The sequence below is a fragment of the Apodemus sylvaticus genome, chromosome 20 (genome assembly GCF_947179515.1).
Source record: "Apodemus sylvaticus chromosome 20, mApoSyl1.1, whole genome shotgun sequence".
Lineage (NCBI taxonomy): Eukaryota > Metazoa > Chordata > Mammalia > Rodentia > Muridae > Apodemus > Apodemus sylvaticus.
In genome coordinates, this window is record NC_067491.1 from 2,282,506 (window position 1) to 2,333,183 (window position 50,678).

General features: G+C 53.1%; 2 protein-coding genes across 5 annotated transcripts; both read left to right on the top strand.

The window, feature by feature from the left end:
* The first annotated feature begins 2,762 nt into the window (after positions 1–2,762).
* C2cd4c (C2 calcium dependent domain containing 4C) lies at positions 2,763–27,805 on the top strand. 3 transcript variants are annotated; one of them, XR_007974660.1, is made up of 3 exons: positions 2,763–2,938; positions 3,513–5,025; positions 27,708–27,805. XR_007974660.1 is itself a non-coding variant. In XM_052165753.1 (2 exons), exon 2 carries the CDS (start codon positions 3,541–3,543, stop codon positions 4,807–4,809), a length of 1,269 nt encoding a protein of 422 aa, XP_052021713.1. In that variant the 5' UTR covers positions 2,763–2,938; positions 3,513–3,540; the 3' UTR covers positions 4,810–6,097. The 3 variants fall into 3 exon arrangements, 2 of the variants coding, with proteins under 2 accessions (XP_052021713.1, XP_052021714.1); XM_052165753.1 differs by lacking the exon at positions 27,708–27,805 and having other exon boundaries at positions 3,513–6,097; XM_052165754.1 differs by lacking the exons at positions 2,763–2,938; positions 27,708–27,805 and adding an exon at positions 2,969–3,077 and having other exon boundaries at positions 3,513–6,097.
* Positions 27,806–28,303: 498 nt separating this feature from the next.
* On the top strand, positions 28,304–39,937 carry Theg (theg spermatid protein). 2 transcript variants are annotated; one of them, XM_052165262.1, is made up of 8 exons: positions 28,304–29,873; positions 30,291–30,410; positions 30,666–30,737; positions 31,573–31,634; positions 32,279–32,348; positions 33,162–33,279; positions 37,039–37,198; positions 39,639–39,937. In XM_052165262.1, exons 1-8 carry the CDS (start codon positions 29,584–29,586, stop codon positions 39,875–39,877), a joined length of 1,131 nt encoding a protein of 376 aa, XP_052021222.1. In that variant the 5' UTR covers positions 28,304–29,583; the 3' UTR covers positions 39,878–39,937. The 2 variants fall into 2 exon arrangements, with proteins under 2 accessions (XP_052021222.1, XP_052021223.1); XM_052165263.1 differs by lacking the exon at positions 30,666–30,737.
* Positions 39,938–50,678: the final 10,741 nt, after the last annotated feature.

Here is a 50,678-nt window from a genome sequence, read left to right on the forward strand (position 1 = left end):
GTTCGACTAACAAACTTTCCATTCCAAGGATCTTGGGATGGGTGTAGGAGAGTTCTGAGTTCTGAGTTCAAATTCTGGGTTTGCCGTTCCTCTGAAGCCCTTTACACAGAGACAGGAGATCCAGTTTCCTGCAGGCCTGCAATGCACTGCACATGTCTGGAAACAAATAGGCTATGGAGGAGGAACAGCCAGGCCCCTGTGCCCTCAGCCCACCCTTCTGAGTGTCCTTACTAGAGCCGTGTGATCACAGGATTGGCACTGGGTCTGGAGCCTTGAGTCTTTTTTTTTTTTTTTTTTGGATTTGGTTTTTTTTCGAGACAGGGTTTCTCTGTGTAGCTCTGGCTGTCCTGGAACTCACTCTGTAGACCAGGCTGGCCTTGAACTCAGAAATCCGCCTCCCAAGTGCTGGGATTACAAGTGTGCGCCACCACCACCCAACTGAGCCTGGAACTCACTCTGTAAACCAGGCTGTCCTCAAACTCAGAAATCTGCCTGTCTCTGTCTCCCGAGTGCTGGGATTACAGGCGTGCGCCACCACCACCAGCTGAGCCTTGAGTCTTAATCCTATAGTATTGCATTCAATTTTATGTGCATGAGTGTTCTGCTCATGTGTTTGTCTGCACACCAGGTGGGTGCTAGAAACTGAACCTGGATCCTCTGAGAGCAAAGTTCTCTTAGGCACTGAGCCATCTTTCCTGCCTCAGATAGGAGCAGAATACCTCACAGACCTCTGAGGAACAGCCCTCCCACTGTCCTGGGGACAAAGGTCACACAGCAAGAGGCGGCACGACTCAGGCCTGCAGGAAGAAGCTGGATTGATTGATATACCTCCTAATCTTGGAGCTTTCTTCAATAAGAGCTAAACTCCTGGATAGGAGGGGTTTGGCCACGCCCGCCTCTGCCAATGGCTCTGCTAGGCTCAGAAAGCGGCAGAAGGCTTTGTTGACCAAGAGGCTCCTGCCTGCCATCTGCCAGCTAGAAGGGCCAGGCTTCCTCCCTGCCAGGTGGGGTCCACAGGGGCTAAGAGGGTGGTTTGGGGACCCACTTCCAGATAACTTTTCCCTGTGGGCCTTGGTTTCTTAACTTCCAAGTATAACAGTGCACAGTGTAGGAGCTGGCGGCGGTGCTCAGTTACGGGAGGAGGCAGCCTCTGGAGTCCTTTGCTGCTTGAGTCAGGACCCTTGGCTAGCTAAGGTGCTTGCTCGCCGACAGAGGCGCATCAGAGAGGTTGGGAGGCTTACCTGACCTCCCGCAGAGGGATGCAGGTACAGCCACAGGACTGAAGCGCCACCAGAGCGAGCCCAAGGCAGCCTGGCTCCTGGGCGCTGGAATCCTGTAGCTAACCTTAGTTTGAGCCCCGGCCTTACCCCGCTGGGCCTGTTCTCCTGCCAGGGCTGCCGGGTGGCAGTTTCTTCTGTCCCCCTCTAGATGTCCTGTTACAGGTTTTTGTTTGTTTGTTTTGTTTTGTTTGTTTGAGACAGTCTCACGATGTAGCCTTGGCTGTCCTGGAACTTACTATGTAGACCAGGCTAGCCTCACACAGAGATCTGCCTGCTTCTGCTCCCCTCCCCCTCCAAATGTTGGAATTAAAGGTGTGTGTCACCACTCCAGGGTTGTCATCATTTGGTCGTGGAGAGCCACACACCTATATTGCCATTCACCTGTGTGTGTTGTTTCGTGACTACCCGTCTCTCTTTTTTTCTGCTTTTCTTTCTTTTTCTTCTTTTTTTTGGTTTTTCAAGACAGGGTTTCTCTGTATAGCCCTGGTTGTTCTGGAACTCACTCTGTAATCCAGGCTGGCCTTGAACTCAGAAATCTGCCTGCCTCTGCCTCCCAAGTGCTGGGATTAAAGGTGTGCGACACCACTGCCTGGCATGACCACCTGTTTCATTGGTCCCAAGGATAGCCACCAGACTGTTTCCAGCATCTGGATCGTTTTTGCCATAGATGGGTACCAGATAAATAAATGTAGGCTCACAGATGGTGCATTCCATCAAGTACCTGATGCTGAGCTGTGGAAACCCAGCGAACAGTGACCAGGCCTTTCTCTGGGTGGGTTCTTCTCTTAGAGAGAAATTGTCACCTCATCTGCAAATGCTGAGGATGACTTCCTGCTGGGTAGCCATGGGAACCAGAGATGGAGAAGGTCACGTAGAGGCTGATTGGGACTCAGTTCCCAGTTCCAATCATTAGAATTATTATTATTGGTTGAAGATCAGCTGGCTAGAGAAGGGGCCTGTTGTGCTCCCCAGGGCTGAGGGGAGAGGCCCGTACTGGAAGTGGAACAGTCTGACTCAGCGGGATTCGGTGCCACAAGCCCCGCCCCTCAGCTCCCGGTCCAGACTGTTTGTATTCCACTCAGTCTAACATCTGGGGAGGCCTAGATTTCTGTAGTCTGGGTCCTGTCTAGGACCACAGGCTATACAAGCTGGTATCAGGAGACCCTGCCAAGAACCCAAGACCCAGCTCACGATCTAGATCCGCCCCTAACCCTCGCACTACTCTTTCTCTGTACCAGTAGTCAAAGCCCTACCCACCCTGTACGGGGCAGGTGGTTCAGTTCTACCAGCCCTGTCCGGGGCTGGAACAATGAGGTCCAGCCACTCCTGCCAGCCCCGCCCCTTCTTCAGGCCCCACCCTATTTACCAGTAGCTCCGCCCACCCCAGCGCGAACCGGGATGCTGTCTCCTAGGCCAGGCCCCGCCCTATTTAAATTAGCAGCCCCGCCCCCGATTCCCCGCTAGTTCCGGGAGGCCCCGCCCCTCGCGGTTGGCGAGGACGCGGGCGCGCGGCCGCATTCGGGGGAATACAGCTTGGTGGGCGGTTTCCCGCGCCGAGCCGAGAGCTGGCCACTGCGCTGCCGAGGCGCCTCGCTCGCAGCTGCGCCAGGTCGTAGCCGAGCTCCGGATTCCGGAGTCGCCGCCACCCGCGGGGCCAGGTGAGTCCGGCGCGCTCCGCTGTGGCTGTGCCCGTACCCCGCGCACAGGGAGTCGGGGGCGCGGTCAGTTCGCTGCGCCGGGCCCAGGGCCGCCGCCGCCTCCCCCCACGCAAAGCGCAGCAGCGGGGCGAAGCCACAGGTGGGTGGCAGCCGGGGGCGGGGCCGGGATGCTCAGGCCTGTGGTTCCCGGGTGGCAGGGGGGGGGTACCCCAAACCCCTGAGGTGGTGGGTGGGTGCGCAGGATATAGGCCGGGCCCAGCTCCCGTGGGGAATGACCCTGCTCAGGGCGCCCCAAGTGCTCAGCGTGACCCTCCACTGCGCTGGCTCCGACCCTGACAGTTGGGGACTCCTGAGCCAGGTGCCAACCCCATGGGCCCTCCCTGGCTGGTGACTCTTGTGTCCAGTCCCACCCCCTGACATCCCTGACAAGTCAGTTGACAGCTGCTGCGCATAAATGCCAACCTCTTGATAACCCTAACAGGTGACCCCTCCACACAAGTCCCACCCTCTGACAGCCCTGACGGGTGACCTTTGAGCACAAGTGTCGCCTCTTGACTCCTATTTCTTTCCCCAGACTCCCTGGTCTCTTGCCTGTTGCCCTCATGAGAAAAACCAACATGTGGTTCTTGGACCGACTTCGGGGCTCTGGGGAGAACGGAGCCAGCCGCGGGGTGGGTGGCGAGGCTGGGGACAAGGCCTCCAAGGGCCCTTTGTATAGCAATGTGCTGACTCCGGACAAGATCCCCGACTTCTTCATCCCGCCCAAGCTGCCCTCTGGCCCCACAGAGGCCGAGGGACAGGCGGACCTGGGTCCTTCCACCTCAGAGCAAAACCTGGCTTCCCCTGGGCCCCGTCGAGCACCTCGCAGTCCCCGGCTGCCGGCGAAGTTGGCCTCAGAGAGCAGGAGCCTGCTGAAGGCGGCCACGCGACACGTGATTCAGATAGAGAGTGCGGAGGACTGGACAGCCGAGGAAGCCACCAACGCTGACCCCCAGGCGCAGGGCGCCATGTCACTGCCCTCTGTGCCCAAGGCTCAGACATCCTACGGCTTTGCCACACTGGCCGAGAGCCCCCACACCAGACGCAAGGAGTCCCTTTTCCACAGTGAGCACGGGGCCCTGGCTCAGGTCGGATCCCCTGGTGCTGGCCGCCGGAGAGCAGGGGCGAAGGCCAACGGAGGTGATGGGGGATCCCGGGAGGTTGGGGGGGCCCTGATGAGCCCTAGTCGCTACTTCAGTGGCGGGGAAAGTGACACGGGGTCCTCTGCTGAGTCGTCCCCCTTCGGGTCCCCTTTGCTGTCTCGCTCTGTGTCGCTGCTCAAGGGCTTCGCCCAGGACAGCCAGGCCAAAGTGAGCCAGCTGAAACAGTCGGTAGGTCGCCATGGCTCCCTGTCTGCGGATGACAGCACACCAGACACCAGCCCAGGTGTCCGGCGCCGCTTGACACGCAGGGCTACTCCGGAGCCGGGTCCGGAGTCCGGCCAGGCACCACGTGGAGAGCACACCGTGAGGATGGGCACCAGGGGCAGCGTGAGGCTGCTGGCCGAGTACGAAGCTGCTCAGGCCCGCCTGCGCGTGCGCCTGCTGGCGGCCGAGGGCCTGTATGAGCGGCCCTGTGATGCCCGGAGCATCAACTGCTGCGTGGGGCTGTGCCTGGTGCCGGGGAAGCTGCAGAAGCAGCGGAGCACCATCATCAAAAACAGCCGCCACCCCATCTTCAACGAGGACTTCTTCTTTGACGGCCTGGGGCCGGCCAGTGTGCGGAAGCTGGCCCTCAGAATCAAGGTGGTTAACAAGGGCAGCAGCCTCAAGCGGGACACTCTCCTGGGGGAGGAGGAACTGCCGCTGACCTCCCTGTTGCCCTTTCTGTGAGGTCGCCGGTCCCTCCCTTCGGTACTCAGCTCGGCTGAGCGGGGCGGGGCGGGGGTGGGCGGGGCCTGTGGCCTGGGTCTCTTAGAGGAAGGCTTGCTCTTTTCTTAGAAGATGGGCTGCGGGGGCGAACACTGCTCTGCTGACCGGAACCCCTTCCCCCTCTACCTTGGCCCATCCGCACAGAGTTGTGGGGTTCGTAGCAGTCCCAGGATCCTGGTATGTAAGGCAGCTGGGACCCAGAGCAGAGTTCCCTGAGTGTGAAATTTGTTCCCCCAACACCTTAGCTGCACGCGGGTGTTTTCCCCCCTGCACAGTCTGGTTGCTCAGACGCCCTGAGAACTTTGTGACATGCCCCAGTCTGTGGGAGGTCATCCTCCTTGGCCAGGCTGGCTCCAGGTAGGCCTAGCCTCCCAAGTTCTGGCGCTGATGTTCCATCCAGAGCGACAGGAGGGCTTGGCCTTCAGCGGGAGCTGGGGAAGACCGAACCCCAGAGTGCAGAGAGCTGAAGGAGGCGGAGCCTCTTGGTTGATGGCTCTGTGGCACAGGCTACCCTCCACTCTGGCCGCCGATCCCCGCCAGAGCCACCTGTACCCCAGGGCTTCTGCCTCAAGCCTGTGGCTCTCCTCACCCTGTAAATAAGCTGTAGCTGTGGTCGGTGGTGTGTGTGTGTGTGTGTGTGTGTGTGTGTGTGTGTCCGCGCACGTGTACGAGCTTGTGTTGGGGGGCAGGGTTCCAGGCTGTGCATGTGTGTGTGTCTTTCCTGCACAGGAAATCCTCACGGGGTGGGATTCATGGGCTCCCTGAATGTGCTGTGTCTAGCACAAACTCTTAAGACTCAGAACAGAGTGGACCGCCTGTTGGATAATGGTGGATGGGGGAGGGTCCAGCATCCCCTTGCCTTTTGCTGTTTCCTCAAACTGCAGAAGCCCTTGTCCCTCTAGAAAAGGGTTTTGGGGTTGATTGCTTGGACCCCTGAGGCGAGCTACGCACCTTGGAGTTGAACACCGCCCCTCTCCCCGTGCCTGGTCCCCATTGTCTCTGGGACTAGGGCACATCCAGGACCTGGGCTGGTCAGTTGGAGCGGTGGACAGAGGGTCCCAGGGGTCTCCTGTTTTCTGTCTCCCACCCTCTATGCTCTGTGGGGCCCTGGTTTTTTTTTTTTTTATACCCTGCACTGTTTGATATCTGTTTGCAGTTGACTGTATGTGAATCTCTTAAGATGCCTCCCCCAAATGTGTTTGTTTATAATGCTGTTTTTAGTGCAGTAAAGGTGTTTGGGGAGAGCGGGGGTGCAGGCCTGCTTGGTTTGTGTTTAATAACAACAGGAGTTTCACTGTGGCTGGCTGGCGGGGTGGGGGAACCTGGGGTGAGGAAAACCTTTCTTAAACTGCTCCTCTGCTGCTTGGGGCTGAACAGAAGACAGAAGAGGGAGGGAGACCCTGGCCTCTGTGATGAGGACTCACGGGTCCCGGGGTGGGCTCGGTCCTCACAACAGCCCGCACGCGGTGTGTACACTGTGGATATCCCACGAGGTGCTGGAGGCCTGTAGACTCTGCGGAAAGTCCAGCTATCTGGTGGAGGGTTGAGGGGAAGCAAGCTGTGCAGTCCCCAGAGAGCCAGCTCCATTTTCTTTTTAAGTCTTGCCAACTTGGTCTCTTTAGGTGCTGCCAGTTGCCTAAACCAGGAACTGGCTTGGACCTGCCTGGCCCAGGGATACCGGAAGACAGGCCTAGAGGCTGCTGCCTAGGTGGTAGGCACTTCCTACCGGAAGCCCTCTAGGGCCTCTCAGCTGGAACAGGGTTTTCTCTGCAGTGAGCCACTGCGGAGAGATGATTCTGACCCTGGAGTTGGAACATCGAGTCCCTGGGAGTCGCCATTCCCGCGCACACATGTCCAGCACACCAAGGTGCCGGGTGAGGACGCCTTAGCTGGACGGCAGACTAGAGGGGAAGGCTCCGCTGCCCCTCATCACCTTGGGACCGCTCCGTCAATGTGGGCTCTTAGCCTCTGTCCCGGGGGTGGGTGGGACCTCTGCTAAGGGGAAGACCTGCTGTACTGTGACACCTGTGGCCTTCTGCCAACTTGGGCATGAGTAGCAGCAATGGGGGGAAGAAACTGGGAAGTCCGAGACCGTGGGGGGCTGGGCTGGCCATGTCTGTGGCTACAGAGGGGAAGTGAGCAGAACCCAGCCCGGGTGCCCTGGTGACTGGCGGGAGGCTCAGGGCTATGGACTGACGGAGCCCAGCTCCTGCTGTCCACCAAGGCCCTGCGGCCTCTCTGATCCCCATCAAGGACCCCACACCCCCTGACCCCAGGGCAGGACTGACTCTGTGTCCCTCTCTGCCCAGGCCTGCTCAGTAGCTTAGTGTCCCAGGGCACATCACGTCCTTCTTGTGTTCCCACTGGGACCCCCCTGCCGGCTCAAGGTCCCTAGCAACCCTTCCTGCCAGGGGCCGGCCGATGAGCACCACTGAGGCTGAGGTCCTAGGATGGGTTGCCAGGGCAACTGGCCTTCTCCTGGGCCACATTCATGCCTTCCCAGAGCTGATGTCATCTCTCGGAAGCAAGTGTTCTGTGTGTCGCACTGACACCCTGTGTGGCTCTGAACACATCCCTGTCTTGGTTTGTACATGTTTTGCGTGTGTGTGTTTACCCGTGTCCATATGTAATGCGTGGGTGCCCTTTTCTGGCCAGGTTTCACCCGTGTCTCTGAGTCACAAGGGTTGTGACTTCCCCGGACCAAAGTGCAGGGCCCTCATCATGATTTCCAATACTGTTGCTGCCCAAGGCTGAGAGTCCCTCTGAGCCTGGTCCCCAGTCTGCCTCACACTGCCTGGGTGTGAGGGAGCACAAGACCGTGCCTGGCATTGCCTGTTGGTGTGAGTCCCAGGAGGACTTCTCTCTGCCTTGCCAGGGGGCTCAGGCCACAAGGTCTGTGGAGATGGCAGAGGTCAGCACGCACCTTTCCAGCCTGGCTTCCTGAGCTGTCTTCCCTTGAAGATGCAGCACTCAGCCGGGTGCTCAGAGGCAGAAGCCCCTTAGTGGACCCCAGTCATGGCCGATACGCCTTCGTCAGAGGAACTAGCATAGGAACCCTGAGCTGAGGGAGAGGGGTCCATCCACGCTGGGTCCTGCTGTGCCCGCTGTCCATGGCTGGGCATCCTTTCAGCCTGGAAAGGTAAGGAAGTCCTCTCTGTGCTCTAGCCTGAAGGCTTCCATCATGCACGCTGGGGCAGTAAGCCTATGGCTGAGGGGTGAGGTCCCCGTCCTGGGATGCCCCAGGACGAAGCGCACCAGGGACACAGCGCTAGATGCCTGGGCAGTGGACACCTGCCAATCACGAGCCTCCTGCCTGAGATCTGTAGAGGGCACTGAACCTAGGAAGGGAGCAGAGGAAAGGGGTCCGGGGTGGGGGGGCCAAGGAAGGGAGTGGGGGAAGGGTGGGGCGACAGGGATGACTCACGCACGCCCTGTACGCCCTACTCTGCAGCTGTCCATCCGTGAAACCCCACCTGCCCTCCCCAAGCCCACGTGGGGAACTGCGGCTGTCTGGGGGCCTCCCTTCCTCACGTGCTCAGCTCAAGCCTCTGTTTCCTACTTGACTGTGTGTGTGTGTGTGTGTGTGTGTGTTAACCCTGGACTCAGTCTTCACGCTCTGCAATGGTAATTAACACAATCATATTAGGTGATAATTGCAGGCAGTGACTCCCCTCCTGTTCTAGGTGGGAGGGGGCCCTCAGCCAGCTCAGCTGACTGACTTTGGGTTTCAAACTGCTGGAGTTGAAGTGGGGGAAGGGCCGCATGGTAATGAACACCCGGGTGTTTACAGGGTGTGGTTCGTGAGCTGGCCACCTGTTTACCCTCTTTACAATGGTTGGCATAAGCGCCTGTCCTCAGGGTCACTCATGGTCGGCCTTGGTTCAGGGCTGTTCCAGGTGCAGGGCAGCCTTGGTTTAACTCCTGGCAGGTTGTCCCTTCTCTGTGACTCAGTTCCTCCCCAGCACCCTGCATCCTACCCTGATGGAGGGGTAGAGAGCGACACCCAGCCCTGTGTTCTGCTCCCTGGAGTGCTGGGTTAAGAGTCAGCCTCGCCCATTGCCAGAGAGAGGGCCGGGTTGGGCCTGACTCCTGGGGAGGGGGGTCTGCCAAGTCTACTGGGTGTCTTGAGTGAAACAGGGAGGGCTTTAGGCCTCAGGGGAATTAGCCTGGACTGGTCGGCCTCAGAACTCACATGCCATGTCACACCACACCACGGCATGCCATGCCACACCACACCACAGCAGAGCCCTGATCTACGGTGATACCAAGAAGGCAAGAGTGATATTTTTGTCCCTTTCCAAGCTCTGGGTTTTCTTAACCCGAGAAAGGGACCGAGTGTCACCAACTGCTGGCCACATGATAGAGCCGGCCAGTATTCAATGTTAGCTGTATGCAGTTAGTGCTCAAAGCGCCCTGGCTGTACACAGCAAACGGTGCATATAGAAGGCGCTTAAAGGGCATTAGTTGGTGCTCCAATCTGGCTACTGAGTCTATAGAAGAAGGGGGTGCCGGGGCAACTTGTGTCCCAGACGACACCCACAGCCCTCTCTCAACTTGGGCACTTTAGAGCAACAGTCAGGTGTGTCGTGACTCCACAAGACCGGGTAACAACTATCAAATCCCAAAGGAACCATGGCCTGTGGTAACTACGGTGCCTTTTAGCATTCCGAAGTGCAAGCTGGCAGCCAGGTTCACTCCGTTCCCAGGACTCCTCCCTTCTCTCCTTATCCCTCCTCCCTGCACCTTCCCCAGCCCAGGAGCGTCTGATGCCAATCAAAACTTGCCTTTTTGTCCAAGCGTGGTCCTCACCCTTTTCTTGCTTCCTCTTGGCTCCTGGTCCTCTTTTCTTGTCCTCTCCCCCTGCGCCTCCTCTTACCGGCCCGCTCTACTCGGCGGGCCTTTTTTGTTTTGGTTTTTTGGATTTGGTTTTTTCAAGACAGGGTTTCTCTGTGTAGCCCTGGCTGTCCTGGAACTCAGAAATCCGCCTGCCTCTGCCTCCCAAGTGCTGGGATTACAGGCGTGCGCCACCACCGCCTGGCTTCATTTTCTTTTTTTTTGGCTGCCATTTTCAATCCGGTACTTTCTCTCCCTGCTCTGGACTCTTCCAGACGCCTCTGGCTGCCCTCTCCCTCATATCTACAATAACCCCGCCCCCTCCTTGACCATGCCTTGAAGTGGTCCTGTCCTCATTTCTAATCCACTCTCCACTTACTCTGGGAACTTGCCACCTTGCCAAGGGGCGGCCCAGGTAGCCAGGTGACCAGCTGGCAGCCCACAACGGTGTAGCTTCAGTGACACAGGACAATGGTTCCTGTGTGTCTGAGCTCCTGCTCGGTCAAGGACTCCAGTCAGGACATGGATGTGTTACCAGAGAGGGTGAGACTGGGGGCTTCCTGGAGGGGGAGGCATCAGGTCAGGGTGGTGTGTGTAGCATCAGGGAGTAAGGAGTGTTCTGCATGGGGACAGGCCTGGGACTCACCCACTGTTCTGGGGAACAGGTTTATTAAAGTTAAATTAGTTGTTATATCATCATTGTGATTTCACTAATGAGGCAGATGCAGGTGGATCTCTACAAGTGTGAGGCCAATCTGGTTTATATAGCAAGTTCTAGGGCAGCCATGGGTACATAATGAGACACTGTCTCAAAAAAATCTGTCTGTCTGTCTGTCTTAGTCAGGGTTTCTATTTCTGTACAAACATCATGGCCAAGAAGCAAGTTGGGGAGGAAAAGGTTTATTCAGCTTACACTTCTGCATTGCTATTCATCACAAAAGGAAGTCAGGACTGGAACTCAAGCAGGTCAGGAAGCAGGAGCTGATGCAGAGGCCATGGAGGGATGTTTCTTACTGGCTTGCTTCCCCTGGCTTGCTCAGCCTGCTCTCTTATAGAACCCAAGACCACCAGCCTAGGGATGGCTCCACCCACAAGGGGCCCTCCCCCCTTGATCACTAATTGAGAAAATGCCCCACAGCTGGATCTCATGGAGGCACTTCCCCAACTGAAGCTCCCTTCTCTGTGATAACTCCAGCCTGTGTCAAGTGGACACACAAAACCAGCCAGTACACTATCATCTATCTATCTATCTATCTATCTATCTATCTATCTATCTATCTATCTATCTATCTGTCTGTCTGTCTGTCTGTCTGTCTGTCTGTCTGTCTGTCCGGCTGTCTGTCTGTCTGTCCATCCGTCCGTCCGTCTGTCATCTATCTAGTGTGTGTGTGTGTGTGTGTGTGTGTGTGTGTGTATGCATGTGTGTGTAGACAACCCATGGGATATGGTTCTCTCCTTCCAACATACGGGTCCCTGGGATCACACATAGGTTGTCAGGCTTGGCTGCAAGCACCTTTTTCCATCTCGCCAGCACATGTAATGGGTTTGAAGATGTTTTGAAGGGGTCCCTCCCCCAGGCGCACTGCCGGAGGTCTGTGGGGCAGGAGGGAGATGGGGAGGATCTGGCTAAGGAGAAGAGTGCAGAGTTTGCAGTGCACACTCGAGAGACTGGAGTTGCCAGGGTCCTGAGAACAGAGCAGTCACCATTACCCGCTCCAAGCACACAGACCCGGGCAGCTGCAGCCTCACGGCACCGACAGTGACCCATGAAACCTGTGAGGGGGCTGAGGAGTGGCTATGTTGGTCCTGTTTAACCTGAGAATCACGAGGAGAAAAGACTAAACCCATGATTGTCCGGTTAAAGCAAGCTGTATTTGGGGTGCATCTGGGACTGGCCAACCAGCTGCCTCACCCTAAGTTGGGATTTGAGAGAACAGTTCCTGCTGGCCTCTTGAAGTTCCTTTTAGAGGAGACATAAGGTGTTCGCAGGGGCACTGTTAGACGGATATAACGGAAGGGAAGGGATACGAGTGAGACATGTCATCATGTGAAAGGCATGGTTGTGGTTTGAATATGGTTGGCCCGTGGGAAGTGACTTGATTAGGAGGTGTGACCTTGTCAGAGGAAGTGTGTCACTGTCAGGTGGGCTTTGAGGTCCTATGGCCAAGCTCTATCCGTGCAGAGGAGACCCTCCTCCTGGCTGCCTTCCAGATGTAGAGCTCTCAGCTCCTTCTCCAGCACCACGCCTGCCTGGATGCTGCCATGCTTCCTGCTACGATGATAATGGACTGAACCCGTAAGCCAGCCTTACTTAAACGTCGTCTCGTAAGTGGTTGCCTTGGCCATGTGTCTCTTCACAGCAGTAAAATCCTAAGACAGAGGGATTGCAAGCAGTTGGCATCAGGTCTAAGAGTCAGGAACTCATTGTTAATTATAAATAAGAAACCTTAACTTGCAAGGACTTAACATAGAACAAACAGGAACTTAGTCTAGTGGTTTTAACTGGAAATAGAACCCTTAACCTGAAAGGTATAATTTCTCTGTTATGGTTTCCCATTAATTTGTAAGATACATTGTTTCTGGTCTCACACAGCATGAAGGATGGGGTAGGCAAGACAGAGGGTGGCCACCCTGAGGACAGAGGCCTTTGGGGAGATCAGTGTCCTTCATGGGTAGTGGCCACCAAGGCAAGGTCCTTGTGCTCTCTGCTCTCCAGAGGGCCAAGTACCCAGAATCCATAAGCTGTGACAAATGAGTAAGAACTGAACAGCAGGCTGGGTGTGGCGGCACACACTGTCAGTCTCAGCACTTGGGAGGCAGGGCGGTGCATCTCCCCATCCGAGGCCAGCCTGGTCTACAGAGCAAGTTCCAGGACAGGTAAGGCTACACGGAAAAACCATGACTCAAAAAGCCAAAAAGTCCCCAATCCCCCAAACCAAACCGGAACAGAACAGAACAAAACAAAACAAAAGAACTGAACAGATAATTCTCTAGGCTGCGGTTCTCTACCTGAGGGTCGTGACCCCTTTGGGGTCAAACAACCTGTTCACAGAGGTTGCATAGCAGATATCCTGCATATCAGTTACATTAGGATTCATGACAGTAGCAAAATTACATTTACGAGGTAGCCACAAAATTCTATGGTTGGGGTTTCCCACAACATAAGGAACTGTGTTAAAAGGCCCAGCATTAGTGAGGTTGAGAACTGCTACACTAGAGTCTCGAAGGGCAGCACGTTCACAGAAACCACTATGCCACCCAGGAAAACCCAAATAAAAATAAAAAACCATGGGGTAACGCTTCATAGCCACAGATGTCAGCCAAAGAAGCTGCTAGGAAATTGAACCATCACACCTTAGACTGGAACAGTCACATGGTACAGCTTGGAGCAATCTGGTGGCAGTGGGCTCCTTAGAAAGCTGAATCCAGCCGGGCGGTGGTGGCGCGCGCCTGTAATCCCAGCACTCAGGGAGGCAGAGGCAGGCGGATTTCTGAGTTTGAGGCCAGCCTGGTCTACAGAGTGAGTTCCAAGACAGCCAGGGCTATACAGAAAAACCCTGACTCGAAAAAACAAAACAAAACACACACACACACACACACACACACACACACACACAGAGAGAGAGAGAAAGTTGAATCTAGATCCACAGAAAAGAAAGGCAAACAATCACAAGGCACTACTCCACAAAACTCATTCATACTTGCATTGTTTATTTAACCAGCGGTGGAAAGGCCTGGGCTGTCTGTACATGGATGCTTGGTCCACCGGCTGAAATATTATTCAGCCGTGAACAGGAACAAGGCTCTGGCACACACGATGGCATGGACGAACCTTAAGTGTGGTGCAGTGCATGAGAGTCAGGAATGAAAAGTCACACAGTGTGGGTCTCTGGAAAGAGGAAGTGTTGAGGACGCAGAACTGAGGTTTATAATTTGATATTATTTGAAATTTACTGCAATTACACAGCAGTTCTGTAACTTCAATTTTATAAAGGCTACTTTAAAAAAAAAGATTTATTTGTTTATTATATGTAAGTACACTGTAGCTGTCATCAGACACTCCAGAAGAGGGAGTCAGATCTTGTTACGGATGGTTGTGAGCCACCACGTGGTTGCTGGGATGTGAACTCAGGACCGGTGCTCCTAACTGCTGAGCCGTCTCTCCAGTCCTGAAAGCCTACTTTTAATGATGGTTTTAAATGTTTTAACCTCCCTTGCAGCCCACCACCCACCAGAGGCAGTGGAAAAGAAAGGATATGGGGGTGGGGAGGTGGGTGGGTGGGGGGAAGTGGACCTGTTTAGAAACGTTCTTTGGAGCAAGTCCCATCTGCATCGTCAGGAAATCAGCAGTTCAGATCACAGGTCAGCAGCAACAGTTCAGTCCACCTGCAAACCCTGCATGGATACACCCGCAGTCCAGTTCAGCAGTGTCAGGATAGCGGCAGTGGAGGCCATGACCTAGCAGGGACAGCCAGGCCTCAGCCGAAACAGCACAAGTCAGCCGGAGGGGCCAGGGCTGAAAGCTGAGGAGAAGATGAACAGAGACGGGAGACCAGCAAGCACTGCACGGCTCGCGCTGTAAGCGCGCCTGGCTCAGCCTCTGCCGCAGTCTGTTGGGTGCTATTCATACTCCCTCCAAACGTCACATGTCTTCCATGTGTTTGCCTCAGCACGTGAGTCTCTCTCGCTGATGTCACTCTGTCAGTCAACTTGTGGAAGCAACGAGAAGCCACAGCTCACCGCCAGAAGGTTTCCGGTGCGTTTCTCTCCACGGGGTTTTGACAGATGGAGTTCAGTTACTCAGACCGATGCTGAGGGTCCTAAGTGAAGAATTCTTCCTCGCGTGTTCTTCCATGTGCTTGCTTTAGCAGAACATCCTCTCTCCCGGGTCTGTTCAGCAAAATGAAATGTTCCTCTAAGAGTCTGCCTTAGCAGGAAAACCTGCGTCCATTTCAGCAAAACGTTCCTTCACGCGTCTGCTTCAGCAAAAGGTCCTTTTACCTGTGTCTGCTTCAGAGAAACATTCCTTCTCATATTTGCCCCAGCAGGACTCCATCCAACACAACTGACTTTCCCAAGAACCCTTAAATTTCCATGTCACGAGCTGGGCGGTGGTGGCGCACGCCTTTAATCCCAGCACTTGGGAGGCAGAGGCAGGCAGATTTCTGAGTTCAAGGCCAGCCTGGTCTACAGAGTGAGTTCCAGGACAGCCAGGGCTACACAGAGAAACCCTGTCTCAAAACAACAACAACAACAACAACAACCCCCCCTCCAAAAATTTTCCACATCACGGTTCATTGAGTCTGTACTGTTGATTGTCTGTTAGTTAAAAATATATGAGTAGAACGTGGGGAATCTTCTCAGCGCACACGTCACAGTCCCTGCAATGGTTCATGTCAGTCATCAAGTTGATTGGGGTTAGAATTTCCTGGAGGCCAAGCCTCCTGGCCCTGCCCGTGGGGTTGTCTAGATCGTGTGTGAAGATTCACATCAACTGCGAGTGTCTTAGGCAGGGTTACTGCTCTTGGGTTGGAACCCTGTGGCCAAAGCAACTTGTGGAGGAAAGGGTTTATTTGGCATTCACTTTCACATCTCAGTCCATCGTTGAAGGAAGTCAGGACAAGAACTGAAACAGGGCCAGAACCTGGAGGCGGGAGCTGATGCCCAGGCCATGAGGGCTGCTGCTTACTGGCTTGCTCCTCATGGCTTGCTCGGCCTGCTTCTTATAGAACCCAGGACCACCAACCCAGGGATGGCACCACCTACAACGGGCTGGGCCCTTCGCCCATCAATAACTAATTAAAAAAACATGCGCTGTTCCATGTTTTGGGGCCCTGAGCTGAATAAAAATAACATTCAGTCACAGCAGAAAGAACCGGTCACGGCTTCAGCAGACCCAACCATGTGGTTCAAGGATCGCGGGAACAGCTTGAGGGAGGAATGTGGAAGAGCCGGGCCTAGGAAAGTTCTCTCAGCCCGGCTCACGAGGGTTCAGAGCGGCGTTCTTAAGCCACCCAATGCTGCAACCCTTTAACACAGCTTCTCATATCGTAGGGACACCCCAGCCATAAAATTATTTTGTTGTTACTTCAGAACTGTAATTTTGCTGCTGTTATAAAGGGTAATGTAAATATCTGATGTGCTATCTGATGTGCAGGTTATCAGATATGCAGTCGCCGAAGGGGTTGAGACCTGTAGGTTGAGGACCATTGTTCTTGAGGGTAATGAGAGCTAAGAGGTAGTCACGAAGCCCAAGAATCTGGTTTCATTCTGCGTTGTCTGGAGAACTTGAATGAGGCTGGATGTAAAGTTAGTGGACTCAGGGCGGGAGAGATGGATCAGTCGGTAGAGCACTGGCTGCTCGTGCAGAGGACCTGGGTTCAACTCCCAGCACCCATGCGGTGGCTTATAGCTGTAACTACAGTTCCTGGGGGTCTGATGCTCCTCTGGACTCCGAGGGCATTAGGTACATACTGAAATAAAGAAAGCCTCCTGCCGGGTGGCTGGAGAGATGGCTCAGCAGGTAAGAGCACTGACTTCCAAAGGTCATGAGTTCAAATCCCAGCACCCACATGGTGGCTCACAATCATCCATAAAGAGATCTTACGCCCTCTTCTGGTTCCTAAAGACAGTTATAGTGTACTTACATATAAAAATCTTAAAAAAAGAAAGAAAGCCTCCTACCTTATACTAGGGAGGTAGGCAGTGTGACTTTGGGGCAAGACCCCACCAAAGGCTCCCACTTATATAAATGAAAAAGTTGCCCTGTAGGCTAATGTCGAAGTCTACCATTGTCCTGATAGCCTTCTGAGCCTAGCAGCAAAACAGTGGACTTCCTTTGTCAGCAGGGTTTCTCCTTCTCTGACCTAATCTGGGGATCTCAACCCCCCACCTCTACCTGAAGGATGTCATGTAGCCTTGGTTAGATTAGAAGGTTCAGCTTCTGTTCTCGCGATAAGAACCTGATCAGTAGCTGGGCAGTGGCTTTAATCCCAGCACTGGGGGAGGCAGAGGCAGACAGATTTCTGAGTTTGTGGCCACCCTGGTCTACAGAGTGAGTTCCAGGACAGTCAGGACTACACAGAGAAACCCTGTCTCAGAATAAATAAATAAATTAAAAAAAAAAAAAAAGAACCTGATTAGCAAGCCCCTGCGATCCCTGGGGTGCCTTCCCATGCTAATGAGGCATCTCAGTACCTTGCCCTTTGCCCCACCCTGGATATTCCTACCCTCTCCAAAACTATACAACTCTTGCTTTAAAGTTGATCTGTCTCCCCAGAGCTGGTTCTGGTGTGATTTTTGTTGGTACTCAAAATCTGTGTGAAACCATGTTTATCAGAAGGGAGACCCACGTGCAAACCTCCCTGAAAGCTGACAGCCTGAACTAAGAATGTAGCCGAGGGAGTTTAAGCTAGACAACCGACATGACACCATGTGTCAGACCCGGCAGCAGGATGCGGTAGCATCCGGGTCTGGAAGATGCAGCGTCAAAGGGCTGTGGACTCTTACAGCATGGTTCTAGATTTTATTATTATTTTGGTCTGGCAAATACCTACCCTCCTATCCCATCTTTTCTTGTTTGGGATGGGAATGTTTATTGTGTGCTGTTATGTATTGCGATATGCGATCGTGTTTGATTTTATAGGTGCTCACAATCAGGGATATCTTGGACCCCCAAACAGTGTTAGAGCCGTTAAAGACTACAGAGTGGGGACCTTTGAAATGGGATGGCATGTATTTTGCATTATAAGATGGCCACGAGCCTTGGGGGACACAGGAGACAAGGGGAGGAAGGTTAGGGCTCAGAAGTAGTAAGTTTAGGTGTCAAATAGATGAGAGCAGTGACGGATAATAATTACCTTGTACGGAGCCCTTAGCCATGTCAGTGAAGGTTGTCTAGAGCAGCTTGACTGAGGGAGGAACACCCACGTCAAACGTCAACCGTGGATGGCGCCTTTCCTGGGCTGGGGTCCTGGCCTGGAGAAAAGGGGGGGGGGGAATGCGAGCTAGGCTCAATCCCAACATTCGGGAGGAAGAGGCAGGGGGATCTCTGTGTCTCTGGAAGGGCGTGTGGGCAGATGAGGGAGAAAGTGAGCTGAGTAAGCTTTTGTCTGACCCGACTGGATACAATGTAAAGTGAGTTGAGTACCGGCTTTTGTCTGATTCCTGACTGGATACAAAGTAAAGTGAGCTGAGTACGGTTTTTCCTCTGATTCCCGACTGGATACAATGTGACCATTTGTTCTGCTGCCCCCAGGATGGACTCCATGAAATGGGAGTAGAAATAAGCTCTTTCTCTTTTAGTTTTTTTTTTTTTTTGGTTAGAGTATTTTAATATTTTCTTCATTTAAATTTTATTTTTGTGTACTTTGCTTGCATGAATGTCTATATACCATGAATCTACAGTGCCAATAGAGACTGGAGAGGGCCTGGGATTCTCTGGAACTGGAGTTACAGGAAACTGTGAATCACAGTGTAGGTGGTGGGAACTTAACCTGTGCCTTCAAATGCTTTAAATGCTGAGCCATCATCTCTCCAGCCCTTGCTAGGGTGTTTTATCACAGCGACAGGAAACTAATACAGCTCTGTGTGGAAGGGGCCCAGTGACTGACTGTCATGCACTTCAAAAATCCATCCCATAACTGTACCCTTATCCTCCCACTATCTTCCTATCTTTCCTTTCACCAACCACTGTTCATCATCCTCCACCATCCTCCCACCACCGTCCTCCCACCACCATCCTCCCACTATCTTCCCACCACTGTCCTCCCACCACCATCCTCCCACCACCATCCTCCCACAACCATCCTCCCATCACCATTCTCCCATCACTATCCTTTCATCACCATCCTCCCACCACCATCCTCCCACTATCCTCCCACCACCATCCTCCCATCATCATCCTCCCTCGCCATCCTCCCCCTCCTACACCCTCCCCATCCGCCGTGCTCTACCATTGTCTTCCTATACCTTCCATCTTCCTCCCTTTGTCCTGCCAACATCCTCTCTTGTCCTCTCACAGTCCTCAGTCCTCCTCCCTGCTGCCTCCCACCATTCTCCTCCCACAGTTCCCCTCTTGTCCTAGTTTTCAAGGTAAAACACAATGACAAAAAGTAGCTTGTGAGGAGGGTGCACAGGTTACAGTCCTACAGGCTGTTGGTTACAGGTTGTAGTCTGTTAACAAGGGAAGTGAGGGAGGGCAGGAACTCAAGCAGGAGCCTGGAGATGTACCTCAGGATCCCCTTCCCAGGGTGGCACTGTCCCCAGTGAGCTGACCCTCCCACATCAACTGTCAATCAAGACAACGTTCCCGTAGACTTGCCTACAGGCCTAGCTGGTGGGGACATTTCCTCATGAGGCTGTCTCTTCTCCTGTGAGTCAAGTTGACAGCGGAAGATCGGCCTCAGTCGTCACACCCACCTCCATCATTTTAGGGTGGGGGGATGGGTGAGATCGGCCTGGGGCTGAGGCAGTGAGGAGCTAGAGCTCCCTGGTGATACCCAGGGAAATGTACCCCCGCCCCGTGCCCTAGCAGACGGAGTACCTGGAAGGCCTGTCTTCTATCTCACCAGCAGCGGGGTTTGCACACACCGCTCAGCCCCGTGAGTAAGAATTGAATTTTAATCTAGATGAGCCACGAGTTTTCCTGAGTCTGAGCCAGATCTGCCATCAAGGCCCTCGGTTGCCCTCTGATGGGAGTGCCGCACTCTGCCAGCCAGCCTGGGCCCGGAGGCTCTCCAGGGGCCTCCACCTCTGGCTGGAGAGGGGCAGTGCGGGCAGGTGGTGTGCCCCGTCTGTGCTCTCCAGAGCTGCTGCAGCGCCCAGCCTCACCCACCCACCAGGTCTGCACGCACGCACGAGGCCTCTGGCCCAGGGGCTCCTGGGTCCTGTTTGGGCTCCTAGGTGTTTCTCTGGACCAGGGGAGCTCCTGGCGTGGAGTGGGGTGGTCACCTCTCCGAGTTACAGAAGACCCGGTGTCTATTAATAAACCCGAGATGGCGCCGCGCCGCGGCCCCTCCTCACTGGCTGCATCCCCTTAGGCCCCCGGTGCTGACTCACCCCGCTTCATTTTAGATCCTCTCTTTCCACCTCCCCCACCGAGACGACTTAATTTAGTCTCAGGCGAGAGAGCAAGAGCGCCTGGCGCGTGGCGCATGGCGGGAAGCCCAGCTCTGCCCGATTCCACTCTGGGTGTCTCCATAGGAACCGGACTGCGCTGGGGAGCGCCAGGAAGGAGGACCGCACTGCAGCTCGGCTCTGCCTCCCGACGCCCGCCCGGGCCTGAGGATGCTCACGGCAGCCTCTGCCCACAGCCATGCAGGATGTCTAGGGACCTTCAGGTCCCCACTGAAACTCCCGAATGCCTTGGGAAGAGGCGGAAACGTGAGAATCGGAACAAAGCTGCCGTCAGCTCCTACGTTTCTGTCTCCGTAGAGCAAGCAAATTCTGGGATGTTCTACCCTGGGGAAGAATCGCAGAGTCCCAGGATAAAGAATAGAGGCCCCGCCCCCGCCCCGTTCATAGAGTTTGGGAAATAATGATATGTGTGGAAGACTTCCTCTGAGTATGGTCATAAGATGCTTTAGCAAACGCAGGGTTAGGGGCAGAAAAACAAGAACATGGGGCCAGCACCGGCCACCCATCCCTGCTGGAGTGTGAAGACCCTTCCCCGACCCCTGCTCCTGCAGGGCGTGTGTGTGCTCCACACCTCCTGCCACGGGCCCTCCACACTGCGTGTGCCCAGGCTCCACGTGTACCTCCTACTGTGCTCCATGCTGCCCTCGCTATGGCGCTGGCTACAGTAACGCCTCGCTTCTGCCTGCTGTTCACTGAGTTGGCTCAACATCACATGCGTTGGCGTCTCAGATCTATGAGGACAATCTACTTTTTTTTTAAATTAATTAATTAATTAATTAAATGTATGTACACTGTAGCTGTGTTCAGATGCACCAGAAGAGGAAGTCAGATCTTGTTATGGATGGTTGTGAGCCACCATGTAGTTACTGGGATTTGAACTCAGGACCTTTGGAAGAGCAGTCAGTGCTCTTAACCACTGAACCATCTCTCCAGCCCTGACAGTCTACTCTTAATGAAGGTTCCTGGCCCTCGGGACAGGTAGCTTTAGCTCAGTGAGGCTGGCTTGGACTTAGAGAGAATGAGTTCTCCCTACCTTGCTGGTGAGGGTGTTTGAACCTAGGACCTCATGCGTGCTAGGCAAGCACTCTGCTCCAGAGCTACAGCCCAACCCTGAATCTGCATCAGCTGACTGTACAGTGTTTGACATTTATCAGGGCAGCCAGCAGGACTCACATACAACCAGAGGAGACCAAGTGGAAGGCCTCTCTTAGATTACCTCCTGGGTACTCCTTGACACCACTCGGCAGGGAGGACGGTGGCCTTTCTGTACAGATGGAAAACAGTCTTGCCTGGCTGCCGGAGGAGAGCACCTGGAAGGGTGCTATGGGGTAGGGACAGAGGCTGAAGGGTAGCTTGGGTCCCCAGGCAGCACCCAGCTCCCGGTGGCCCTGTGTGCTGCATTTCCTAGCTGTGATCACTCTGCGGAACTGTGGGACCTTGGAAGAACCAGTGGTGCTGCTGGGGCAACCGGGCCTCCTCCGGCGCAGCTCAGGTGCTCAGAAAAGCCACGCAGCCCACGCCAGAGCTGGAAGTAGCCAGGTCCTGCGTGGGGCCTTCCCGGGAAGCGTGGAATAGTCTGAAAGGAATGGAGGTGAAGATAGCTGTGTTCTACAGCTTCCGTCCGTCCGTCCGTCCGTGCCTCCGGGCTCAAGGAATGCTGGGAAGTCAAACCTTTGTTAGTGCCAAACAGAGACTTTGCCCCTGGGAAGGCCGAGGAGCTGGAATCCAGGAAAAAAGGTCTGAGTTTTCGCCATTGTATTGATTGTTTCAGCCCTGCTCCCATCCGGGCAACAGTCTATGCATCTCCTGGTTCTGTTGGAGCCACAGGTTACCGAGCCAGGGAAGAGCACACCCGTGAATCTTCGAGGCAGACTACAGTATCAGCAAGGCTACTTTGGCCCTAAGATTTGTTCAATGATAGTTTTCATCCGCGCTGGCTTACTTAGCATCCTTTTCTGGTTTGTAAGTTCTGCCCAGCTCCTGGGAGACTTGGAGCCTCCTTGACGCAGGAGGGCACCAGTGGCCGTGAGTAGGCCACCACCTAGTGGCCATCATGAGCATCACCATGGTCTCGGCTTGCAGCACTGCTGAGCTGGACCTCGGAGGAGCTCAGGCTCCTGCCTCGACCGCGTCGGGAAAGGGAAACGTGATGTCTACGTTGAAATCGAACACCAGAAAAGTGCTGAGGTCCAAAACAAACGGAGAGGAGCATGGACGTCCTGATGCTCGGAGAGAAATGGAGGCGGGGCTGAGGGAGGGAATCCAGGGGGGCGGGGACGGGGGCGGGGTCAGGGACGGTGGGGTGGGAGGGGGATGGGGTCAAGGGCATCATGGAGCCGGGAGAAGTCCTGGAAGGAGGGAGAGGGGGCCGAGGGGAGGATATAAGGGGGCGGGCTGAAAGGAGCACAGAAGTGGGGAGGGGGCTGAGGAGAGGGCGGAGGAGGCGAAGGAGCAGAGAAGAGAATGGGGCGGTAACAGTGGAGATACAGAGCAGAGGAATGGTTGTGTTGTTTGAAGTCAGGGCGATGTGGGAGGCGGTTGGGATCTGTGCTATGGGCGGGCTTGTGTCTGATGCCGCGACCCTGTGCACTGCTGTCCTGTCTGGCTCCCTCTGTGGTTGGACAGCCTGGCTGCTCTCACAGTTGGGCTGGCCCGAGTGCCTGTGAAAAATGTGGGCCGATGCGTGGCACCTTTTCTCCCATAACCTGTCTTTGCACGGATGGTGTCCCCGAAGTCGGGCCATCTCTGTGACCTTGGGCAGGCCAGATCATTCCTGTGTGTACAGGCTGAGGTCCACAGCTGAGGGCTCCGGAGGTGAACTCCTGATCAGTGCGGTCAAACCCAGGGAACTCTTCCATAGAAGAGCCTGGTTTGGGTCTGGGTCTGGGTCTCAGCCTTAGAGTAGATCCTTCGTTAATATCAGCCACTCTGACTCTGGTTTCCAGAACCAACGGGAATAAGCATCAGGTTTCTTAAACTGTGGGTTGCAACTCCACACATGACTGAATATTTGGTCATAAAAAACTGGACATCAGTTAGAGGTTTCGAAGCACAAAACATCTAAAAAGGAACTTGAAATAAAAACCATAGCAAACCTGAGGTGTGTCTTATAGCTGTCTTTTGGCTGATTTGTGGGTTCCTCTTTCTTCCACCCTTCTCCACAACTCCCTAACACCAGATAAGGGAAAAACGGAGGGAGAGAGGAAAGAGTTCCCTAAATAAGGTCAGGGGTTGGAAAGGGGGGGACATCATTGTTAGGTTACCGTCTGCTGATCAGGGGCACTGAGTTCCTTGGGGCGAATTTGATCTTCACCAGCAGGATATCTAATTTCTTCTCGTTTCTTCTTTGTGCACGGCTACTTAACGCACTTCGACTAGTAGTGCCCCTTGCCCCTGAATCAACAACCCTCTGCTTGAGCCCCTAGCGTTTATATAGCCTCTGAGAAGTTCCCCGAATTCCAAACATTACACAATCCCAGAAACCACCTGCGGCTGGCAAAACCACGCCTCTGCTAGAGCACAGAGCAAATCATAGTCAGCTGCCTCGGACAGTCCAACGCAGCCACATCCCACACCTGGGGTTAAAATGAAGACGTGATCTCTCTCTCTCTCTCTCTCTCTCTCTCTCTCTCTGTTTCTTTTTTTGTTTGTTTGCTTGTGTTTAGAAACCCAAATTCTCGCTACAGTCTCCGGCTGTGTTCTCCTGTGCAGTATCGCACAGTTTCACCACAGCTCTGGACATGCATAGTGCTGCCGTAGCGCACACTGACCAATGTGGCTGAACTCCCTCCATGCAGAGCCTCCTGTGTATGACTATGGTGTTTGCATTGTTCACAACCCTTTCTGCTTTTGTAGAAACATAACGGTTAATTCATGGACAGCAAAGACAGTACTGTCATCCTTCTCTGTGTATCAAACAGAGAAGGGTCTTTTTGTGCTGGGATTCTTGGAGCTGACTTATGTCCTCTAGTATCCACGATACATTCTAACGAGAGTTAATGTTAATGTAAAAACAGGTGAGCACGTCATCTCGCTGCTGTTCAGATTTGCTGTTATTGCTCCTGAGTGCTAAAGTTATATATTATACCTTGTGGTGGGTTAAATATGCTTGGCTTAGGAAGTGGCACTATTCAGAGGTGTGGCCTTGTTAGAGTTTGTGTGGCATTGTTGGAGGAAGTGTGTTTCTGTGGTGTGGGCTTTTTTCCGAGACAGGGTTTCTCTGTGTAGCCCTGGCTGTCCTGGAACTCACTCTGTAGACCAGGCTGGCCTCGAACTCAGAGATCTGCCTGCCTCTGCCTCCCAAGTGCTGGGATTACAGGCGTGAGCCACCACCGCCCGGCTAGGTGTGGGCTTTAAAACCCTCTTCCTAACCTTGTGGGAGCCAGTCTTCTCCTAGCAGCGCTCAGGTGAAGATGTAGAACTCTCAGCTCTGCCTGTGCCATGTCTGTCTGGACACTGCCATGCTCCCACCTTGAGCATAATGGATCTATTTTTGTGCTTGTGTGGACTTTTTATGCGCATCACATGTGTGCCTGGTGTCTGTGGCAGGCAGAAAGAGTCTGAGCCCCTGGAGCTGGAGTCATAGTAAGTTGTAAGTAGCCTGATGTGGGTGCCGAGTCCTCTGGAAGAGCAGTGAGTCCTTTTAATCACTAAGCCGTCTCTCAGTCCCTAATGTTTTGTTTTTATGTATGTGTGAGTATATGCCATAGGTGTGGAGGATTTGAGTGAGAATGATCCCCATAAGCATACGTATTTGGTCCCTAGTTGGTGGAACTGTTTAGGAAGGATCAGGAGGTGTGGCCTTGTTGGAGGAGGTGTGGCCTTGTTGGAGGAGGTGTGGCCTTGTTGGAGGAGGTGTGGCCTTGTTGGAGGAGGTGTGTCACTAGGCTGGGCTTTGAGGTTTCTTTTCTTTTCTTTTCTTTTCTTTTCTTTTCTTTTCTTTTCTTTCCTTCCTTCCTTCTTTCTTTCTTTCTTTTTGTGGTTTTTCGAGACAGGGTTTCTCTGTGTAGCCCTGGCTGTCCTGGAACTCACTCTGACCAGCCCAGGCTGGTCTCGAACTCAGAAATCTGCCTGCCTCTGCTTCCCAAGTGCTGGGATTAAAGGTGTGCGCCACCACTGCCAGGCCTTCAGTAATCACTCTTATGCATATCTGCAGTGAAAAGGGGCAATCAAGGAAAAAAAACCCAAAATGTACAGTTTGAGGAGAAAAAGAGCTGGGGAGTGTGATATTGAAGCAAAGCCTTGTGCTCAGAGATGGGAAAAGTTTAAAGAAAAGCCGGGTGATAAACTGGAATAAAGGGAGTGGTACCCCCAGGGCAGGACCCCACCCAGTTAATCCTGCAACCCCTGGTAGGGAAAGGCTGGGTCCTAAAAAGCGTTAGCAAGTCAAAGTTTATGCAAATTAATTCAAGGGAGGCGGCCAGGCTCCCTTCCAAGCAGGCAGTAGAACTTGGCGGCTGAGTGTTTCTGAATTTGTCAGGGATACAGGAGTAAAGGTGCTGTGGAATCTTCCTGTGTGTGTGTGTGTGTGTAGAGAGAGGGGAGAGAGAGAGAGAGAGAGAAGGCTTACCTTGGAGACCCAGATGTTGGAGATGCCAGAACCTTGGGACACCTTCCAAGGAGAACTGCAGATAGGGTGTGACCAGCCAAAGGGAGAATCATGTTGTAGTCAACAAAGCTGGAAGGGCAGCAGCCACCAGAGCACTCTGACATCAGACAGAGACACCGGGTTTGGAGTCTGCCCTGCTGAGGTTTGTCCCAGTGTTTCCTCACTGTGCCCCTTTCCTCTTTTTTTTGGGAATGGTGATGTATAGTTTATGCCGTTGTATGTTGGAAATACATAATTTGCCTTTTTTGATTTTATCAGGTGTTACAGTTTTATAGTTAAATTTATAAATCAAAGAGATTGCGGTGACTCTTAGAAGAGACTTTGAAATTTTAAACAGTGCCGATACTGTGATAGACTATGGAGACTTTTGAAATTGAACTGAGTACATGTGTACTGTGATGTGGCCACCAGCCTATTGGGACCAGAGAGTGGGATGTGGTGGTTTGAATACACTTGGCCCACGGGAAGTTGAAGAGGAAATTTCTGGTTTCCTTGGAGATTCAGGTCATCAGGATGTTTTGCTGAGGCAGACAGACAAATGAAAGGACACATGATGTTTAGGAAGAACATAAATATGACCACAGACAGTGGGACACCACTGCAGCCTTGCTCCGCCTTCCTAGTCTTTGCTGATGATGCTCCTGTATTGGTTCGCCTTGCATTGGTGATCTTCACTTGTCATAACGTGAGTTAATCTAGAGTAACTCACTAAAGAACTTCTCACGGTGCTCCAGTGGTCTCTTGCTGCCTCTGTGGACTCAGGCCAATTGGCGGAGTCTCAAAGTTTCATCTAGATTGAGCTGCCGCTGTCTGCCAAGTAGACTGGACTGAAGCTGCTGATTTTTCTTTTTTCTTTTTTTCTTTTTTGTTTTTTGTTTTTTGTTTTTTGTTTTTTGAGACTGGGTTTCTCTGTATAGCCCTGGCTGTCCTGGAAATCACTCTGTAGACCAGGCTGGCCTTGAACTCAGAAATCTGCCTGCCTCTGCTTCCCAAGTGTTGGGATTACAGGCGTGCGCCACCAGGGAAGTTGCTGATTCTTGTTTGGTGGTTTGCTAGTAGACTGAACTGCTGGTATCCTAAGAATGAAGACTGGAATTGCCCCAAACTATTTCCAAATAGGCCCACTTCCTCTGCATCCTAATAATCTTTCTTTTCCACTGTCTCTGGTTGGTGATGGGCTGGAGGGGAGGTTAAAACATTAAAGAATCAAAAATCAAGTGCCTGTAGGAAGAGGCACTATTGGGAAGTGTGTGCTTGTTGGAGAAAGTATGTCATAGTGTGGGTGACTTTGAGAGTGTCCTCCTGGCTCCCTGTGGAAGGCAGAGTCCTCTCCTAGCTGCCTTTGGATCAAGATGTAGAAGTTTTGGCTCCTCTAGCACCACGTCTGCCTGCATGCTGCCGTGATTCTTTTTTTTTATTATTCAATATATTATTTACATTTCAAATGATTTCCCCTTTCCTGAATCCTCCCTCCCTGAAAGTCCCATAAACCCTCTTCCCTCCCCCTATTCTCCAATCCACCCCTTCCAGCTTCCCTGTCCTGGTATTCCCCTACACTGATGAATTGGGTCTCTCCAGGACCAGGGGCCTCTCCTTCCTTCTTCTTGGGCCTCATTTGATATGTGAATTGTTTTTTGGGTATTCCAAGCTTCTGGGTTAATATCCGCTTATCAGTGAGTGCATACCATGTGTGTTCTTTTGTGACTGGGTCACCTCACTCAGGATGACATTCTCCAGTTCCACCCACTTGTGTGAGAATTTCATGAATTCATTGTTTTTAATAGCTGAGTAGTATTCCATAGCATAAATATACCACATTTTCTGTATCCATTCCTCCGTTGAGGACAGCTGGGTTATTTCCAGCTTCTTGCTACCATGATTCTTGCCATGAAGATAATGGACTGAACCTCTGAACCTGTAAGCCAGCTCCAGGTAAATGCTGTCCTTTGAGAGCTGCCTTGGTCATGGTGTCTCTTCACAGCAATGGAAACCCTGAGACAGGCTCACATATCAGAATGCTTGGTCCCCAGTTGATAGAACTGTTTTGGGGTGATTAGGAGGTGCGACCTTGTTAGAGGAGGTATGTCACTGGGCTTTTAAAGGCCTGTGCAAGGTCCAGTGTCTCTTGTTCTACGCCTCCTACCTGTAGCTGAGAGGGAAGCTCTCGCTACTGCTGCAGCACCATGTCTGCCTCCCTGCCGCCATGCTTCTCACCATGGTCATCCTGGGCTCACTCTCTGTCACAGGACGCAAACCCCCAACTAAATGCTTTCTTTTACAGGTTGCCTTGGTGATGGTGTCAGAGCCCCTGGAGCTGGAGCCCCAGGCATTTGTGATCTACCAGGACCAACACTCAGGTCCCCTGCAAGAGCTGCATACTCTCTCTCTCTCTCTCTTTTTTTTTTTTTTTTTTTTTTTGGTTTTTTTGGATTTGGTTTTTCTGAGACAGGGTTTCTCTGTGTAGCCCTGGCTGTCCTGGAACTCACTCTGTAGACCAGGCTGGCCTCGAACTCAGAAATCCGCCTGTCTCTGCCTCCCAGAGTGCTGGGATTACAGGCGTGCGCCACCACCGTCCAGCTAAGCAGCAGCACACTCTTAACTGCTGAGTCACGTCCCCGTCATTCAGCAAGACTATTTTCTATATCTATGTTGTTTCCTGCCTGGAAAATCCAAGCTGGAGAATGTACCTCCATTCACCACCATAGTTCCTGGGGCCTGCGATGGCTCTAGTTCCACAACCTTTTATGTGTTAGCCAGGCCTCTCCAGGGTATCGGAAGGGAAGGCATTTACTAGACTGGCTTACAGGAGGATATAGGTTGGGTAGTCCAGCAATGACTACCTATCTATACTGTGCAGCAGCTGAGTATCTGGCAGCTGTCTAGTCCATAAGGCTGGACACCTTAGCAGTCCCAATCTGCCACGGAAGGCCTGCGGGTTCCTAGAGAACCACTGGTCTTCAGTTCACCCTGGAAAGCTGCAAAACACTGGGTTCTGATATCAGTGAGGGAAGGTGGCAGCAGTGGTGGCAACAACAGAGCAGACTCACTCACCAGCAAGACGCAAAGGCCAGGAGGCAACACGTCCCCTGATTTTACTATAGTGCGCAGACATTGGAGAGTACTGTCCACTCTGGGGGAAGGTCTTCCTTTAGTCCCTCCTGGAGATGCCCTCAGAGGTCAGCCAGGCTGGTCTTGGATTACCCAAGATCCAAATAAGACTGAAAGTCAAGGTTAGCCAGCCTATCGTCAGAGGCTGGGGTGTCGTCGGTCTGGCCCTGGCTGTGAGTTTTGGACAGGTGTTGCCTCCTCGTCTCCCTGGTCTCTGGGACTCTGCCCCTCCCACGTGCCTCCATGACCTCACGTCCATCCTACCCTTTTAAAAGCAGTGAAGTGGACATGAAGTCTCTCCAGTCACGGTATGGGGGCCACTGTCCTCTGTCATCAGTTCCCCATGTGCCCAGGCTGGAAATGGGGCTGTGTTGGCAGTGCCCTCTGTCACAGCCATAATCTCACTGTGAGATCCAAGAAGGTACTTATAACTCAGCCTGCGTGTGTCATAGGACCCTGAGCTGTGAGGACCCGAGAGTCAGCCATCGGAGGGGGAGGAGGGGAGCAGGAGCCATCTATGAGGGCGCTGTGTGTGGAAGCTCACCTGACATCAGATTAACAGGCCCTGTGCTTACAGAATGGCTGCTTGAGCAACAGACATTAAAGATACGCCCGATCATAACCAGGAAGCAGAGATGTGGTTTCTTTCTTGTGGATCCTTGAAGGGGGAAAAATTCACACCCGGAGATCCCCGTGGATTCCGTAAACCCACCCGCTGGAGGGGCACAGCCTTCTGAGAGATCTGAATCCAGGCTCAACTCTGCAGTCCAGCACAGATGGGCAGTATCTCTCAGCCCTCAGGAGGCTGAGGCAGGGGGAAGTCAGGCTTGAGGCCAGCCTTGGCTACATAGTGAGACCCTGTCACCACCTTTTGTCCTCCGCTCCAAAAGAAAGACATGAAGGGGGAGGCCCTGAGCTGTGCAGAGACCAACACTGGGATGGAATGGGGCCCTCAGAATCCGTGGGTGGGCATTCTCTTGTTGCTGTGGCAACCACAGGTCCATTTGGGTGCCGAGGGAGTGAGGTTAAAGGGTTAGGAGGCCGCACACATGGGGGAACTTGGTGAACACCGGGCCAGTTTACTTAGTAACTCGATCCCAGAGGCCAAGACTCTGGGCGGGTCAGAGCAGGGACAGAACAATGACGATTTGGACCTTCAGAGTGCGCCTTTTGAGGGCCACTGGTTGCAGGGCTCCAAGGCCACCACAGGGAGGACCACAGAAGACCCAGAGGAGGAGATTCCCCCAGAGGAGATGGCTGGGGAAGAGCAGCTCCCGGAGGCCTCCAATCTGGACGATTCTCTCCGACGAGACCTGGAGGTGGAAGTGGTTGAAATGAGGTGAGTGGTGGGAAACCTAGTGGGCAGGAAGGTGCCAAGGAGGCAGATGCTAACCCCCCAGACCACCCTGGCCACCACCACTGTCCTTCCCCTTGGAGACCCCCAGCTTCCCAGAGGCAGGGGATGCTGCCTCCTCTGGGTCCTGGTACTCGGTAAACACCAAGGAGAGAAGTGAGTGTCCTGTTCCCAGAAGCCCCTGGGGGGGAGGGGCGGGGTGGGAGCTGACTTCTTCTCTTTCTGTGGGCTCAGGGCTCAGTTTCTGGACAGTGTGGAGCCTGGGCGACAACGGCAAACTCATTCACAGAGAGTGCCGAGGCTCCAGGGGCCCAGAGCTGATGGGCAAGCAAGACTGCTCTGTAGGCTTCAAGACACGTCAAGGTAGACCAGTAGGCCCTGATGCCAGACTCTTTTTTGCAGCCACCTGTCCATCACTGAGAGGACTCCCAGTGTCTCCACAGCCAAGGGCAGAAAAAAGAGGAGCCGGAGACTGCTGGAGCTGGCGAAGCCCAAGACCAACTGGCAATGTCTGAGAGACAGGTGAGGGCGGGGCCCATGTGGTGGTGAGGCAGTAGGCGCCCCAGGGCCTGCTGTGCTCTTCTGGCACCGGACACCAACCCATCACTCCTGTGGTACCTTGGGCAGGACACCTAGAGAATAAATGGGCTGTTGGGAGGCATCAGGCAAGGCACCAGAGGCGGGACCCTTGGGTGGTACCCAGAGGACAGAGAGGACTCTGGGAGCCAGTGGGAACCCAGAGGCAAAGGCAGGGCCTGGGACCCTGTCTCATCGCAGGCCGGGCTGCTGTTGTAAGGGCTATGCCTGGATTGCCCCACGCAAGACCAACTTGCAGTTCTGCCTGTACTGGTGAGTTGGGGTGTCCCCTCCCTCTGTCACCTGCCCATGTCAGGGACATGCCAGGCTCCAAGGATACACCTGAGCTGCCTTCTCTCCAGGGACCAAGTTCTAGGGGTGGAGGGCTGTAGAGCTAGGGCTGTCCTGTCTCTGTCTTCCTGCTGTGCACTAGGCCTGCAGGCTGTCTGTCTACCTGAAGGGACCGGCTCTCCAGGCCGCACTTGGCTTTTTCACGTGTCCCATCTTGGAACCTGGGCCTCACCAGGATAATCTGTGTTTCCCCTGGTGCTTGCTGTCCTAATCCAGCCTGACCTTCTGTTCCCCCAAGTCCTCTGTTTTCTCAGGCCGCCCTTCCTGGTTCCCCAGCCTCCTGTTCATTGTTCCAGGGCCTTCCCTTCCCTAGCAGAGCACAGGGCAGAGGGCACAGGGCAAAGGGCAGAGGGCACAGGGCAAAGGGCAGAGGGCACAGGGCACAGGGCACAGGACACAGGGCACAGGGCACAAGGCACAGGGCACCGGGCAGAGGGCACAGGGCAGAGGACACAGGGCACAGGGCACAGGGCAGAGGGCACAGGGCACAGGGCACAGGGCACAGGGCACAGGGCAGAGGACACAGGGCACAGGGCACAGGGCACAAGACACAGGGCACAGGGCACAGGGCACCGGGCAGAGGGCACAGGGCACAGGGCACTGGGCAGAGGGCACAGGACACAGGGCACAGGGCACAGGGCACCGGGCAGAGGGCACAGGACACAGGGCACAGGGCACAGGGCACCGGGCACAGGGCAGAGGACACAGGGCACAGGGCACAGGGCACCCTGCCCTGAGTTGCTTGGCTGTATTCCAGGCCTTCTGTATACTGGACCGAGCGGTTTATTGAGGACACCACGTTGACCATCACGGTCCCTGGTAGGTTCTGTCTCTCCGGGGCAGCCTGGGCGTCCGCTGCCTGGTGCAGGGCCTGCTGGCTCCACTCAGTGTGGCCGCCAGTCACCTTCCTAGGCCACTCTCAAGACTCCTGTCCTTTCCCACCTCTCTGAGTGGCTGGAATCCTGTGGGATTGCAGGGGGGAGGGGTTCAGGGCAGTCCCCAAGGCGAATCTGGTCAGGGATAGTGTTTATATTAATTACAGAGATCCCACCTTCCTTCCCAAATGGGGTCCATCTTCTTTGAGCACATAGACTCCTTCAAATAAAGCTCTCAACAGGAGCTCCTCTGTGGATGAGTGTAGCCAAGGGTGGCCTCTCTTGGGGCTCCAGACTCACCCATGGCCCCCACTTCAACCCTAGAAATCCTAGGCCAGCACTAACTTCAGACGAAAACCTAATTTAAGAGCCCCCTGTGTTCATCCCCGGGAAAGAGGGAGCCTGTGTTATATTATGTCTGTTGTATTATGCCCGTGGCTGAGGACACTTTTGGCCAAGTGTCTGCCCATGTCTCTAGCCTGTGCCCCATGCCTAGACTTGTGGAGAACTGAGTAGAGCCCTGGGGTGGAGGGTGGCACCTGCTGGGGCCCCCAGGTAGCTGTGGTGACCGGGGCCATTTCTGTCCAGCGGTGTCCCAGCGAGTGGAGGAGCTCTCGAGGCCCAAGCGGTTCTACCAGGAGTATTACAACAATAACAGGTGAGGGAGGGCGGGCAGGCGCAGGGGGCCGCGCCTGTTCCTGCTTCACCCTGAGAGGGCCTTAGCGTGCCCTGCTTCCGGGTGTTGAGTCTCCAGAGCTCTAGCCATTGTCCCTTAGCTGTCTGATCTTGGGGATCAAAGGGACTGCAGCCCCCTCCCCCCACCCCCGGGATCCACCAGCCTGGCTTTGAGTGACACTGACACTCAGGACTGTGGGAATGTGTGGAGGACATTCGTGCTTCCTGAAGCCAGTCCTCCGAGCCCCTTGGGCAAGCCTCTGCTGTCTCTCTGCTCTGAGGACTGAAGCGGGACCGGTGTCACCTCTGTCTACGAGCAGCCCTGTTGTGTGTTAGTGCCGTACTGTCATCTGAGTAGGAGGGAGTCATGCTCACATGTGGCTGTGATGTCCCTTGTGCTGGGGTGGATTTCGGGATGAGCTGCTGCATCCCCCCTTCTGGGGACGGGAGGGGCAGCATTTGTTCTGGGAGAGGGCGGGTGGAGATGACCCTGATTGCGTAGTCAGTTCCCGAGCCCTCCGTGGCTCCTGATGGGAGTGGATGCTGGCCCTTCGCCACAGGGAAAGGTTAAGAAAGAAAGTACAAGATGGTGGGTGCCTCAGGCTCTCGACTGGACACCTGGGAGAGGCCTCTCTTGGCCTTCGCGGGATCTCTCCTCTGGGAGGTATTCTGTACTCCAGTGTCTTTAGGCTCACTTATCCCAGGAGCATTCTGGGAAGGACCATGCACACACAGTTAGTCACCCACAGCTCTGCAGAGGAGTGGGGGTGATGGCTGAACCCCAAGTGCCTTTTAGGACCACGCCCATCTGGCCTATCCCTCGGTCCACCTTGGAGTACCAAGCAACTAACCGGCTGAAGCAACTGGCTACCCCGAAGGTTCGCAATAACATCTGGAGCATTAACATGTCTGAGGTAGGTGCCGCTGGCCGCACACTCTTAAGTGGTTGGGACAGTGGGGACAGCCGCCTTTGGATGCAGATGAAGGGATGGGGCACAGCCTCTATGGGGTGGGGGTGGGGGTCACTGGGTCATCTGAGAAACTCTGGCTCTTGAGCCTTGTCGCCCTCTCTTGCCACCGAAGCCACCTCCCAGTCCCCACAGCATCTGGTCTCTGTCTGGGGCTCCATGATGGAGTGACATCACCCAAGGGCTGGGACCAGTTCCTGTGTGGTTGCCTGGACCTGCCTTTAATAATGTTAAAGCCCATCTGGGCCCCCCCGGCTGTTGATCCAAATCTTAGCTGAGTGGACAAACTCCAGACTCAGTGAGAGACGCAGTCTCCAACAGCAAGGTGGAGAGCCAGGATGGTTCCGTACACCCTGAATCCCGGGCGAGAGGCAGACAGAGTTCTGTGATTCTGAGCCCTGTCTACGTAGCAAGTTCTAGGCTACGCAGGGCTCCACAGGGTGGCTTGAGTTAGTTCAACTTCTTCAACTCTCAGGGGGTCGCTGCACCTGCCCATGAGCTCTCTGGATCCTTGAATGGAAGACACACACTCACACACACACTCATACACACACACACTCACACACACACATACACTCACACACTCACACACACACTCATACACTCACACACTCATACACACACATACACACTCATATAGATACACTCACACATTCATACACACTCACACATACACTCATACACTCACACACACACTCATACACTCACACACTCATATACATACACTCACACTCATACATACTCACACACACACTCATACACACATACATATACTCACACACAACTCACATGCACTCATACACACATACACACACATACACTCACACATACTCATACACACACTCATATACTCACACACTCATACACACTCACACACACTCATACACACATATACACACTCACATACACTCACACATACTCACACACACACACATACTCACTCACACAGTCACACACACACTCAACACACTCTCACACACTCACACACACACACTCACACATACTCTCACACACTCACACACACTCACACACATACACACACACACACACACACACACACACACACACACACACTACCTAATTTTGATATGCCTTGACTAGCTCCAAGGCACTCCCCGCAGCTAGCACACACTTCCCTCTAGAATTCCTGGCTCAACACCTTGTAAATCTATGTTTTATCTTTGCTGCCCTGTTACCTTCTGGCTGGCCCCGTCATAGGACCGTATGCCCTTTCCACCTACATCGTGGATGGTTTCTCTCCTGCAGCTCTTAAATCTAATGCCTCTGCCTCAGAGTCATGGTGTTTCTCTGTCTCTGTCTCTGTCTCTGTCTCTATCTCTCTCTCTCTGCTCCTTGCCTGAACAATCTAGAAGTCCTGCCCCATCTTCCTGCTCAGCCAATGGCTGTATGACAATGACAATTCTTTATTATCAGTCGAAGGCAGCCGGGGCAGGGACCCTCAGGTCTGGGAGCTGCGGCTTTGGGAGCCCAAATAAGACAAATTATTAGAACCCAACACACAGGGAGACTCCACCTCCCAAACCAGAAACCTGCCGAGGGTGGCGGTGCCCGCTCGCCCGCCCGCCTTTAATCCCAGCACGGCAGAGGCAGGAGGGAGAACCTCTGTGAGTTTGAATCCAGATTGGTTTACACAATGGGTTCCAGGACAGTCAGGGCTATGTAGAGAGATCCTGTTAAAAAGAAGAAAGAAAGAAAGAAAGAAAAGAAGCAAAACCACCACCACCACCACTGAACAAAACCAACCCCAGCCCCAGATCCAGCCAGGTGTGGCGGCACACGGGTGTCGTCCATGGCACTCAGGGGGCCGACGTAGGAACATTGAACGTTCGGGGCCACCTTTGGCTACTCAGTGAGTTCAAGGCTAGCCTGGGCTACATGAGACCCTGTTTCACAGTGCCAGAAGTGTGCCACCTCCATCAAACGCTCCCATACATGTTTATGTGTCTATGTGTCACATAAGAACACACAAAAGCAGATAAAAGCCCATTAAAGTGTGGCCTGTGTGGAATTCCCTGCCCGTCTCAGTCCTGACTTTTGAGTTTGCTTCTCGTTTGGATCCACATGACCTATGGCCGCCATGGTCACTGGGATCCTCTGGAGACTTCAGGTTCCTGGGCCTGGGGTTGAGGCCCCACCGGGAACTTTCTATCCTCCTGTAAACTGCTCCCCTGTAACAGATGAAGGTCTAGCCTCAGCCAGGCCCAGGCTTTGCCGGGAAACCTTCCCATCCCTGCTAGTCCTAACACTGCGTGTTCATCTGTCTCCTCACTGCACTGGAGCAGTCTCTCTGCTGCGCCTGTCTCTCTGTTACTCAGGCAGTCTCAAAACCAAGCCGCCGGGGCTGGGTGTGTGTCTTCCTGCGTGCACTGTGCCGTAGAACTCAAGAAGTCCCGTTAGGCTGCCGGTCTGTGTAGACTCCTCTCTGGGTCTGCTAGAAAGGGGGACCCGCTAGAGGTCAGCGGGGAAGACTCAGGCTGGAAAATGCAGAGGCTTTGCAAAGGTGGGGCATGAGCGGCAGCCGCAGATCTAATTCCGAGGTTTTGGACAACGGAGCTGGTGAGGTGGCTGTTAGGAGCACTGGCGGCTCCTCTGGAGGAGCTGGGCTCCACCGCACCCACAGCGCGCCCCTGGTGGCGCACAACCGGCTGCGGCTTCAGTTGCAGAGGGATCTGGCACCCTCTTCTGGCTACTGACAGTACTGCACACATGTAATGCACCGTCCCACATAGACATAGAACGTATTAAAGTGTAGTTTTTAAAACAGAACACACCTTAGGGAAGTACCTACCTTGGCCCGCCCCTTTCCGTGTCAGCAGCCCCTCATGGTGTTGCCAGACTCTGACCGCAGCAGCCTCTGTTGCCCTGCCTCTCACACCTCAGAAGCTCATTTTGTGCTGACCTTCCTCCGTGTGTTAGGCATTCACAGTGCAGTCATTGGCTTATGTGGCAGCCTTTGAACCCGTGCCCCACATCGATCAGGCGGATTCAGCTTTGCACGCACGCTGTGCACTGGCAGACAGAACGTCGAGGTCACAGGAACCCCTCAAAGCTGCGTCCTGAGCTGCTCTCCTGTGGTTGTGCGTGGCGTCTCTGCCGCCACATTTGCACCAGGGTCTTTTCAAGTCTGTGATTGTCCACACACAGCTTGTTTTTTCCTCTATTTTATTCATTCTGAGACAGGGTTTCACTCTGTAGACAGGCTGGCCCCAGACTGAGAGATCTATCTGCCTCTGCTTCCCAAGTGCCAGATTAGAGGCGTGCACCGCCATGGGGCTATTATTATTAGTTCTGGTATTGGCTGGGCGGTGGTGGTGCACACCTTTAATCCCAGCACTTGGGAGGCAGAGGCAAGTGAATCTCTGAGTTTGAGGCCAGCCTGGTCTACAGAGTGAGTTCCAGGACAGCCAGGGCTACACAGAGAAACCCTGTCTCGAAAAAACCAAATCCAAAAAAAAAAAAAAAAAAAAAAAAGTCTGGTATTTGCTTTATGGAGTGAGTGCCCTTCCCAGAGCAGGGAAAGCGTCACCCTCTGTGGTGTCCCTGGAGGAGCCCGTGATGCACTCTGGCTACTAAGCCCGTTGAACACATCGCAGAGCTGATTTCTCCATGGGAGTCAGGGCGAGCCTGCTCTGCGCACTGCTCCGAGTCCTCACCTATTCAGTCTCCCTCTGTTCCTGTTTCCAGGTTTCCCAGGTGTCCAGAGCAGCCCAGATGGCCATCCCCACCCCTCGGACCCTTCGGCTGGCAAAGCCCAGGCCCCCGGCCACCCTGTTGGAAGAGTGGGACCCTATGCCCAAGCCTAAGCCTTACGTGTCGGACTACAACCGCCTTCTTCAGCTGGCAAGTGAGTGGACGCCCTCGCGGACGCGGGGTGGGTGGGTGGGTGGGGGACAGGTCTGCAGCCCGCACTTGCCAGTTGTGTGTCTTCCTTGCGTGTTGCTGTCTGAATCCTGGAGCCAGGCTGAGCTGCGTGAGGGCTGCTTTGGAGGGATTGCTTGTTTGATTCCCTTTAGTGTGAAAGTTGGATAGTCCTTTGCCAGCAGCAACAGCCTCAAGGAAGTAAACGTAGCATCTAACGTCACAACCTAGAGTCCACACGCTTCATACACACGGTGCACAAGTCCACGTGCATCTTCCCTGCTCGGCCCCCGCCCTCACTGCACCTGACCAGGCCAGAATCCGGTGGGCCGTGCCTGGAGCGCACCACTCCCCACCCCGTGACTCCCGCCTCCAGTATGCAGTGGCCAGCGGGGTTTGGTAACCTTTGCGTGTTGGTGGCCTCAGGACTCCCCGTTCTGTGTCACCTCAGGCCCTGGATCCCTGGCGTGGTCTACGTGCTTTTTGCACACGAATCGCTGCCTATGCGTGATGCTCGCCTGGGTGTGTCTTGGTTGCGTAATGTCCACTGTGTGCTGGCCCCGAGAGGCCAGCAGCTCGCAGAGTCACTGAGTCTGGGCTGCTCTTGCCTGATGTCCGTGGAGCAGATGGCTGGCCTTTAGGGTTTCCCAGCTGTCTCCGTCCCAGGTTTTGCTTTACAGTTTGCAGGTGCTCTGTATAGGAGGTGGTCAGACTCCCTGGGTGACAGGGTACAGTTGCAGGCCTGCACTTACTTGCCAAGTGTTTGCCCGGCCACGGGCAAATGGGGCCTGTGTGGTCGTAGGTGGGATCTGAGCTCTGCTTCTCCCAGTCCTGTGGGGCAGGAGGGGGGTCTCTCCCCTGTCACACTGTGCTTCGCAGGGTTTAAACACCTAGATGTTGGGACTAGACAGACGGCTCAGCAGTTAAGAGCACTGGTTGCTTTTCCAGAGGACCGGGGTTCGATTCCTCCCAGCACCCACATGGTGAATCACAACCGTCAGTAACTCCAGCTCCCGGAGCAGATGCGTTCTTCTGGCCTCTGGCCGCACCGTGCACACATGCGGTGCGCAGAATTGCGTACTGGCAATACTGCGCATGCGTATTAAATAATAAAATCGTTTTTAAAAAGAGACGAAAGCTTCAGTGGCCTGAGTCCAGGGAGGGTTGACGCCCCCTGCCCTGGGACCACCGAGTCCCAGACGCTAGATCATCGCACCTTTGCTATTAGAGCTTTGATCTAGCCTGGGGCACTTGGGTTCTGAGGGGTATTAGCTATTAGCTAATTTTTACTAGCTGCTTTTTTCCTCTCGCTGTGACAAAGTATCCAAAGAAAGCACCCGAGGAAGGGTTGACCATCCTGAGGGGACAGCCCACCCTGGTGGGACTGCCGTGGGGCAGCAGCGAGAGGCAGCTGTCACTCTGTGTCGGCAGTCAGGAAACAGATATGGATGCTGGTGTATCGTATCGGTCTGCGCTACTGTGTGCGTTCTTTCTCCCGTCCTTCCCTACCTGCTTTCTTCCAACCTTTTAACAGTCAGCCGCCGCCGACTGTCCAAAGCAGCCCCACACGCCACACCTAGGGTTAAAGCAGAAACATATTCAACATGCAGTATTCTCACTACTTGCTGGTGGTCACCTTGCTTTTTCAAGTCTCAGCCCGGGACGCCAGGCCCTGGGCAGGATGGCGCTGCCACATCCACGGTGCACTTTCCTTGCATTGTGGACCTTTTCGGGAGAGAACTCGTGGGCATACCCACAGCCTTGTTTCCACGTGGTTCTCTAACACAGGGTTCTGCTTTCTCTCCCAGGGCCTCTGTGCAGTCTCTCCTATACCCTGCCCCTATAGCACCCCCGGAGGTATAGTGGACCAGGCCCCACCCCTTCCCCAGGTGGAGAGAGACCCTGTTCTCCCTGGTACTTGTGACCTTCTTTCGAGTGCCGTGACCAAATGAGATGTTTTCTCCACAGTTCACCCTCTTAAAAGGTGGTTTTCAATATCTTCACAAAGTTATCCAAAGCTATCACCTACACAGTTCCAGAACATTTTCTTGCCACAAAAGAAAGCCTTGCCCTCATGAGCAGTGACTCGGTCCTCTCCCCAGTCCTCGGCGCCTCTAAGTTCACCTCCTTCTCTGCATTCACCTGCCCTGTACATTTCCTGTCATGGAATCCCATGCTGTTTGTCCTCTGGTGTCTGGTTCTCTAACTGTCCTTGAGCTCCTCATCAACCACGCTGTGTTGTTTCAGAGCCTTAGTCCTGTTCATGGCTGTGTAATACTCCAGCATGTGGATGCTGCATGCTCTGAATTCGACACTGTGGGTGTGGCCCACACAGATCTGTCACTCATTTGCTGATGGACAGACCCAGCTTGGCGCTTGGCTTGAGAAGTCTGAGCCTGGTGCTGTTCCTCTCTTTTGCCCTTTAGCGCCCAAGGCCCTGTCAGAAAAGTGCGTTCCTGACCGCAGTCCTCAGTGGGAGGTCCTGGATGTCACCAAGCACGCGGTGGCCAGTTCACGGATCATCTCCCTGGCCCAGCCCAAAATTCGGAAGGACCTCAACGAGGGGTACAACCCCTACTACATCTCCCCAGCCTCTCTGGTGGCTCAGGCGTCTCCTCGCATTTTTGAGCTTGCCACCCCCAAACACATCACCAAGAAAGTGTGACAGCCAGGCCTCCTCTCTGCCCACCCCCCAGTAAACAGCAAGTGCATCCTCGCCCGTGTGCGTGATTCGCTGAGCTTTGTGGCTTGGGCAGGGGCGGGCGGGGCACCAGAGGGCAGGACAATAATAATGTTATTTTCGTATTCTACCTGCGACGTGCAGCCCTCTTATTTCCATCTCGAGAGACCGTGAGGCTGGGCCTCAGCCCCTCGCCTGTCTCCCCAGATGTTCCCACGTAGCTGCCTCTCCACACCATAAGGACTTCCATCAACCCATGGTCCTTGCAGTGACCCGGTGAGGAGCTGACCATCCTCGGAGGAGGCTCCTGCCAGGGTCCTCAGTTTCACGGTGGGAACTGTCACAGGGTCATAGTGTTTGCAGTGTCCAGGAGGGGACGCTTCCCTGCACAAGCCAGGGAGCTGAAGCAGAAAGGGCTTTCTCAGAGTCTGAGCACATGGCTTCCAGAGCTGGAGAAAGAGACTTTTGTCCCCCAGTCCCTCCGACGCGGGCAAGCTGGTTGTGCAGATCGGACGGACTGAGCTAGGCTCCTGGCTCCTAGCAAGGCACCAGGAGGTCCCATCATCTCTCAGGTCTGTGACGAGCCCCTGACGTGGATGCTGGTGTCACAGCTCAGCGGAGCAGAGATGCTTCCTTCCGATAGATCCAGGGAGTCGTATTAGCTCAAAACCCTTCACCCCTCCTTTGGAACCAGCAGCTGAGTCTCTCTTGGTCTCCATTCCAACTCTCCTTTCCTTTGAAGATCCAGGGGTGACATCTGATCCCCGATGGGGCCCAGTTTAGGGTGACATGTGAGGGCTGAGATGGCGGCTGAGACGGCGGGACCTGCTCACTGTGGAGGACTCTCTGAGACCGTACGCAGAGCCCCCATGTGGCTGGTTGTGCTGTGAGCTAGCTGCTCTGCTCAGGACAGTGAGAGAGGCCGGCTAGCCTCGTTCACAGGGCTGATAGTGCCAGATCCTGAGTCCTTGGAGGTGAGGTCTGCTCACAGTGGGCGGCAGCAGGGAACTTGGTGACCAACGCACCCTTTGAGGCACAGACTGTGTGTGGAAGGCTGATGCCTGTGGCTGAGCTCCCCCTTCACAGACGCCATGGGAATCCTGAACTGGGGACAGTATCCAGTCCCACAGATAGGGTCAACAGATTGTGGGGTGATGGCAGAGGAGCTCTGGCAGTTGAAACAATGCTCATCTAGGGGTTCAGGGTTAGGGTTGGTGTTTTCTGCCAATTAAATAACTGTAAGGCAGTGTAGATGTAATTCTATGGGGTTTTCTTAGACCCTTTTGCTAACAAGTAATGACAGGGCATTTCTACATCTGGTCTAGCCCATTTTAGCGCTAGCAATAAATACAGAGAACTGGTGTTTTTGTTTTTTGTTTTTGTTTTTTGTTGTTGTTTGTTTTTTGGTTTTTTCGAGACAGGGTTTCTCTGTGTAGCCCTGGCTGTCCTGGAACTCACTCTGTAGACCAGGCTGGCCTCGAACTCAGAAATCTGCCTGCCTCTGCCTCCCAAGTGCTGAGATCAAAGGTGTGCGCCACCACGGCCGGCTGAGAACTGGTGTTTTTATTAACAAGCTGCTAGCACTAATAACCGGGCAGCTTCTGATCTATTGTGACTGACTAGGCCGCTGTTTACTGCCCAGCCATGTGGTCTTTTACCTGCATCTGATTCCTGCCTCGGCTTGCTATGGTCCACGTGAGACCTCATGGTGGATCCTTCTGGTCTCTCTACATGGTCTCCCCAACCTTCCTTCTCATGGTCCTCCTTTGGTCTCTCCCGGACGGACCCCCTGACTGGGCTTGGAAGTCCCGCCCTATTCTCCTCTGCCCAGCTTATTGGCTGATCAGCTCTTTCTCAGTCAATCAAAGGTGATGGGAAACTATTTTTACATAACTTAGAAGCCAGAGGTGCTTGGCCATGCTAAGGATGCTTGACCATGCCAAAAGCCGGGATTGCAACCAGATCTCTGGACATAGAAGTCAGCATCTGAACACACAGTGCACAAGACCATCCCTCAACAAGGCAGGAACAAATATCTTAGGAGAACTCAGGGAGTCCTGGCCGGCGGAGCTAACGTGATACCTGGGAGATGGGGTACCCTTTCTAGGGTTCCCAGTCCCATTAATAAAAGAATTTGGCCGGGTGGTGGCGGCGGCATACGCCTTTAATCCCAGCACTTGGGAGGCAGAGGCAGGTGGATTTCTGAGTTCGAGGCCAGCCTTGTCTACAGAGTGAGTTCCAGGACAGCCAGGGCTACACAGAGAAACCCTGTCTCGGAAAAACCAAATCCAAAAAAACAAAAAGTGCCGGGCGGTGGGGCACATGCCTGTAATCCCAACACTTGGGAGGCAGAGGCAGGTGGATTTCTGAGTTCAAGGCCAGCCTGGTCTACAGAGTGAGTTCCAGGACAGCCAGGGCTACACAGAGAAACCCTGTCTCAAAAAAAAAAAAAAAAAAAAAAAAAAAAAAAAAAAAAAAAGAATTTAAGAATGCCACAGATGGAGCTGGGGGACAATCCCAGGGCGGGAAAACTGAACGTGACTCAGCGGTCTGGAAGGTCTGGAACCCGGGGAGATGAGATGAGAAAGAACCAAGGCCCTGGCTGGGGCTCAGGCCGAGACAGTGGTCGCATCAAAGCTCGGGGAGAGAGGAAGAAGTTCAGAGAGTTTAAAGCATGCCGAGGGCCGGGCCAGCATCTGGAAGGAAAAGACATCCTAGGAAACAAGAAAACAGTTCCTTCTGAGTCAGGTCGCAGTCCTCAGAACTCCTGGCAGACCAGCCCAGCCCCATGGTGACTCCCGGGCACTGCCCTGGGGGAGGGAGTTTTGAGAGGGAGAAGTGTATTAATTATCTCAAGGTGAACCTGCCTCCCTAGGGGTGGTCCCCTAGTTCCAACTTGGGGGGGGTCTACTGTCCCGACTTGAGGTAGATGCCATTCCTTACAGGGTCATTGTGTCACCAAAAGCAGATGCTATTCATTTCGAACACAGTAAGGGGCCCAAGGGAAGACGGTGACCAGAGCACAATGGTTTCTACTTTCCCTGCCCAGGAATGTTCTGATCTCAGGTAACGGCGAAGAAGGGCTTTTTCCTTTTGAGACAGGTCTCGCTCAGGCCTGGATCTTACTGTGTAATCCAAGCTGACCTTGAACTCAAGGTGATTCTTCCTCTTTAGCTTCCGGAGTGTGCTGATGCGCAGGAGCCGCCAGGTGCGGTTTGCGCATCCTTTTTAGCCTTGGAATTGGTGATTTTGATGTAGCGACGTGAAACCTAGAAAGTGCTGGGCTGAGTCAGTGGGCAGTGTGGGGGTGGGGTGGTTTGCGGCCGTGGCTCAGGCGACTTCTCTTCCTCGAGGCTGAGCGATTTTAAAAACCAAGTAATAAGTGGCTGTGTATGACCTCAATCCTAGCCCTTAGGGGCAGAGGCACGCTGGTCTGTGAGTTCAAGGTTAACCTGCTCTACTCAACATGACCCCTTTTGCCTCTGTGTGTGTGTGTGGGGCGGGGTGGGTAACAAAATAAAACAAGACAGATCGTTGGAATCAGTCGTTGCCTAAAACACTGCTCTCTGCTGTTCAAAGCCACCTCAGCGGTTCACCTTCTGACTCAGTCCGCTCAGCCCGGGAATCCCGAGAGCGAGCACCCTTGGACTTGACCTTGCTGGGGCGCCCTGGCGCTTGTTGGCACGGACTAGTGTGATTCTGCTGGGGGACGGCATTAGGTGACCTGTTTGCATATAGGTTTTGGGAGATATATATTTGGTTTGTACTGGAACAGTTCTGCGCTGGTGACTGATTAACACTCCTCACCCTTGTCTCTGCACCGCTCCCTGTAAGCGCGGTCCAGTTTGCTTCCCCTTCTTGCTCAGAACTGCTTCCGAGTGCCATTTGATGTTTCATTTAAAAAGTTTTTTTTTTTGGGCTGGTGAGATGGCTCAGCAGATAAGAGCGCTGACTGACTGTTCTGACGGTCCTGAGTTCAAATCCCAGCAACCACATGGTGGCTCACAACCATCCGTAATGAACTCTGACGCTCTCTTCTGGTGTGTCTGAAGACAGCTACAGTGTCCTTACATATAATAAATACATCTTTAAAAAAATAAAAAGTTTTTTGTTCTTTTTCTCTTTTTGGAGACAGGGTTTGTGTAGTCTTGGCTGACCTGGAATTCCCTCTGTAGACCAGGCTGGCCTTGAACTCGCAGAGCTCTGCCTGCTCGTGCCTCCTGAGCACTGGGATCGAAGCTGTGCACCCTTGTGCTGGGCCAGAAGTTGCAGGGGCCCATGATCTGTAATGCTACAATTGCAGGGGCGTGCGCAGTTGCTCAGTGTGACTTCCCGGTCAGCTATGAGGAGGCCGTGGACGGAGGGACCCGCAGCACTGAACCAGGCACCGGGCTGAGGGCTGATGAAGGAGCTTGGGGAAGGGGTGCAGGGCGGAGTGCGGAGTGCCCAGAGCTGGACCCTCTGAAGTCGGAGCTGGCTGCCGTGTCTGTTGAGCAGCTGCCAGCTTGGCCAGCCATAGGGGAAACTAGCGGCCAGCAGCACCGCGTGTCCTGAGCAGAGTTCCTACCACAGTAGGGGTGGGGGCCAGGGTCACATCTCCTCAGAGCGCCCGTACCTGTTCAGAACAGAGAGACACTGCAGAGTATATATCCTTATCAGACGCCACAGATGAACTGAAAACTGTAAAACAAAGACTATCAGACATACCACATTATTTTTAAATTAACTGATTTATTTGACTTTTTAAGATTACTTTTATTTTTTTATATTCTAGTTGTTGCCTCCCTCCTGGTCTAGTCTCCCACGTCATCCCATTCCACCTCCGCCATCTCCAAGAGGCTATCTCTCCCTCACCAGGCCTCCTCATTCCCTGGGGCCTCAAGTCTCTTGAGGGTTAGGCACATCTTTTCCCACTGAGGTTAGACCAGGTAGTCCTCTGCCGTGTGTGTGTGTGTGTGTGTGTGTGTGTGTGTGTGTGTGTGTGGTGTGTGTGTTTGGACCTGTTCGTGTATGATGCATGTTTGGTAGCTCAGCGTCTGAGAGATCTCAGGGGTCTGGGTTAGCTGAGACTGCTGGTCTTCCTGTGGGGCCCTCCTCCTCTGCAACTTCTTCCAGCCTTTTCCTAATTCAACCACGGGGGGGGGGGGGGTCCTCAGCCTCAGCCCATTGGTTGGGTGTAAGTCTCTGTGTCTGTCTCCGTCAGCTGCTTGTTGGGCCTCTTGGAGGGAGGAGCAGCCATTGCTAGGCTCCTGTCTGTAAGCTCACCATAGCGCCAGTAATAGTGCCAGGCCTTGGAGCCTCCCCTTGAGATGGCTCCCAAGTTGGGCCATCCTTTCACTGGACCTCCTTTCCCTCAGTCTCTTCTGCATTTTTGTCCCTGCAGGTCTTTTAGACCAGAGCAATCTGGGTCAGAGGTTTTGACTGTGGGATGGCAACCCCATCCCTCCACTTGAGGCCCTCTGTCTTTCTACTGAGGTGGACTCTTCAAGTTCCCTCCCCTCACTGCTGGGCCTTTCATCTAACGTCCCTCCCCTGAGACCTGACAGTCTCTCACCTGCCAGGTCTCTGGTACTCTCTAGAGGGTCCCTGCCCCCATCCCTGACGTTGCATTTTTCCATTCGTTCTGCTGGCCCTCAGGGCTTCCCTCCTATCACCTCCCACGCCTGATCTTGTTCTCCTCCCCCTCCCGCTCTCCTCTCTCACCCAGGTTTTCCCTCCCTCTGCCTCCCATGATTGTTTTCTTCTCTCTCCCAAGTGGGATTGACGCATCCTCACTTGGGCCCTTCAGCTTGTTAACCCTGAGTTCTATGGATTGCATCCTAGGTATTCTGTACTTTTGGCTAATATCCACTTATCAGTGAGTATACACCATGCATGTCCTTTGGGGTCTGAGTTACCTCACTCAGGATGATATTTTCTAGTTCCATCCACTTGCCTGAAGAATTCAGGATGTCCTCATTCTTAATAGATGAGTAGTATTCCATTGTGTAAATGAACCACATTTTCTTGTTCCATTCTTCCCTTGTGGGACATCTGGGTCAAACACACCACAGTCTTTAAAAGATTTATTTTTTTTAAAGCTGTACTTATTTTTTTTTGTTTTTTTTCCCCTTAATCTTATTTTTCTTGCTGCATGTGGTTCTAGGTGTCTGACTCTGAGTTTGAGGCCAGGAACTCACTACAGAGTGAGTTCCAGGGCAGCAAGGGCTACACAAAGAGACCCTGTCTGAAAAAAACAAACCAAAAACCAAACCAAAAATCAAACCAAAAACAAAAAAACAGGCCTCCTCCCAAAAAAACCCAAACCCAAGAAACCCCTTAGTTTTGTTTCATTATTGCTTTGCTTACCTGTTTGTCTGTGTGCCACATGTATGCCTGATGCCTTTGCAGGCCGGAGTAGGGGGTCGGATCCCCTGGAACTGCCCAGTGGGTACTGGGAATCAAACCCAGGTACAGAGCAGCCAGTACCAGGGTAGCTGTGGTGCACACCTTTAATCCCAGTACTCATGAGGCAGAGGCATGTGGATCTTTCTGAGTTTGAGGCTAGCCTGGGCTACAAGGGTGAGTTCTAGGTCAGCCAAGACTACACAAAAACTGTCTAAAAAACCCAAACAAACACACGAACGAATAGATAGACAGAGCAGCCAGCCTTAACCACTGAGCTATTCCTCCAGCTCCACAGGAATTTAAATAAATCGATACGAGAGCTGTGCCAACAGAAGGGACAGAAGCGTTCTCAGCTGTGGGATGTGAGGTAAAGAGCTGGCCGGAGCTGCCGCTGCGGCTGCTGGAGGTGGAGTCAAGTCTGGTTTGAACTAGTTTTTAAGACCAGACTGTGCCAAAGACAGCAAGAAGGGACACAGTGGGCAGGACTTGAGAGAAATCAGATCATCCCCAAGTGTCAGGAAGATCCCAGTGGATTTGACAAGAACAAGGAATTGCTATGTCCATAAAAGTGAAACCCTTGAAGGACAGAAGTAAAACGACGACCGGGGAATACTTAGATTATAAGTGAGGAAAACTGCCTGGAACCCAAACAAGACAGTTCATTCCTGTAGTCCTAGTGCTCAGGAGGCCACGGCAGGAGCGCTGAAGGCTCAAGGCTAGCCTGGGTGATGTGACAAGACCCTGTCTCAAAATAAGTAAAGATACAGTTGGGAGCTTATTCAGGTGTAGAGCTGCTGCCTAGAATCCCCAGTGAAGGGCCGGGGGCGTGGTCAGGGTGGAGCCTGCCTAGAATCCCGAGTGAGGGGGCCGGGGGCGTGGCTAGGGGTGGAGCTCTGCCCATAATCCCGAGTGAGGGGCCGGGGGCGTGACCAGGGTGGAGCCCCGCCTATAATCCCGAGTGAAGGACTGGGGGCGTGGTCAGGGGTGGAGCCCCACCTTGAATCCAGAATGAAGGGCTGGGTGTAGTTGGTCTTTGCTACTTTGCAAGTTTTTCTTTTCCCACCCTTTACTCCCACCTCCAGTTCACTCACTAACACTAGATAGGAAAGGAGGATAGTGAGAAGAGACAAAGGTAGAAATCCCCGAATCTAATTTCTTTCCTTTTGTTTCTTCTTTGAGCATGACTATTAACAAACTGGAAACAACCCCCCATCCCAGCACCGACCACGGCCCACCTCTCAGAGTCCTAGTATTTATATACCACCTGAAACGTTCCCAGAATTCCTACTGTCACACGATCGAAGAAACTGTAGGTGGCAAAACCACGCCTCTGCTAGAGCCTGAGGGAAATCACAGTCAGCTGCTCGGGACAGTCTGAACAGCCACGCATCCTATACCAGGGATTAAAATGAAAGCATATTCTATTTCTGTCTTTTTTCAAAAGAAACAAAATTCCAGCATTGTCACTACAGCTGGGGGCATGGCCAGGGTGGATCCTTGCCTAGAATCCCCTGGTGAGGGGCTAGACATTTGTCCCTTGGGGGTGACTGTCGGTGTACGATGTGCCGGGTCGTTTTAACAACAAACTCCACGGAAATAATGAAGTCGGTGTCTTCAGCAATCTTGTCCAGGTTCACAGGAATGGCCAAGGCAGCCATGAGGCCTGTAAAATGCAGATGACTAGAGCTGACACGTTCTGTAAGTACAAACATATAGGATTACAGAGACAGTACTAAGTCAAGAATGCAAATATCTCACTCAATAGATGGGGTGTGGCTCAGTGGTGGGGAACTTATCTACCACAGAAAGCCTGGTCTTAATCTCCAACACTGCAAACTTTTCATTAATGATTTAATTTCAAAAAAATTTTAAAAATTAATTGGTTATTTATTTACATTTCAAATGTTGCCCCCCCACCCCCCGTAACCTCCTCATCCCATCGGCTCTCTGCCTTGCCTCTAAGAGGTTGCTGACCCATCTCCCCACCCACCCACCCACTCCCTCCCACCTCAGCCGTCTCCCATCCTCCTATGCTGGGGCAACAAGCCTTCACAGGACTAAGGGCCTCCTGTCCCACTGATGCCAGATAAGGCACTCCTCTATTACATGTGTAGCTGGGGCCACGGACCCATCCATGTGTACTCTTTGGTTGGTGGTTTAGTCCCTGGGAGCTCTGGGGTGGGGTTCTGGTTAGTTAATATTTTTGTTCTTCTTATGGGGTTGCAATCCCCTTCATCTCCTTCAGTCCTTCCCCTACCTCTTCCCCTGGGGTCTCCAGGCTCAGTCCGAGGGTTGAGTATCTGCATCTGTCTCAGTCAGTTCCTCAAAGAGCCTCTCAGAGGACAGCCATCCTAGGCTCCTGCCTAGAGCACTTGGCACCATCAATGGTGTCAGGGTTTGTTGTCTGCAGATTAGGTGGATCCCCAGGTGGGGTGGTCTTTGGATGGCCTTTCCTTCAGTCTCTGCTCCATTTCTTTTTTGTCCTTGCATTTCCTTTAGACAGGAACAATTCTGGGTTAAAAATTTTGAGATGGGGCTGGGTGGTGGTGGCACATGCATTTAATCCCAGCACTTGGGAGGCAGAGGCAGGCATATTTCTGAGTTCGAGGCTAGCCTGGTCTACAAAGTTCCAGGACAGCCAGGGCTACACAGAAAAACCCTGTCTCAAAAACAAACAAACAAACAACAACAAAAAAAACAAAAAAACCCAAAACAACCCCCCCCAAAAAAACAAAAAAAACCCCCAAAAACAAAAAAAATTTTTTGAGATGGGTGGGTGGTCCTGTTTATCTAGTGGAGGTGTTTCTTCAGGTTCTATCTCCCCTCTGTTGGGTATTTCTGCTAATCTCATCCCCCCACCCCTGTTGGGTCCTGGGAACCTCTTGCTTGCCTGGCATCTGGGACTTTCTAGTGGTTGCCCCTGCTCCCCATCCTCCACTGCTACATATTTCTATTCATTCTCCAGGCTCTCTGGACTTCTCTCCTGGCTCTTCCCATACCTGATCCTGCCCCGCCCCTTTCCCCTCCCCCTCCCTCTCTACCTCCCGTGATTATTTTGTTCCCCCTTCCAAGTAGGACTGAAGCATCCACACTTTGGTCTTCCTTCTTGTTAAGTTTCAAATGGTCTGCGAGTTGCATTGTGGGTATTCTGAGCTTTTGGGCTAATATCCACTTATCAGAGAATTCATACCATGTGTGTCCTTCTGTGTCTGGTTACCTCACTCAGGATGATATTTTCTAGTTCCACCCATTTGCTTGCAAAATTTGTGGAGTCTTCATTTTTAATAGCTGAGCAGCACTTCATTGTGTAAATGTACCACATTTTCTGTATTCATTCTTCTGTTGGGGAACTTATGGTTGTTTACAGCTTCTGGCTATTATAAATAAGGCTTCTATGAACACAGTGGAGCATGTGTCCTTGTTATATGTTGAAGCAACTTTTGGGTATATGCCCAGTAGTGGTATAGCTGGGTCTTCAGGTAGAACTGTTTCTAATTTTTTGAAGAACTGCCAGATTGATTTTCAAAGTAGCTATGCTGGCTTGCAATCCCATCAGCAAAGGGGGAATGTTCCTCTGTCTCTACGTCCCTGCCAGACTCTTCTGCCACCTGAGTTTTTTTATCTTAGCCATTCTGATTGGTGTGAGGTGAAATCTCAGGGTCATTTTGATTTGCATTTCCCTGATGTCTAAGAATGCTGAACATTTCTTTAGGTGCTTCTCAGCCATTCAAGATTCCTGAGTTGAGAATTCTTTGTTTATCTCTGTATCCCATTTTTAAATAAGGTTATTTGCTTCTCTGGAGTCTTAATTTCTTGAGTTTATTGTATATTTTGGATATTAGCCTTCTATTGGATGTAGGATTGGTAAGATCTTTCCCCAGTCTGTAGGTTGTCATTTTGTCCTATTGACAGTGTCCTTTGCCTTACAGACATTTTCAATTTTATGAGGTACCATTTGTCAATTGTCAATCTTAGAGCCATTGGTGTTCTGTTCAGGGAAATTTCCCCTGTGCCAATGTGTTCTAGGCTCTTTCCCACTTTCTCTTTTATTCGATTCATTGTATCTGGTTTTATGTTGAGGTCCTTGATCCATTTGGACTTGAGCTCTGTACAAGGAGATTAAAAATGGATCAATTTCCATTCTTATATTGTGGACGGCCAGTTGAACCAGCACCATTTGTTGAAAATGCTGTCTTTTTTCCCACTGGGTGGTTTTGGTTGGTCAAAGAGCAAGTGACCACAGGTGCGTGGGTTATTTTTCAGTCTTCAATTTTATTCTGTTGATCTACCTGACTATCTCTGTACCAATGCCAGATGTTTTTTTTCTTTCTTTCTTTTCACTATTGCTCTGTAATCCAGTAACAGTTTGAGGTCAGGGATGGCGATTCCCCCAGAAGTT

What these genes read in the sequence shown, in the direction of transcription:
- C2cd4c (XM_052165753.1), top strand. Translation starts at nt 3,541, where the DNA reads ATGAGAAAAACCAACATGTGGTTCTTGGACCGACTTCGGGGCTCTGGG.
- Theg (XM_052165262.1), top strand. Translation starts at nt 29,584, where the DNA reads ATGGGGGAACTTGGTGAACACCGGGCCAGTTTACTTAGTAACTCGATC. An exon ending in GTGGAAGTGGTTGAAATGAG is followed by an intron (nt 29,874 to 30,290) that starts GTGAGTGGTGGG and finishes TCTTTTTTGCAG; the next exon opens with CCACCTGTCCATCACTGAGA. An exon ending in TTGCAGTTCTGCCTGTACTG is followed by an intron (nt 30,738 to 31,572) that starts GTGAGTTGGGGT and finishes GCTGTATTCCAG; the next exon opens with GCCTTCTGTATACTGGACCG.